Genomic DNA, 72,089 nt, shown 5'->3' on the forward strand with positions numbered 1-72,089 from the left:
AATTTATAATATTACATTTTTAAAATGTGTTTTTAATTAAAATTAAAAAAATCATAAGTTTAGTAAATAAAAAGGGATCATTTTATGGTCGTATAACATGTTAAAAAAGAGTATTTCTTAATGCCTTGTGAACACACATTATAGAGATGATTTCTCATAGGTGCCCCCCCACTGAGGTATGACTATGACTCCTATATTGCATTTATACTCTATGAGTGCCATCTATTTGACACATAATCTAATGTTTTATGCAAAGACCAAGCACGTTGAGGTTTATTATATCACTTTATAGAGAGGTGATTGAGAACAAGAAGGTAGAGCTTGTCAAGATAGATGAGAATCTTGCAGATCTGCTCACTAAAAATCTCCCTATGAAATATTATATCTTCCTTAAGAATTTGATGGGCATAGAATGAGATGGCATATATTCCTCATCATGTTAAACTTACATTTGTACACATTGTACTTTGTCACTTTTTTCATATCATTTCCTTGCGCATCACATTCACCTTTAAGTGGGAGGTTACTGGGGTTTAAACGCCACTTGTACCTAGTCACCTACATTTACTTTGTACACAATGCCTATATACATGTACACTATAGGTGGAAGCCACCCACCACTATGCCTAGCCACCAACTTTTTACACAATGCCTACACACTTGTTTACTATATGTGGTGGGCTACCCATCATTGTTATTTTATTCTTTATTCTTTCTATGACAATAGAATAAGAAAAGGCAAGTCACCCATTGTGACTATTGGAGTTTCCACATACCATCTTTCTCTCACTCTCTTGCTTGAAGCTTCATTCTTGTTACTTTCTCTTTCTTCCTCTTTTGCTCCCACTCTTGCTCTATCTTTGAGAAATGGCTATCTAGCTTCCAATTTATTCCTATGCTCCTTATTATCCAATTGCAATGCCACTAATTGAGATATTTGGTTCATAATCTCTTCCAAAGACTCATTAGTTGATTGTGCCATATGATTAATAGCTGCCTTCATTTGAATCTAGAATGGGTCACCTAATCAACCATTTGATCAATTTTAGACACTAATTCAATATATTTGGGTTTCATGATTACATAAGGCTACATTTATAGTGATATATGGTACATGCTCTTGAGAATATTTATGATGGTCTTGTTGAGGATGCTCAACTATAAAGTCCCTAATTTGCTCCTATACATCCTCATTTCCCTTGCTTTTACCCCTATTGCCTACCATTTTCTGGTGTTGTCCACTCTAGACCTATTGTCACAAAAGTGGCAATAACTTTTGATCCCAATATCCAAACATTGAATTTTATAATTTAAATCAAAAGATGACAATGTAATCTTCCAGTGAGCTATCAGTCTTGTCATTAGAATAAGGACAAAATATTCTAGAACCAATTTTTTGTAATTATCCAAAACAATCATGTACCCTGTAAATGCCATGTTTTAGAGAAAAGGTGACATATACACATTGTTTGAGGCATGTAAACCCTATGTAAACCACTATCAAACATGTAAACATTGAGTACTATCCTATTGGACTTATATTTCATCTTCAAGAGCTCAATAGTACCCTACAATACATGAAGGGTCTTTAGCACTCTTAAATGCTTAGAGATGAATCGAAACCTTGTATCAAAAATCCCCAAATCTAACTCCATAGTAGATTCTAGTTAACAAATAGGCTTCAATGCTTGAAATCTTAGCAGGGTCTTGAATTAATAATGTTGTAGATGAATCTTAGGACCAAAGTGTGGATAAATCTTCTCGAAAGTGAAAGCTTGGAGCAAACTTTAATGGTGGATATTCGACAATGTAAGGAATGTGTTCTTTTTGTGAGCTTTCGATTTCATGCTTTTGTAATTGAAATTGTTTTTTCAAGCTTGCAACAAGACATGTACTATCTAGAATTGAGGAAGCTAAGGTACATATTCTAGAAATTTTCCAAGTTTGCTACATCCAAAACTTCTGCAACACCTAAAAAGAGTACAATATCTAGAAAGAGTATGGGCAGCCTTCCTCCAATGAGCAATAAAGAACTTCTGTATCTCCCAAAAAGAGTACAATATCTAGAAATTTTCCAAGTTTGCTACACCCTAATCTTCCTGCAATAAAAAAGGACATGCCACACCCTACTGATGTGAGTGTGATGACGAGTGGGCCAAAACAATGAACGAGTTGTGCTTATTTTTGGGCTTTCCACATGACAGGGCATATCTTACATGATTGTCTTGACGCAAAGGTAAAGTCAATGGGAGTTAGTGCATGTTGATTGTATAACCATGTGCTCCTTAGGTCAAAGGCCAAGTATGTGCACGTACACATAATACATATGTTTGCAAGCAAGGAATGCCTTTTGGGTAGATTCTCTTCTTTGAAAATCAGGACAAGTGCACCTAGGCTCTTCTTTGATATGCACATCATAACAACTCTCTGTCAAGACTTGAAATACTGAATGTTGCCTCTCAAGTTTCACTATCTCCTCCAAGAAGGTCGCAACCATGTAAGCAGTTGCCTCTATTCCCTTTTGTGCGTCTTTGGAAATTATATGCCTCCACTTGTGTCTCCTCCCACTTGAACCACCATCTACAAAAGTAGGAGGTATTCTCTTCTCATTCTTTTGGTGTTGCAAAGTAGGAAAACATGAAACTAGCATGTTTTAGACTGTTACACTCTTCCTTTGATATATTTGTCCCTATATTAACTCGCCACAAAGAAGGAACAATTTGTGATACTATCACTTGTTTTTGCACAACGTTTGTATTTGTGACATCATGATTGCAAAACCATATCCATTGTGCAATGGTCTTGTCCTTATAGGCTCTCTCAAACCAAAAGCATGGTGCGACTAGCCCCACTTGTCGACTTTGTAACTTGTTGCTACAGCTCTTTCTACCCTCCATACCAAAACATTTTCTCACACAATTAGGTGGCATCCTTTGTAAAGCCCACTCATCCCATGCCACTTCTACCTCTTTATATATAGGTTGATGTTCCTACATTTGGCACATTTACTCCACTTTCCAAGGTCTTGACTAGTATCTCTTCATTCTCCTCACCATCCTGAATATATATGTCTTCCAACTCACCATCATCAAACTATATACTTCGTGGCCTGCCCCTATTTTTTCGTTGCCTTGACTTGATCACATATCCTGGTTTATGGGAACTTGTAGTTGCTCCACTTCCCTTCTTTTTTCTATGCACAATCTCCCTATTACCTTGCATTGTGGGTCATACAAAGGACTGCCAACTACAACACCTTGCAATGCACACGCAATAGAGATAGGATGTGGGGATTCCCTTTTGCTAGCATTAGCCATCAAAGAGCCCATTGAAGGCCTAGATCCAATATACCTACCCATGGTATAGCCAACCTCTTTGCACATTTGGATATATGCATTCAAAACATCACTAGCACATGCATCATAGAGTGATATCTTTCGTTTTCCACCTCACCTGCTAATTAGCTAGCACGGGTGCTTTCCGACAAGCTTATGCTTGGAATTTGAGCATGTTCCCAGGGACTTTTGTTATCCTATAGAGTCAAATCCAAGAACAAAGTTAGTAGCTCTCTCCATTAGTACATTGTCTAGCAATTCTTTTAATGAGCTTAGAAAAATAGCAGACCTATACGAGATTCAATTCCTCCCCAATGGGCATTTCCTTTTGTTGCCACCATTTTAACCACCTATCCAAAGCCTTAATGTTATCCTTGTTTACATTTTGTGACCACTAATCTCGGATAGCAGAGACATGAAGCAATGCCTATTGACTTGTCGTTGCTAGCCTCCATGCTTCACACATGTCAATGTGATGCATTTTTTTGTCTATAGTGATTGATTTCTTGTTATGCCTTTGTAAACTTTGCTCCCAATGAAAAGGACAAGAGTGCTCCCCCCTTCCATTATGTTATGCAATCCTCTATTGTATACAACCCTTACTACCAATCAATTCGCACTTGCCTCATCGAACATGAATCCAGCAAAGTCAAGAGGATCATAGCCACATCGAGCCATGAAGAAATTCAAATTTTTCCAAAATAAGATTTGAGACTCTTCATCCTCCTCTTTAAATTCACATATTGCAATCACCTACAATACTTTCATGCTAGTTGATGATTGATACACTAGCATAGTATTTGCTAATAACAATTCAATTTTAATGTAAGCTCTAATAATGTTACCACACATACCCAGGATCATAAATAGAACAAGACATTGTTGCCCATCCATCAACCCTATGGGTGTGATCAAAGTGCACCCATGCACTTCATAGATCTCCCGTTCCTATTCTCCTCATATGATTCACTAAGTCACACCCCTGATGTTGGTCATGACCCCATTCGTACAAAGGGAGATGCGATGCAAGTAGATTAGGGTGAAAAGTCTAACCATAGGCAAGTGTTACCTCCCTAGGTATGTCCTGCCCTTGATGGGCCCTAAGCATGAAGTGGGGGATCAAAAGGGCTAGGGGGTTAGGAGCAGAGCCGGCCGACCAAAGCCACCGAGCATGCCTAACTTGAGGACCCCTAGGTGCAGTGATCGTGTTTTATTGGTGCTAAGTGCTTCTTCAAGTGAGTCATTTTTTCCATGTCCTTGTGTGATGTTCCTCTTTCTTTTCCTTTCATGCTTTTCTTTTTCTTTTTTTGCTTCTTCTTCTTCTTCTTCTTAAAATAAGTATTACACTAGTAGGATGACAGCCAGTGCCTAATTCTCATTGTCTGAATTAGGTGGAGAAGGGGGTCGGATGGATTTACTCAAAAATTGCTAGCTCTACATTTATCCTTTAAGATTCATGCGAATGTGGAGTGATGTGGTGGAGAGGAAGGGATTATTACATCTGGTGAACTGGCTATCGTTCATGTCTTCCAAGAGAGCTAGGCAAAAAGAAGGGAGGAGGCTAGCCCTCATCATCAAGTCCAGGCAAGCATGCTGATGTCGCACACCCGCCTCCTCCATAGGGGTTGGCAGTTATAACCTGGACGATGAGGGATTCTTGGTCAGTATGTGCTTGGCAGAGCATATAGGTGAGTTCATTGCAGATGCTGCAAGAGTGGGGCTTGTGCTTCACCACACTTGGATGCTCATGTGTAATTCCAAGGCTTATCGACATCCTATTACTAGAGAGGCGATAAGATAACAAAGTCGGATGCTTTAAACATATTGTTATATGTTGCAAAAAAAAAAATTGTTTCATACTTTAAATGTAAACTTGGATCACTTATTCTATTTCCACTCATCATGAATAGGTACTTGATCTTACTGTGTGTCTTTGGCATCATGCTGGTCATGTTGTACCTTGCTGCTAGAATAGAGAGGTTGGGGAGAAGATTTCAAAGAGGTTGTTTCCAGCATATTGTAGCTACATGCTAGATGATTGTGTCTTTCCCATAGATATTGATGGTGTCATTCTTAGAGGTGGGGCAAAAGGCCTCATCTTTTTTATCGGTAAGTAGTTTTGTATGTTTTTACTCTCAGGTTTCCTTGTATAGTTATTTCATTGTTTCTACTTCCATGGTCGCAAACATTTTGTATCTTAATTGGTGATATGGTTAGGTGGTTATTGGCTACATTTACGAAGCTCTATAACTATGTTTTGGATGTGTTTGTAGGGTGTGGTGGTTTGGCATGGGCCAATGAGAGGAGATGAGACATTGCATGTGTCTAGAGCTAGATGACGTGCTCAATGGGCAATGTTTGTCTGCCCTTGTGTGTGGAGTGGTACTATGCTGAGGGAGAGGGGGTTTTTTGAGAGACTCTAGACATCTCATTTTGTTGCTATATTTAGATATTTATTATGTACTCTGTCAAGTGACTATAGTTTATTCTTTGAGTATGCCATGTGACTATATGGTTGGTGGGAGTGTGCCATGAGAACTTATTACATTGTTTGGTCAGACATTATGCTTTGTGGTTGATTGTGTTGGTACAATATCATTCAGCTATATTGTTGGCATGTGACTATATTGGTTTTTCTTTCCCTATCATTACTTTGCCTTAAATTTCACGAGGAAGCCCAATTGAGGGTGGTCGATATATCATGTTGAAAAATGATTGCTACCACAAAGGAGACAATGCCCAAAGGATTGCATGCATTAGGATATTTGATTTGGTTGGTTATGTTGAGAATATGCCACACTGGTCTTGTTTTCTTGATGTGTGTTCATGTAAATATAAATTGTCATGCTATTTTAGTAATAATTAATAATAACTATTTTATTTTTATATCATGTCATGTCTATAGTTTATATGACTATGAATTAGTAATCGTGCTATGAATGTATGTATGCAAACTAAGTATGATCGGTATGTTGCATGAAAAAACTCAAAAAAACGAGATTAATTGCAAAAGAACGAAAATGAAAGCTCGCAAAAATAAAATCCCCAAGTGTATGAAGGTTTCAAGGAAGAAAGATGAAGAAGAGAAGCCAAATGACAATCAATCTTGCTAGAGAATTATGTAAACTTGATGCTCAATGCCTATGTAAGTTCCAAATGGAGGATCAACTACTAAAATTGAAGTAAAACCTATAAGTGAGATTAAGAGCACAAAATGCACCACATTTTTCAAGGTCTATCTTAGGGTTTTGAAATGATCCACAACACTGCTTGATGGTTATGATCATGCTTGAAATGAATTCTATAATTCTCCTAACCAAGACTTGAAGGTTGATGAGAGAAGATCTAGGAGAAAGAAGCTCCAATAATCCATGGAAGCTTGAACAAAATGAAGAAGAAGAAACTCTCTCCAAAAAGTAACTATGACTCTTGTGAGTCCCTTTTAGACAAAATATCTCTAAAATTTCTTAAGAGTTGGTGGCAACCAGCCATTTTGGACCTTTTATCTCCAAATTTTTCCATTGCTCCTATATAAACCTTCAATAAAGTTGGTCTACTATCTTTGGAGTTTCTATTAGTCAATACCAAAGCCTGTCAAAGAGCGCACCACTATACCTAAGGTAAAATAGATTTTGCAAAAGATAATAGATGGAAAATGGCTGTGAAAATGGATCAATGATTGAAGTTTTGAGCTATTTGTTAAAGAATGAACTGAGAGAGGAGAAAGTGAATAAAGAAAAAAGAGAGAAAGAGAGTGCAAACTGTCACAAATCACATGGTGGGGGGATTTACTTGAGCTACTACATCGAACACAATACACACAAAAGGAAGCTCACTTAAGAACATAAGAAGAGACTTGCTTGAGTTATTGCATTATATACACACAAGGGGAAGCTTACTAAAAAACACAAGAAGAGAGATGGAGACCAAAACATTTTTTTGCTAGTTTTTCTTTCTTCTTCTACACACAATGCAGTGTACACAAAGTATAGATAAGATATAACATAAAGAAGAGTGGCCTACTACTTCAAATAGTGCATAACTAAATGTAGATGAGCGAACCCATATAACAAGGTGGTCCATCATCAATATGTGCACATGTTGAGTTTTCCATCTCAAGACTCCCCCTCAAGCTCAATTGCATCTATGCAACTCCAAGTAAGATTAGAAATTTTCAAAACTTCTTTGCACCCAATGCCTTTGTGAAAATGGCAACTATCTAATCCTATGTGTTGACATATACAAAGTCAATCTCTCCTGCAAGTACATTCTCTCTCACAAAATAGTAATGCACCTCAATGCATTTTATCCTAGCTTTGTGAATACTAAGTTTCTAGCTAATTCTATATTGCTTATGTTATCATAATGAATGACAACTAGACCATCTCCATGAAAATGTCAACTATCTGATCCTATGTGCTGACATGTATCAAGTTGATCTCTTCTGCAAGTACCTTCTCTCTCATAAAATGTTAATACACCTCAACATGTTTTTTCCTAGCTTGGAACACTAGGTTCCTAGCCTTATTGTATATTGCTCATGTTGTTAGCTGATTGTATACTGCTCATGTTGTCATAGTGAATGACAACTCGACCATCTCGCTGCACATCCAGATCACCCAATAAATTTTACAATCATACCACTCGCATATTTCCATAAAAGCAACTCTATACTCAGCTTCTGTACTCAATAAAGTAACTATTGGTTGCTTTTTGCTACTCTAAGTAATTGCTTCACTACCAAGGAAAAACGTAAATCCACTGATAGATCTTCTATCAGACTTTCCGCTCACCCAATCTACATCTGTGTACCCAAACACTTGTACGTCCTTACATAGTGCAAGATGGACTTTACATACCTCAATATACACCTGACCGTATCCAAATGAGCTTCCTAGGTACCTACATAAACTCACTCACAAGTCCAATAGCATAGCTCAAGTCAACCCTTATGGTTATCATATAGATCAAACTCCATGCTATCTTCCCAAATATAATAGGGTTTTCTATCTCATCCCCAACATCAACACTCAACTTTACATTTTGCTCCAATGGCACTAAAAGAGGCTTACATGCCATCATATCATACTTGAATAACATATCCAATCCATACTACATTTAGGACAACCAAATACCATTTGCATATATGATCACCTCGATACCAAGAAAGTATCTCAACTCACCCAAATCCTTCATCTCAAACTTTTGTTTCAAAAGGCCCTTGACATTAGCAATTTCACTATCACTTTTACCTATAATAATTAAGTCATCCATATAGATGACTATGATGACCAGACTTGCATCACCCTTCCTCACATAAAATGAGTGGTTTGCATCGAAGACATAAAAGCCAATGTTGACAAGATACTCTCCAATCTTGACATGCCATGCTCTAGGTGCTTACTTTAGCCCACAGAACACCTTCTTCAACTTACAAACATATTTGGAATGCTCTAAATCCTCATAATCTACTACTTGCTCCATATATACCTCTTCTTGCAAATCACCATCTTCACATCCATTTTCTTTAAATTCCAACCTTTGGTTATTACCAAAGCAATCACATATCTAAAAATTGACATCCTAGCAATCAAACTAAATGTCTCTTCATAATCTACATGATATGTCTATGCATAGTCTTTTGTTCATCTGCATTATGATTTACTTTATAGATCAACTTATAACCTATAGCTTTATTGCCCTTAGGTAATGATACTAGATCCCATGTCATGTTGGCCTCTATAATGCAACCGTCTCCTCATCCATTGTTGTATCCCAATGAGCATGACCAACAACCTCTTCAAAACAAGTGAGCTCAACATCCTCAACTACCTTTACCAAATAAGCATGATGGTGAGTTGGATAACCCTCAAAATCAAGTCTTCTAGTAGAATATCTCACCGTGCTAGACTTGCATACCATTGGATCACTCTCAACATCCTCAACTACCCTTACCATATAAACATGATGGTGAGTTACATGACCCTCAAAACCAAATCTTCTAGCAAAATATCTCACCATGATGGACTTGCATACCACTGGATCACTCAATGGAGTCTTTACATTACCATGTGCTCTTTATGCACACTTAGTGTCAAGTGAAGAAATACCAAGCCCATCATCCAAACTCTCTAAGTCATTAGAGTCTCTATCAAGAACTATATGACTAGTAGATGCATTACTACCATTCGACACTTTCTTATTTTCTTTGTCATTACCTACAACACTAGTAGATACACTTGAAGATGTGGAACTACTCAATCTCCCAAACCAAGGGCTGATTATAGATCTACTATCAAATATTGTCTTGGGCCTCCTAAGAGAGTCTATGATTCTTACTTTTTTATCTACGTAGGACTATCATAATCATCAATATCGTCCAATGTATCTCCACTATATGCATATCAACTACCTATCACATAAAAATAACATCCTTGTTCACTCAAAGCTCATGATTAGCAAGGTTATAACAATGATATCATTTTTGTTCAATTAAGTATCCAATGAAAACATATTTTTCAACTTTTAGGTCCAATTTCTTCCTTAACTCATCAGGCACATTAAAATATGTGATATAACCAAACAGTTTTAAGTGTGATACATTAAGTTTCTTGCCTGAAAAATATTCTTCAAGAGTCATACCATGAACTATAGCTAGGAGAAATGTTCATAATGTAGATAGTAGCATGAACACTCTCAAATTAAAAATGCTTGGGCATATTCTTTTCAACCATCAAGGCACATGCAACTTCTGCATATGCATGTTTTTTCTTTCTATAATCTCATTTTATTGTGGATATACCTACATGTAAAGTGTCGCTTTATTCCATGAGACCTTAAAAAATCACTGAAATCATTAGAGAGGCATTTGTCCTCTCTATCTGACCTTAAGTGCTTAACTTTCAAGGCATGTTTCTATTTCAATAACAACCTTGAAAGTTTTGAAGTGCTCAAACACTTCACTATTTTTCTTCATGAAATATACCCGGAGTTTCCTAAAAATCATCAATGAATATAATAGAATACTTACTACCACTCATGTATATATTTTGGGTAGGCCCTATGCATAACATCAAGTATATTCTTGATTACATCTTTGGCATACAAAAATGATTACCTTGATTACTTTCCAAATTAACATGCTTCATAGACTTTAGGCTATTCTGCAACTTTGAATGTAGGCAAACATGTAACCAACCCTTTCGATTGCATTAATTTCAGCTTTTGCATATCTAATGTGTTTGTGTCATATCTCAATGTTTGCAACCACAATTTTACCTTTAGCACACATAGTAGCATTTATAGCAAGATTTCCAGCATCCAAAGTAAATATACAGTCAACTCTAGCTTCCTTTTGCAACCAACGTGCAGCTATTGTTGAAGTCTTCAAAGAAACAACCCTTCACATTAAGTCCAACCTACAACCCTTCCTCTTCCATTTGACCACCAACAAATACCAAATTCTCTGTGATGGCACATGTAAACATTTGGCAAACACTTTGTCTTCCTTGTGGAATTATAGGAATTTGGTAGTGTTCAATCGTATACCCCATTGTACTCCCTCTAATGTGGAGGCTTGTAAATGCAAATTACTGGTGGCGCTTGAAGGTCATTGCAAGAAGGATTCCTTGTCTAAGGTTATAGCTAAGCATCTAAAGGGTAAATAGGTGGTTTAGCTATGCCGCGTTCCCCTCTTTGAGTGTTGATGTGAATATCCTTTGTTAATATAATCTTATCGCATTATAAAAAAAGAGGATTGGCATGTCCATGGACATTAGTGGTAGGTTTTACTAATTTGATTGTGCTAACTATATCTAAACTTGATCCACAATGCAAAATTCCTATCATGCTACATCATCCAAAATCTCTTTGACAAAGAAACTAGATCTAATTTGTGTCATATGCTTCGTACTTAAACCTATTATTGTTACAATGCTTTCGCCTAGTGGAAGCAAAACTTGGTTTCATTGCTTGACACTCCACCTTACTTTGGAGAAACAATGGACACTTCACCTTCTGATAGCATGGGGTTTCACAATAGAAACAAAGACGAGTTTGAGTTGTTAGTGATATCTTGCAACTAACGATCCATTTCATGACTTTGGCTCAATTATCCAAGCTTATTCTTGTTAAGTTCTAGCCTTCACTGTCACATTACTTGTCAAAGTTCTCGCATATCAAGCCCCATCATTTTTTCCAAGGCCTCCCATATTGTCTAAGTTCACATTTCATCAATGGCATAAATGTTTTTTTCATCATCATATCCCAATATGGACTTTACTTAAGTGTTTTCCAATAATAAAATCCATGCAGAATTTGATTCCCAACTAAAGACACAAATCTTCAAGTTCTACTCTTGGAATTTCGATTAGTGCAACAAATATACCTTGGTAATCACATGGACATTTTTGAGGATATTTGTCTCTCATCCTCAAAAATATTAGACATGAAGCACTTTACAAGATTTGAAGGCAAAGGGGATCCTCATTCTAATCTCCCATTAGTTTTTTTATTTTTGTTAAATAATGCAAAAATTGTTTTTATAAGAAATACATACATCAACCAAAATGGCGATGTTGCTTAGTCTAGGACTAAAGCTTTGTAGGGAATTTTCTTGTAAGCGCCTTCCATGATATTGGATTCAGCCTACTTGAGGGAGTAGCTTTCTAAACAACTCTCAGCCTCTTCTTCCAAGTCCACATCTTGGTTTTCAATAACTTATGCTTCGAAAACTCCTCCACACCTCAGCCCCTTTCCCTTTGATCCATGATGATTCGCTGAAGGGAAATGCTAGCCACAAAGACAATGGCCACCAGCATAGAGCTAAGAATAATAAGAAGCCTACCTTCCCCCCCAAGGCGACAACGTCTCCACTTCAGCCAATCGAAGTGATGGGGGTTGACAAACCTTGCTTCAGCCCTTGTAAGAAGAGTCATTATCATTCTTGACAACTTTTTTCCAAAGCCCATGGCTTCAAGGGAAATGTGGTCATATGTTGTTTCGAAATCCATGCTGACAAAGAGACAATCCATTAGCCACCGCCCAATCAATGGCAACTCCAAGGTCCTATTTCTTCTAGTTGAAGATATTGTTGGGGGTGAATAACCTAAGAGAGTAGTATCTTCATCCCAAGTGCCAAGGCCTTGGTAGTGAGCTTAGGACATTTTCACCATGGTCAACCTTAATGCACATCACTTTTGGGGATCTCTCATTGGGGGGGATAGGATACCTTCAATAAGATAGTGTAAAAGGTCATCACATCGTTCTTTATTGCAAATGTATTACTTCACTTCAAGTTTGATACATGATGTTTTTGACTTTAGAGGTTATATCAAGCTTTATTGCAAATATACTTCACTTCGAAGGCCAAATCATTTGACCATCACTGCAAATAGATAGCAGAGTAGCTTGAAACATTAATATGAGGATGTTGCAGCTCAAACGCTTAACTTTCAAACAATAGCCCAAAAGGAAAATAATGTTTAACAATAGATAAAAAGTATGTTTTCATCGACAAATTAGATCCTCGAGGCTAAAATTATTATATCATTAGATGCTATAGGAGAAGAAGAAGAAGAAATGTGTATGCATAAGTACAAAGCATTAACACAACATTCCGATTCATGCACACATTGACAAATAGAAAAGCATGAGAACAATTAAGAAAACATTATATATTTATGCAAAGTCAACAATATTTTGAATCAAAAACTAGGATCTCAATGACCCTCTCTTGCTCTCTCCCTTTCTCCCTTTGAAGTACGAAAGACTGAGTTTTCTTCGATAGAACATCATAAAACTTTATTATCACTAATCCTTTTATTGAGATATTTTACAAACATCGAAATTCTCTAGCAATACAATGTGAAAGAGTGCTTTACACTCATAATGCACCAGTCTACAAGCAAATATCTTGAGCAATGACCTCTTTGATGCAAACACCAAATTAGGTGCTTCTTAAGATAATTTATGTAGAGCCAAATTTCTAAAACTCCGTGTGTTTTTTAGATGAATGTTTGTTTATCCCCATTAAGTCATTTTGGGAGTTGCTCTTAGTTAATGCATTGAAAGAAGGAACCTTTATATCTTCCGCAACAAAAAAATGATGTAGTCATGAAATTGCCACTGCTTTTGATATGAAGCCTCAAATCAATAATGTTCCCACCCCTTGTTTGAAGTTTTGGTTCTAGTCAATGCCTCATTTGCAAGAGTAACTTTGAGAAAATATTACAACTTTGGATCCTCCAACAATCAACTCTACAACAAGTGACCTTGCCAAGAACCATGAGAGTTTGTCTTAGAAAGAATGATTATGCAAGTCAAATAAGGTCAAGTCTCATGGACCTACACAAGTCAAGCTTCCACATCAATGCAACAACCCCAATCATCTAAATCAAAGGCACCACCTTTGTCAAGCACTCTAGTTTGCTCCAAAGAAGAAAGCTCCCAAGGGAGTATTTCGTAAATTCTTGCCCTATGTGAAGAATGTGTAATGCAAACTGAAAAGTGAAGTTGCTTCTTGTTAGCAACCAAATGTGCCATTAACTCACCAAAAGGAAGAAATGAAAGAGCCTCGCATGCACCTTTTTAGGGCTGGTTTATACAATACAAATGGAAACTACATCTATTGACATAGCTTGTAATTACATGAATGAATAAATGAAAAACTAGAATGCATGTTATGTGTATGCATGCTCAAATTTGAGGCCTGATATCCCAAATACAAGTCGAATTTTCAGAGATTTTAAAATCTGCAATACAACCCTCTTGAAATATTAATTGAGCAAGGTCCATTATTACCCATTGCCTTCCAGAGCAAGAATTTAGCTCACAAAAGGAGTAGAAGCATCCGAAATTCCAAAATCAAGTTCATATGTTATGTGTCTGATTTGAATGAGTTTTGGTCAACAATGGAGCACTCAAATCTTGTAAATGCCAGCCTCTTAACCCAAAATAAGTACAAATTATGTGCTCTTTGCAAGATTTTGCCAAGATTCTGCAACATACAATTCTTGTTGGACCCAAGGAGTCCTATATGTTGCAAGTCATCCCTTAAAGATTGTTTGGCACTTCAATCTAAATCCAAGTCACCCCTGTAAAGATTGTTTGGTACTCTTGGATCTAAGTCTAATTGTTTGGCAACCCTCAAAACAAAAATGTGCAAAGTTTTGCTTCAAAAGTAAATACTAGGCATGTAGGTTCTTTGAGATAGTTGAGAAATTGTAACCTTAGGTAAGTTCTCACTTTACATATCTATTGAGTGCTTGGGCTCTTGATGTTCTTAGTTGGCAAGAACTGACCACACTAAAATGCAATCATTGAAGCTTGAGTCTTAGTTGGTCTCCTTTAAGACCGCCCCTTTCACACAATGTTCCTATGCTGCCTTTGCAGAAAGTTTGAGGTTAGAAACATTTTAGGTAGTGCATCAGAGGATGAGTCATCATGGACAATAGCTAACAAATGTTAATTGGGCACAAGGAGTTGAACAATTAAACTGTACAATTACCAATACCTAAACAAGCCTCTTCTTTCAATCTGATTTGGTGAATGATGAGAGATGCAATGTCCTCAATATAGGATTACATCGCAATGGGGCACATGTCCCCCCTCCTTCAATGACCCATTCAATCGCTTCATTAATATACCAAGTGTTTCATGCTTGTAATATGTTATATCATCTTTGATGAATTCAAAAACCACGTTATCAACTGCAATCCAGGCTTGGCCAGGCTTTTTCCAGGCCCCAGCAGAAACTCTCAGCTCTTGAACTTCTTCAGCATCCAACTTTAAAGAGGCATCAGCATATACATTTGACATGAGCACATATCCAGAGGCTTCTTTGCAGTCCAACTCAAAGATTTTATCAAAATAATGCCTTGCACGGCCCACATTCGTGTATGTCTTGCAACCAACAAGTAGAGACGTCCATCCAACCATGTCTGGTCTTACTGGAATGCTTTGAAGCACATCATCAGCCTCAATAAACCTACCAGCACGACCAAGGAGGTCAATGAGACAATTGTAGTGCTCAATGCTTGGTGAAATATTGTATTCTGCACACATTTGCTTGAAATAAAGACAACCTTCCTGAATTGAACCTGCATTGCCACATGCTGCAAGAAGACTAGTAAATGTTATGTCATCAGGCTTGAGACCTTTATGCTGCAGGTCTTCAAGTAAACAATGAACAGCTGAGCTTTCACCATACTGGGCATGCCCTGCAATGATTGCACCCCAGGAAAAAACATCTGGAGAAGGCAACTCAGAGAATAGTTTACAAGCCTCCTGTAGCCTTCCACATCTGGCATACATGTCAATGAGGGCATTTCCCACTGCTATCCCTGATTCCATTTTATTTTTTATAAGCGCTTGATGTATTAACTTGCCCTGTTCTATTGCTCCAATCAGACCACAAGCTTTGAGGCTGCTCAAATAGATGACTCTATCCGGCTTTACATGCTTATGTTGCATTTTATCAAACAGTTCAAGAGCCAAAAAACCATGCCCATTTTGAGCATAGCCTGAAATCATGGTGCCCCATAAAACCGTATCACGCACTGGCAAGCTATCAAAAGTGGCTCGTGCTTCCTCCATTTCACCACAGCATACATACATGTCAACCAGAGCACTTCCAATGACCACATCAGAAAGCAGTCCAAGTCTCCTAATCTGAGAATGTATTTGTCTTCCTTGATGTATTGCTTTGATGCTGCCAACTGCTTTTAGAACATACGAGAATGTCACATCTCCTGGCTCTAAGCCTTCCTGCAGCATTTTTTCAAAATGGCAAAGGGCAAGATATCCCTCTCCATTCTGAGCATACCCTCCAATTATTGCATTCCAAGAAACCATATCCCGCTGCTGCAACTCATAAAAAACTACGGATGCTTCCTTTATGCTTCCACATTTAAAATACATATGGACAAGCATGTTTCCAATAGCTGTATCTGATTCAAGCCCACTTGACACAATGTCACCATGTATCTGTCTCCCCTTATCCAGGAACCCTAGGGCACTACAAGCCTTCATGGCCCATAAAAAGGTGACCCTATCAGGCTTTGATCCTTCTTGCATTTTGTTGTAGAGGTCAAGTGCTTTGTCAGCTTGATCAAAGTTGAGATATGCTGAGATAATCCCATTCCATGTATAAACAGATGGCTTCAAGACCTTCCAAAAAGCATCAACTGCATCCTGCAAGCTTCCACACGATGTGAACAGGCGGATTAGATGATCACCTAAAACAGGCACAGAGTCATGTCCACTGCTAGCCAAAAGTGATTGCATTCGCTTGCTTGAAGTAAGATCCTTCCTTCTTGTGCATGCCTGCAGCAGCCTGTAGGCATCATCCCTGCATAGAGGGACACCTCGCTGGCACAAAAGGTCTGCCTCATACAGTGCTTCATCCAGCTGGTCTTTGTCACATAACCTAGACACACACATTGATTAAAAGTAAGAACCTGTGGCAGACAAAACTGAGAAAAGCTAAAGCTATCATCCTCAGGGGGGTCACCACAAAATATGTAAGTCTATCATGTGGGTTCGAAAGAATGGATTTATTAATCATTATCTCATTTATACATTTTCTTTAACATACAGAAAGGTGTCATTTAAAGGGGTTATTCACAATATTGAATAGACAAAGGGTGTATTTTGTTCATGGAAAATTCACAGCTAAGGGATTTTTTTAATAGGCCTTGAATGTACGTGATTGGGAGGGTGTACATATAGTGAACCCCTCGAGCTATCATTGTAATCATCATGACTAACATATATTAGTAAGCATAGCCTCCCCACAAAAGAGGCCTCAATGTTAAGTCTTCTACTTTTGACCCTGTAAACTATTCTTTTCTCACACACATAAACCCTGGCTGCATTATCCTTTTCCAAACCAATGGTATATATAAGTTTCAAAGCCTCACAAGCTGTATACCAAGAATAGCTCATGTATCTGAAATCAAGACTAGAATTCCCAAAACTACCCCTCAAATTCCAAATGTACCCCTCCATTTTGGCAAAAATTACCACAATGCCCCTAATTTTGCCAATATTTCCAACATATCCCTCACGATTTTCGCAGAAATGTCTCATTAAATCATATTTTGGAACTTTTCAGGAGGATAAATTGTCTTTCCATAAATGTTGGATGATAGAATGAAGATCTTGTTAAGCAATGAAAATTAGGGCAAAGTAAATCCTCAATTGGCAAAGTCAATTCAGCACTCATACATTCCCAAAAGCTATTTCTTTTAGTTGAAATTTGGTAGGACAGATGTCCAAACAAATCTATAGAAGGAGGCCAGGTAGGACAGCCACTTTTCATCCCCTTCAGCCATCATTCAGCTCTCATACATCCCCAAAAGGGAATTTGATCTGTTTCTTTTAATTGAAATTTGGTAGGACAGATGTCCAAACAAAACCCTATAGAAGGAAGCCAGGCTGGACAGCCGCTTTTCATCCCCTTCAGCCATCATTGTGCCACCAGCACCATCATTCCTACCTAGCACCAGCCTTCCACCCCCAGCCCTATCAGCATTCAACTTGCTCTGCTACCTAGTGCCATTCTTGCTACTGTCATGTTCTATCCTACCCTCCAACCCACTGCCTGCTACAGGTGGTTGTCCAACTGCTCCAGCCATCTCCCATTGCTGCCACGTCATTAAGTGCTGTCGTCTTGAGCTGTGCAGACCCAAATGCATCCCACTGCTGCCTCCAAGCTTGTTCCAGGCATCATATCTGCTGTCCAAGAGGTGCATGCTGCTGTCAATGGCTGGAATCACAGGTTTTCCAACTTGCCACACCATCAGTCAGTCCTCCAAACTGCTACATTTTCAGCTTCCTGTTTACTTCACTGTTGTCCAGCACCCAAATGCCAGCATCCAACACTCCTACTCAAAGACACAAAAAATTGTTATTGGTTTACCATTTGAATTTTGGCCTTTGCTAAAAAAAATTGTGAGAACAAGCAAGAGATGAGTCATGATGATGCGACAATGTAGCCCAATTGTACAGGATGATTGCACAATTGTGGCTATATATTTTTGTCATGAGCAGTGTCTTTGCTCGAGGATCCTTTGCCACATTTTTGAGTGAACTAGAGAATGTTGACATCTCCTGTGTGGTTGGCAACCATGTGAAAGCACATTTATATATGGAAGTATCACAAATTAGAGCAATTGCAATATGTCATGGACTATTTGAAACGTCCCCCAAGAATCCAACTTGCACACAAGACACAACACAAGCCATATCCACAAATAAAAGGGACCCGACATCAAACTCACCTCTGAGCCATTGAGCCACCCCCAAGTCTTGGAGCTAGTAGCACTCTGCATCACGATCATATCCCAAGGATTGGCATTTCATACCACCATCCCACACCATCTTGATGTATGGATGCATCAACCAATAAGTCAAGAGTCCAAGAATGGTGATCACACAATGATAATGCATAATAGGGCCTTGAGTCCTATAATAAGACTCAACTGCCCTAACCCCGTAGTGTCCTTAGTGCGTTTGCACTAATTCATTTCATGATAACTATGCAACCAATGCTACTAGCACCCATCCGAAATGTCCAAGGATATAGCACTTTCCCCCTTATGAATAATGTTGTGCTCAACAATATCCTCAAGGATGAAGTGGGGAAAACTACTCTTCAACACACGTAAAGACTCCCAACGGCCTCCAAGCAATTTTTCCACTTGACCAAAAACTCAGGATAAATGGTCCAACAAGATTGTTTAGTTCTAAGGTAAAGAACCAATTCGGGTTCAAGTGGAACATATCGAATAGTATACTGAAGTCGAGGGACTCGTCAATCGAAACAATCAGTTCACCTTGTCCCAATCCTTCTTTTAAATGACTAATGTGGAATATAGGGTGAACTCAAATTTTTGAAGATAAATCCAACTCCTAGGATACACTACTTATCTTCTTGGTAATTTGGAAAGGACCACAATGTTGAGCTAAAGATGCATTAGCTTTACTTAAACAGCCCCAAAACTTGATTAATTAATGAAGAAACCTAGTTTATTTAAAAGAAACGCGATCCTAGAGAGTTTCTGTGTCCCATAAGCACAAACCCACTTGGGATGGCCCAAACTTTCTATACATGCATATGCTGCCCTCCATTCAAAAACAATCTCGTTTTTGCAGATTTCAAGTGTTTCAGCTTGCTGGCACACCCTGTTCATGGAGGACATCTCAACCAAAGCTATCCATTGCTATCTACATCAGTTGGCGCCTGATTTCCAGCCCCCTTCACACAGTTTGGAGCTGATCCCAGCTAGGCAACTGCTGTTCCTGCACAGACCTACTGCTGTACAGCCTACCATGTCATCATAGCCCTACATTTGCTTCTTACAAGCTGTCGCCCAACTATCCTACCTGTCGTTTGGCAGTTTTCTCTCTCCTGTAGGCTATCCCGCCTGCATTTTTAGTCTTTCTCTCTCTTGCAACTTGCGTTTTTAGTCTTTCTTTCTCATGCAAGCTATCCTACCTGCGTTTTTAGTTTTTCTCTCCCCTCACTGCCGTCTGCATCAGATCCAACTTCTCACAGTTGTGTTTGCTAGTATTTGACATCCGAAGGCTGCCTTGTTGCGATTCGGGATCCGTTCAGAGTACGACACTCTCCAGCTCATTACCCTTGCCTTGATCCTTGAGATACAATTCGAGATTCAGTATTCATTCACTGCATAGTGTGTTTGCTGCATGAGCATTGTATATTCAAAAGTTATATCACTTCAGTTATTTTCTGTGTTCATTGTCTCTGAGTTACCCTAACCCTAACTGTGTTCTTTTATCAGTCTGTGCTTTGTCGTACAATTGTTACGTGTGTTTCTGTATCAGAGTATTTCTTTACATGGTATCAGAGCCTAGTACTCTCTGAGAAACCTAGGCCTTTGATCTGAAAGCTCTTCGCAAGAAGCAAAAACAACAATAGGTTCAAATGACTTCGAACACATCAACACCAATTCAATCTCCAGAACAACCTATGCCGAGAACCGAGCAAGAGTGGGCAAAATAGCTTGCTCCACAAAGATCCAACATGGTGGAAGACACTTCTGACAATACAAAAGAAAGGCTATACAAGCTTTCCACTGAAGAATATCATGTGATCATGGCCTTTAGACGAAAGAAGATGGAGAAGGTCGATCGAAGGATTGCCCTTCAGGAGAAGCTACTCAATGAAGGTATGCATGAATTTCTCTCTTCAGATGTTGCGCATAAATCTGATGATATTGCAAGGCCGTCGAGACCTCCCTCAGGGATGGGCCCTCCTGTTGAAGAAAGAGATCCGGAGTATGTTCCATTCTTTTATCCTCTTTCGACCACTCTGATTTAAGGTACTTTAGATTCGTCCTTTGTTCCTTCGTCTTTTACCCCTTCTACTTTGCAATATACTGGTAGAAATCATGAGAAAGATAAAATACAATCAATTGACTACGAAAAAGGTTCTCTTGAGGACCAATTCTTGTATCTTAACACACATCGTGGGGATTATAAGAAAAAGTTAAGTCCCTCTTCTTCTAACCTTCCTTCTTTTCAGTTTACTTCTCAAAATCAGAATGAATTTGGTGTTTCTATTTCTACATTGCATGGTGCATCATCATCATCATCATTTCATTTTCAATCATTAAATGATAAAAACGAACAAAATGCATATGCACCTTTCACACCACAAATTCAAAACCCATCCATCTCACCACATTCTTATGCTGCTTCCCCACTTCTCTTTACACCATTTGCAATCCCCTATCAAACACCTCATGTTGCACATCACACTGCACCAAGGGGTTATGAAAACATAAGCACCGCCTTTAGGACCTCATCCTTTCCTCCATCGGGTGGTATTCCATCTACTTCTCACACACTTTTGGGATCCTTGTAGCCTAGGTATCCCCCTCCCCCCCCCCCCCTCCCAAATCTCTCCCAAGTGTAGATCAGTTGGTACCACAGCTTGCTTCTATAGCATTACCTAGTGGACTTACTAGTCATTCTACTATGCCCCAGTCAAGCTTTGGACAGGGCTTTCGTGTCCCAGTGCCTCCACCTCCATTGGCACCTTATGGAAACATTCATGTTCCAATGCCTCCGCATCAATCGACACTCACTGGACACTCCCAGCCTATTTCAGTCTACCCACCTTTTCCCCCTCATTCTATTGGAGTTGGAGGGTGGCACAGTAGAGAGTGATGGAGGTCGAGCAAGAGTGAACCAATGAGTGTGTCGGCTTGAGAGTTTTTAGCAGAGTGAAAAGTCCAAGATGATAAGAGTGTACCAACAATGTGTTGGTACACAAAGAATAAAATGTATTTATACTTGGGGCACATAAAGGGTGTGTTCACATGTACAATGTGCGTGTACTATATACACGGAGGTTACCAAGCCTTTATATCCCAACAACCTTTCACTTAAAGGTCCGATATGAACCTCTAGCTAACCAACTCCCACTAGTTGAATACAATGCTCGTGTTGAGCTCTGCTTAGACTTTTAGTGAGAACATCTGCAGGGTTATCTTGTGTTTTAATCTTGGTCAATGTGATTTGACCATCTTCCAGAATCTGTCTGATGAAGTGATATCGCGCATCTATATGCTTTGTGTGTGAATGATACATGGCATTCTTAGCCAAATACACTACACTCTGGCTATCACATCCCAAAACTGCAGTACCCATAGACATGCCGAGATCATCTACAAGTCTACTCAACCATATAGCTTCCTTAGAAGCTTCAGTAGCTGATATATATTCAGCTTCAATGGTACTCAGTGCAACAATGTTTTGCAACCTGGAACACCAAAAACAGCCCCGCCAGCAACTTTAAAGACATACCCGTTGGTGGACCTACAAGTGTCCAAGTCACCTGCCATGTCTGCATCACAATAACCCTGCAAACTAAGTACACCCTGCCCATAGCAAATACTTTTTCTTTGTGTACCCTTAAGGTATCGAAGAATACACTTGACAGCCTCCCAATGTGCTTTGCCAGGATTTGACATAAACCTACTAAGAACTCCCACTGCATGAGCAATGTCTGGACGAGTAACAACCATAGCATACATAAGAGAGCCACAAGCTGATGCATAAGGAACTCCCTTCATAGCATTTGCTTTCACGTCATCTTTCGGGCTGTTGGCTTTGCTAAGCTTGAGATAAGGAGGTAAGGGTACCCCAAAAGGCTTAGCTTCAGCCATGTTAAATCTGTCCAGTACCTTTCCAATGTACTTTTCTTGAGATAAAAACAGCAATTTCTGCATTCTATCTCTACGAATCCTCATGCCCAAAATATGCTCTGCATTCCCCAAATTTTTCATGGAGAAAGCTGATTTTTGAGAGCATCCAAGCTAGTCTTTCTTTTCCCAGCTAGTAACATATCATCCACATACAAAACAAGTATTATGGGGCTGCCATCTGTATCATTTTTCATGTACAAGCAATGATCTGCATGGCTACGTGTAAACTCATGAGATAGCATAAAAGTATCAAACTTTTTGTACCACTGCCGTAGTGCTTGCTTCAGCCGCCCATACAGGCTGCATTTTAACTTACACACCATCCGTTCTTTTCCAGGAACTACAAAGCCCTCGGGCTGTTTCATGTAGATTTCCTCATCAATGTCACCATGCAAGAAAGCTATTTTTACATCCATTTAATATAGCTCTAAATTCAAAACAGCAGTAAGAGCAAAAAGCACACGTAAAGTGGTCATCTTCACAATAGGTGAGAAGACCTCTTGGAAATCAATCCCTTCCTTTTGTGCATAACCTTTGGCAACTAGCCTTGCTTTGTACTTGGGTTTCCCATCAATTGTCTTGACTTTGTACACCCATTTATTTGGAAGCGGCTTTCTTCCCTTTGGTAATGATACAAGATCCCAAGTATCATTTGCATATAGAGATTTAATCTCTTTCTGCATAGCTAGCTCCCACTTACTGCTGAACTCACATGACTTGGCCTCTTTGTATGTAAGAGGCTCACCCTCATCTATAAGCATCACATAATGCAAGGGGGGGTAAAACCTATGAGGTTGCTTTCTTATGCGTGTAGACTTGCGTACCCAACGATCAACATTGTCAGGAATTGGGTCTATATCAGGAGGTATATTATTTTCAGCATTCATTTGCTGCTGTAAACCATTTTCAGCATGCTGTTCATGCTGTACAGCACCTTCAATTTCATTTCCAGCACCTGCATTTTCATAATCAGCAAGCCTATCTTGCTGGCCATGACCTCCTTTTGCTTCTATTTGCTGTCCATCATCATCTGGCTCAAAAGTAACCGGCTAATCATCAGTTTCAGCCTATGGTACAGCACCTTGAGGCTCATTTTCTGAAGTAATGGGTGGCTGCAAACTCTGAAATTTTACCTTTTTTAGATCTTCATTAGAGGCTAGAGTGCCTTTCAGCAATTTTGCCTCATTAAACACAACATTATGGCTGCGAATAATTTTCTTGGACTGAGGTAACCACACTCTGTAGCCAAATTCACCCTCATCACCATAGCCCATGAAGATGCCTTTGGTAGATTTTGGGTCAAGTTTATTTCTCAATTCATTCCTAACATGCACAAAGGCATCACAGCCAAAAATGCGTAAATGGTCATATGAGGCCGATATACCAGACCAAACCTCCTCAGGGATGTCATTATTTAAGGACCTGTTTGGAGAGCGGTTGCAAATGTGAACCGCAGTTTTGAGTGCCTCTCCCCAAAATGCATGAGGGAGATTAGCAGTGGACAGCATGCACCGCACTCTTTCACATAAAGTCCTGTTATATCTTTCAGCCACCCCATTTGAAGAAGGGCTGTAAGGGGCTATAAGCTCCCTCTTAATACCATGCAAGTCACAAAAGGACTTGAATTCAGTCGATGTGAACTCACCCCCATTGTCAGTTCGCAAGCATTTCAGCTTTCTACCTGTTTGAGTGGTCACAAATGCATGAAAAGTTTTAAAAACAGCAAACACATCACTTTTCTTTTTCAGCAAGTACACCCAAATCTTCTTGGAACAGTCATCAATAAAGGAGACAAAATATGCAACACCACCCAACGATTTCACGGGCATACTACGTACATCAGAATGCACTAAGTCCAAGATATTGGACTTATGAGAGACACCAAAGTAAAAAGGATTTTTTATTTGCTTTCCAAGCTAACACTCATTACAAAAATTAAGTTTAGAGCCTTTTCCATCAACCCTCTTCAGAGAGGTAAGGACATCAAGTCCTTTTTGGCTCATATGGCCTAATCTCTTATGCCATAACTCCAAGTGGCTGCAAATTTCAGCAACTGCAAGAAACTTGCCATTCAAGGCTTTACAGTGCAAACAATACAATGTGCCCTTCTTGGTTCCTTTTGCAATCAGCATGGAACCCTTTTTCACTTTCCACAAACCACCACCAAACAGTGTGGTGTAGCCATGCAAGTCAAGCTGACCAACAGACAGTAAACTCTTTTTAATGCCAGGCACATATCTGACATCTTTCAACACAAGCTCTTGACCATTGTCTAAAGACAAGTGTACGGTACCAATCCCATCAATGCTGCAAGCATGGTTATTTCCAAGGTACACCTTTCCATAACTGCCTGCATTGAACATAGCAAAACACTCCAAGCAAGGAGTTACATGGAAAGAGGCACCAAAGTCTACAATCCAAGTCTGAGTGACACCATCATCAACAGACAAGAGTGCATCAATCACATCAACCTTGGTAATCTGCATATCCTGCATGTGGCATGCAAGGGCATCATAATCAACTGCACATAATACATTAGCCTCTGTATCTGAAAGCTCCTCTATGACCACACTAGAGGCCACATTTGCCTTTTCTTTGCCTTAGGATGTCTCCAATGCATCTGTCTTTTCTTCTTTCTTCTTTTTATCTCCTGCATTCTTCTTTCTCTCTTGTTCCTTCTTGTAGTACCTGCAATCAGGTTTCTTGTGGCCCTTCCAACCACAATGATAGCAAGTAATGTCACTCTTATCCTTTCCTTTGCTCTTGCTCCTGTTTCTCTGCCTTGCATATGCATTTTTCTTTTCAGCCCGCCTCTTACATTATAAGTTGAGTTGCTACCTTCTCCACTAGACATACGTCTGATTTCTTCATTCAAGATAGAACCCCTCACCCCATCATATGAGAGATTGGGGTTATTGCCGAGTGAAACCACCAAGGTTTCCCACGAGTCCGGCAGTGTCATGATCAAAAAGATTGCCCTCAACTTATCATAAAAGTCCAAGTTTGCATATTTGAGCTGATTTAGAATCCTTGTAAATGTACTCGAGTGCTCAGCTGTAGGCTTTGACTCATCCAGTCGCATATTCACCAACTTGCGCATTAAATGCACCTGATTAACAGGTGTGGTGATCTCATAAGTAGTCTTCAGCTTCTCCCATATTGCATAACCTATGTCTAAACCCTTAATGTCTGTCAAAATGTCATCAGTGACACCCATCTTTATGTAAGCCACACCCTTTTTATTCACTCTGGCCCAATCTACATCAGACATTAGTATGAGTTTATGTTCCTGCAAAGCATCCTCACAATCCTTGATAAAGTGATAATGAACTCAATGTGCTTAGTTTTCCATCAAAAAATGGATTACATGCCAACTAAATGGCACTCATAGAGTCAGAATGCAATGTAAAAGTCATACTCATATCAAGGTTGGCAACCAGATGGCCTAATCATCAGGCCTCCTTGCAAGCCTCAATGGATGCAGTATACTCAATCTCAGTAGCATGCAAGGCTATGTATTTTTGCACCTTGGACATCCAAGAAATAACATCTCCGTCAAAAACAAAGATATAGCCAGAGGTGGACTTCCTACTAACTACATGTCCTACATAATTTGGGTATTTATAGCCCATGACCTCAATATTTTGGCCATCATAAATGTACATATTTGTAGTGCCTTTACGGTATTTCATGATACCCTTCATGGCATCTCAATGTTGCCTACTAGGTATTACTATATAACAAGCCACAACTCTCGTTTCAAATGCTATGTCAAGTCTAGTGGCTATTAGGGCATACATCAAGCTACCCACCATGGATACATATGGGATCTTGGCTAGCCTAGTATTCTCATAATCTAATTGGGGATAATATGTTTGGTTGAACTTCGCATGAGAAGGTAATGGTAATCAATAGGCTTACAACCCTACATATGTAACCACTCAAGGACTTTATAAATGTACTCGTTTTGTGACAAGTAGTGGAGTCCCTTAGAGCGATTGCACATAATGCACACATACAAAGTATATGAGAAGCATGCCCCATGTCATCCATCTCAAAGCTATTCTTGAGCTAGGTCTTCAAAGCATCCAACACTCCTAGCAATCATCATGTTATCAATATATAGTACCAAAACGATAAGGCTACTATCTCGAGACTTGTTTATATAAAGATACAGATCTATATCACTAAAAAAATAATCAAGCACGCAACCACATGCATTGTGGACTACGAAGCACACCGTATACACCTAAGGTTACGAGACGTGGAAATTATGAATTTTCAATACATGAAAAGCCCCAAATTTCTGGGATCCAATGTCAAGAAATTTTACCCAAAATTTAGACAAAATTTGCAAAATCCCCAATTTAATTGAGGTCACCGCTCACGATGCCTGCAATTTCTGACTCAAAAGTCATTGGCAGGCATGAATGATGCCAAATCTGGGAAAAGCCCCAAATTTTGTGGCCCGATTTGCACAGATTTTGAAACTGTGCCTCTCATGTGTGAACACCCGCCAAGGCAAGTGGTAATGAGGGGATTAGAGAAAATTTTGATTTGTTTTTTAAAAAAACGAAGGAACTAACCGAGGGGGGTCTGTTGATCCCCGTCGTGTCACATCGCTCGCCTGTCCACGTCACGAACCGTCACGTGACCCTGTCACGTCTGACTGACGCTTGCCCGCCGGAGCCGCCTGCCTGTCGCCCATCACGTGAACCGCCAACAAATGTCGTCTGCACGTTGCGTCGTTCCACACGCAGTAACAGGCGCCTAATCCACACACCCGCTATCCAGTGCCGCCTGGTCTTGTCTGCACGTCGACTCTACCTGTTGCTTGCCTACAGAAGGTCGCGTTCAAGTTGGGAAGCGTACACAGAACCTTAAGCTCTGATACCAGCTGTTGGAGCTGGAGGGGGGCATAGCAGAGAGTGATGGAGATCGAGCAGGAGTGAACCAGTGAGTGTGTCGACTTGAGAGAGTTTTTGGCAGAGTGAAAAGTCCAAGACGATAAGAGTGTACCAACAATGTGTTGGTACACAAAGAATAAAATGTGTTTATACTTAAGGCATGCACAATGTGCATGTACTATATACACGGAGGTTACCAAGCCTTTATATCCCAACACATTCTTCCTATCAAACACACCCACCACCACCATCTTACCCTCCACCTCCATCTTATCCCACTTTCTCAACACCTCATGGTTCCACCTCATCTTCTGCCAAGCATGATTTCAATGATAAGACTCGTTTTAACTTGATCAAACTTGATGAAATATATTCCTAACTCCCAGAACCTATGGGATCTTGTGTAGGGATTGGAACCCTAACCCGATCTCGCACTTGTTCCATGCGAGGTTGTCCGCTCATGGAAGACTAGGAATGCCTCCGCTATTGTCGAGCTGATGTAGGGCTTATTGCCTAATTTTCATTCTCAGCTTCAGCATTTTGACTTAACGTCAAAATGATGGGCACACTTGACTAACCGCTATGCGGCTCGGGATAGGACCCGTCATATAAATCTTGCCCATGAGCTCTAACTCTTTAAAATCACTGACCGAGATGACTTAAAGTCAAGTTGGCTGAGTATCGATAACTTATTGCCGAATTCTCCACTACGGGAACTCCCAAGTTCTTTGACGATCAAGTCACATTGTTTCTAAACAAACTTCCAAGGAAATACTTCAACTTTGTGAAAGATATAGTTTCAAAGCCTACCATGCCTACTTTCTATGAATTTGAGTGTCGGTTGTTGCGTTACGCACGGTTGTTCAATCAATTTCATATGAACTTTTCATTAGAGGAGGCTCTTGTTGCTCATTCTCAGAAGGGGTAACAAGGGAAGGGCAAACTAAATCAAACCTCCACTCAAAGGCCCGAAGTGGTACGTTACACCCAGCAACCTCCCACCTAAAGGCCCGAAGTGGTACCTTTAAGTTAGCCAACTCCCACTAAACAAATGCAATGCTCATGCTCAGCCTTTGCAAGACACTTAGTGAGAACATCTGCAAGGTTATCTTGGGTTTTGACCTTAGTCAGTGTGACAAGACCATCATCCAAGACCTGTCAAATAAAGTGATACCGAACATCTATGTGTTTGATACGTGCATGGAACATGGCATTCTTAGCCAAACATAGGGCACTTTGGCTATCACAACCAAGCACTGGAATACTGAAGAAAGACCAAAATCCTTGACCAGATGGCCAAGCCAAATAGCTTCCTTAGAAGCTTCTATGGCTGAAATATATTCAGCCTCTGTAGTACTCAGTGCCACAATTTTTTGTAATCTTGAACACCAAGAGATAGCCCCACCAGCCAAAGTAAAAACATACCCACTGGTAGATTTCCTAGTGTCAAGACCTGCCATGTCTGAATCACAAAATCCCTATAACTCTCGTGTACCCTTTCCATAGCATATACACTTTTCTTGTGTACCTTTCAAGTATCGGAAGATACATTTCACTGCTTCCCAATGTGGCTTGCTAGGGTTAGACATGAATCTACTAACAACTCCCACTGCATGGGCAATGTTAGGACAAGTTGCAACCATGGCATACATCAAAGATCCAGAAGCTGATGCATAAGGTATACCCTTCATGGCACTAGTAACTGCATCATCCTTAGGGCAATTAGCTTTGCAAAGCTTTGTATGTGGCGGTAAAGGCACACCAAGAGGCTTAGCATCAGCCATATTAAACCTGTCAAGTACTTTGCTTATATACTTGTCCTATGAGATAAACAACAAATGCTCCCCTCTGTTTAATGCGCATGCTCAAAATGTGTTCAGCTGCCCCCAAATCTTTCATGGAGAAGGCTGAGCTTAGCTGCCTTTTAAGAGCATTCAAAGTACTCTTATGCTATCCTACGATCAGCATGTCATCCACATATAAAACCAGCACAATAAGGCTGCCACCATCAACCTTTTTAGTGTATAAGCAGTGATCTGCATGACTGCATTTAAATCTATGGCTGAGCATAAAGGTATCAAATTTTTTGTACCATTGTCTAGGGGCTTGTTTTAGCCCATATAAGCTGTGTTTCAGCTTACAAACCAAATGCTCTTTTCTTGGAATAAAAAATCCTTCTGGTTGCTTCATGTACAGCTCTTCATCCAAGTCACCGTGAAAAAAAACACAATTCACATCCATTTGATCCAACTCTAAATCCAAGGATACAGTGAGAGCAAAAAAAACACAGAGCGTAGTCATCTTTACCACTAGTGAAAAGACTCTTGGAAGTCTATGCCTTCCTTCTGTGTATAGCCCTTAGCAACCAGCCGTGCCTTGTACTTGGGCTTCCCATCAATACATTTCACTTTGTAAACCCATTTATTAGAAATAGCTTTCCTATCCTTGGGCAAAGGTACAAGCTCCCATGTGTTATTTGCATATAGAGACTTCATCTCTTCCTGCATAGCAAGCTCCCACTTTGTCTTGTTTTCACATGACTGTGCCTCTTTAAATGTTAGAGGCATGAATCACCCTCATCAGTCAACAAAATGCAATCCAAAGATGGCTGAAATCTCTATGTCTGCCTTCTGACATGTGTAGACCGTCTTACCCAATCATCTGTACTATCATGCAATGGGCCTACATCCTGAGGAATGTGCACACCATCACCAAGAGGCTAATTTTCAGCATTTTCTTGCTGCTGTAATCTGTTTTCAGCATGTTCTTGTTGTTGTTCTATTTCATCCTATGCATCTATTTGTTGTCCATGATCTTCTGGCTGTAGCACAATAGATTGCTGCTCATTTTCAGCATCAAAAGGGACAGAATTTGCAGCTAATGGTTGCTGAATGGCTGGCCATTCATGCTGAAATTTGACCTTCTTTTTGTCAAGATCACCATGTGTAGCATTTTTCAGCAACTTTGTCTCATTAAATACTACATCTCAGCTGCATACTATCTTCCTACCCTGAGGAAGCCAAACTCTATAACCCATATCTTCCTCATCTCCATATCCCATGAAGATGTCATTGATGGATTTCATGTCTAGTTTGGTCCTCTGTTCTACAGGTACATGCACAAAGGCATCACAACCAAAGACATGCAAATGGTCATATGAAGCAAGTTTGCCAAACCAAGCCTCTTCAGGAATGCCATTTTCCAATGCATGATTGGGAGAGGGATTGCATACATGAACTGCAATTTTAAGAGCCTCTCCCCAAAATTGCTACAGGAAATTAGCTGTGGACAGCATGCATCTGACTCTCTCACAAAGTGTGCGATTAAATCTTTCAACCATGCCATTTGATGCAGGATTATAAGGGATTGTCAACTCCCTCTTAATGCCATGCATCTCACAAAACTTGTTAAATTCATTTGAGACATACTCACCCCCATTATCTGTTCTTATGGCTTTCAACTTAAGCCCTTTCTGTGTGGTAACAAAAGCATGAAACTTTTTAAAAGCATCCAACACTTCCTTTTTGCTTTTAAATACATACACCCATGACTTTCTACTGAAATCATCAATAAAAGTAACAAAGTAGCGTACACCCCCATACGAATTAACAGGCATAGTGCACACATCAGAGTGTACTAAGTCAAGAGCATTAGACTTTTTAACGGCACCAGAGTAATAAGAAGACTTCACTTGGTTTCCATACAAGCAACCATTACAAAATTCGAGACCAGAGCCTTTTACATCAAATCTCCCTAAAGAGGAGAGAACCTGAAGGCCTTTCTAGCTCATATGACGAAGTCTTGTGTGCCAAAGCTCCATCTATGAATGGAGTTTAGCCACAACCAAGAACTTGCCAGGTAATGCTTTACAATGCAAGTAATATAAAGTCCCCCTTTTGCTGCCTTTAACAAACAGCATAGTGCCCTTATGGACCTTCCAAGATCCACCACCAAAGATAGTAAAATACCCTTTAGCATCAAGCTGCCCAGCTGATAGTAGACTTTTCTTTATGCTAGGTACAAATCTGACATCCTGCAAAATCAGCTCTTGGCCATTTTCAAGAGCCATGTGAATGGTGTCAATACCCTCTATCTCACATGCATAGTTATTACCCAAGTAAACCTTGCCTAGACAACCTACAGTGTATTCACAAAATAACTCCAAAGAGGGAGTAATATGAAAAGAGGCACCGTTGTCCACTATCCATGATTGTGACAGCCCATCATGAGCTAAAAGTAAGGCATCAATTAGCTCCTTTTTGGTGATGTGCATATCACCTGTTGCTGCCATAATATCTGCATCATTACATGAAGCTACAACAAGTATCTCTTCAGTGTCATGAAGTTCTTCAATGACCACACTAGATGCAACATTTGCCTTTGCAACTTCTTTTGAGGAAGAGCTGTCATCATCTTTCTTATCATCCTTCTTTTTCTTACCCTGTTGTTTCTTTCTTTCTTGCTCTTTCTTGAAGTACCTACAATCGGGCTTTTTATGCCCTTCATGCCCACACTGATAGCATGTGAGATCCTGTTGTTTGCCCTTGCTTTTGCTTCTGCTTTTACCTTTACTCGCTGAATTATCTCTCTTTTCAGACCTGTCTCTCACATGGTAAGCTGAGCCACTGCTTTCACCACTAGACTTTCTTCTGATTTCTTCATTAAGGATTGAACCTCTTATACCATCAAAAGTCAAAGTAGGATTGTTACTAAGTGACACAACCAAAGATTCCTAACTATCAGGCAAAGTCATCAATAAGAAAATAGCTTTCAATTTATCATCGAAAGCTGCCAAACCACAGTCCTACAACTGACTCAAAACCCCTGTGAAAGCACTCAAATACTTAGATGCTGGCTTAGACTCATCCAACTCCATGTTCACAAGTTTATGCATAAGATGCACTTGATTCACAAGAGTTGTATTTTTATAAGTATCCTTAAGCTTTTTCCATATAGCATAACAACTTGTATCAAGATGCTTGATGTCTTTAAGTACATCATCAGACACTGCCATCTTAATGTATGCAATGGCCTTCTTATTAAGTCTAGTCCAATCCACATCTATCATCACTATAGGCTTAGTCTCCAAGAGAGCATCTTCACAATCCTTGAGAAACAAAATGCCTTGCATCCTATCCTTCCACAAGTCAAAGCGAGTGCCATCAAACCTCTTGATTTCAAAGAAGGATTTAGTGTCACTGCTGCTAGAAGCATTTGCAGCCATTTTTCAGTAATAAACCAGAAATTCAATGCTGCAATTTATGATAGCAAAAATGAGCTGAATTTTCAGCTGATTTCAGCCCAATTTTTCAGCAAAAAATAGCAAGATTCAGTCCAAGTACAAGTACAGCAGTAGAACAAATGACTTTCAACAGTATGACTACAATTTCAGCATACATTAAATGCATACATCACTGCTAGGTAGCTCCACTTCAGCAATATCAACAAAAATACATCTGCAACAATCCCAAATCTGCAAATGATCACTAAGACTGCTGCAACATGAATAATCAGCAATACATCAACTCAATGGGAACTATCCAACATGTGTTCTGCATATGTATGTGATCGTATCATCTTTTGATACCCAAAACACCAAGAAATCTCTGCAATTTCTCCAAAATCGCACAAGCGGGAGGTAAAAATGCTCAAATCACTCTGCTTATAACCACAAGATTTCTTCAGCAATATTCCCAAAGTGCATTTCACCCATTAACTTTGCCAAAATCCATAGATTTCAGCAAAAGCCCCAAAATTTCACTGACCAATCTGCCCTGATTGCATTAATACATGTTCCCGAAAGCATAAAACTAGAAAATTTGTAAAATTTCACAATATTTTGCAAAAGCCCCAAATTCCTCGGGTCCAATTGTGCACCAATGTCAGCCAATCTGACTCAACTGAACAAAATTTCACCCATACAACAAAAGCCCCAAATTTTATGGGTCCAATGTTGAGAAATTTCACTCAAAAGAGCAAAATTTCAATAAATTTTGTGAAATCCCCAATTCAAACGCACACAATGTCTGCAATTTCTGACGCAAATGCCTTAATTTTGCATGAACAGCACTCAATCTGAAAAAGCCCCAAATTTATGGACACAAATCTGAACTCTGTGCTTGCACGTGTAAACCCCCATCAAGCCAAGGGGAAATCCCAAGAGAATTTTGAAGGGAAAAAACGAATGTGGCCCAAAAAAGGATGACGTGACGAGGTCCATTGACCTGCCAGTCACGTCGCGTGACCTGGAACCCTGTCGACTGCCCGTCTGACACGCGTCGCCTGTTCGTCATGCGCTAGTCCCTCACTAGTAGGCAATGGTCGCAGCTTCGTCACGCCTATCACGCCTATCTGCCGGCTCGTCATACAGGTCACACCTCAACTCCCTGAAAATGTCGCTTGCCCGCTGGTTGTCGCCACTAGCTAGTCATTGGTAGTCACTGGTTGGTGATCGTTGGCAATCACCCGTCGTTGGATCATCAGTCACTCAACCGGTCACATCTCCTATCTAACGCCTTATTGCGAGGCTATCGCCAATCACCTGCGACTGTTTCCCCTCGCCTGCGACTGCTTCCTCTCTCCTATAGCTGTTAGTTATCGCCTACACTAGTCGACTGTGAATGCTGGCTATTGCTTGCACCTATCTCGTCTGCGAGCTTGGACCGTCACACTCTAATACCAGTTTGAAGGGGAGAGTGTGCAATGGAGTGCAATGTCAAGGCATGCTGAGGAGCAGAGCTGAGAGTTAGGGAGAGTGAACACATATAGGTGTACCAGTTGTGATACTACACAAAGAATAAAAGAATGTATTTATATGTTAGGGTACATTAAGGGTGTGTTCACACCCGTAAGACTATTTACACGGAGACGAAGGGACTTTACACCCAACAAAACTCATACTACCACCACTCAGCCATCTCAGTTGACAACATTCTCAACTCTAGAGGGATTGTCTAACAGGTCTGCAAAGGCCCACATCATCTCCATGGAGACATCAAATGTGAGTCTCGTCCACATCTGTGAGTTGCCTCCCGACGAGGTTACCGCAAAGGCCCACTCATCACAGTTGAGCACTTCAGCTCTCGTTTGGATTGTGGACAGTGGAGCTACACATCATACGACTCCTACAAAGGACATTTTCTGTACCCAAGCCCCTACACCCGGGCAGGTCCACGTAGGAAACAACTCCTCGGTCAAGATTCAAGCTCAAGGTAGTATAAGTTTTGCCACTGACAAGGGTCCGAATCTGGCTTCACTGGACAATGTATACCATGTCCCCCAGCTTGGGGTGAACTTGTTTTCTGTTCAACAGCTTTGCCAGTAGGGGCGAGTACTTTTCTTTACAGCAACCACAGTCGAGATCCTTGACTCTCAGACTAGTTTAGTTATTGTTCACGGTAAGGCACAGCCTAATGGCCTTTACCACATGACACTTTCTGACCGAGCCAACAGCCGAGGGCTCCATGTTCCACAACTTCTAGGCATTAGCCACATCTCGCGAGCCTAGGAACAATGAGCCTCTTTGGCACTTTCGCTTAGGTCATCTTGGTTTTGACTTTCTCTATGAGTAGTCATGCCGTTAGCTGGTTAAGGACCTTCCCCGCCTAAAACTAGCTCGCGATGTCTGTAAAGCTTGTCAGCTTGAAAAGCAACATCGTACCCCATTCCCTGAGCAATCCACACATCGTGTTGAGGAGCCTCTTAGATTGATTCACGTTGATCTTTATGGGCCAACATCCACTGCCGCCTTCAATGGTGCGTTGTACTTCTTTTTTATAGTGGATAATCATTCTAGATACATGTGGGTGTACTTTCTCAAGCATAAGTCCGATGCTTTTACCTACTTTTCTGCTTGGGTACTCCTAGTTTATAACCATTCTGGTCGTCGTGTTGGTTGCATGAGGAGTGATAGTGGTAGTGAGTTTATCTCCCACGAGTTTTCCGAGTTTCTATTGAAGCATGGCATCTCTCGCCAACTCACCTCCACTAACTCCCCCTCTCAGAATGGAGTCGTAAAGTATAGAAACCGGATAGTCATAGAAATGGCACGCTCTATGCTGTTCGTAGCAGAGCTTCTTGAGCCCCTTTGGGTCGAGGCTGTTAACACTTCAATGTACATCCTCAATTGGTGCCCGACCGCGGCTCCTCTTTAGAAGACCCCGTATGAGGCATTTTTTGGCTCTTAGCCTGTCATTTCCTACTTTAGAGTCTTCGGATGTTGTGCCTACACACGCACGCCTGATGATAAGATAGGAAAGCTCACTCCCCAAGCTGATCTCCATATTTTTGTCGAATATTCTTCTGAAGCAAAAGCCTATCGTTTGTTCGATCCTTGAACAAACAAGGTGATCATTAGGAGGGACGTCGTTTTTAACGAGAGGGATATCGTGCAATCCTTTGTACAGGATGTCGATCCTATTGCTCCTTCCACATCATCGGAGATCGTGCAAGGTCATCGGGACAAAGTGGATTTTCAGGACCAAGCTAAAAGCTGATGGGACTTTAGATAAGTACAAGGCTCGCCTTGTTGTGCAAGAGTTTCGACAAAAGCATGGCATTGATTATGAAGAGACCTTTGCTCCTACTGCGCGGTTGACATCTTTCTGGTTGCTTCTCGCACTAGCCGCTCACCACGGTTGGTCGATATATCAAATGGATATCAAGAGTGCCTTCTTGAATGGTTATTTGGAGGAGGAAGTCTATGCGGAGCAACCACCAGGCTTTCCTTCAGGGAACCCAAGGGATAAGGTATTCCGCTTGCAGAAAGCTCTTTATGGGTTGAAGCAAGCACCCCGATCTTGGTTCCATAGGATGGATGAGTTCTTATAGACTCATGGATACCATTCTACCTCTTAAACCTGAACGTACATGTTTGATCTATTGCAGAGGGGATCAGCTATATCCTGCTATACGTTGACGACTTACTCATCACAAGCTCAGATTCTGCTATCCTAGCAGACATCAAGGCAAAGCTTAGTGCTACTTTTGAGATGACAGACCTTGGTTTGTTGTCTTATTTTTGGGGAATGGAGATATTTCATTCTGGGGGATGCATTTTTGTGTCACAGCAAAAATACACACTTCAACTAGTGGAACAACACACTTCAGATCACACACAGCCTATGGCCATGTCTTGATCCTATTGTCCACTTGTCGAAGGATACCCTAGGACAGCCCTTCGATGCACATACCTATCGTTCTGTTGTAGGAAAACTTCTTTGGTTAATTCACACTAGGCTAGATTTAGCTTACTCAATTAGCATACTCAATCAATATTTCACAGCACCTAGGGTGTCACATTGGATTGCATATCTTTGTGTCTTGCGTTATTTACAATATACTTATTCTTATGGCCTGACATATGGTTCTGGTTTATGTTTGCAAGGGTACACTGATTCTGATTGGATAGGAGATCCTGACACCTGACGTTTCCATGGCGGCTACCTCTTTACCTTGGGCACAGCTCCCATTTCTTGGTCAAGCCGTAAGTAGGAGACAGTGGCAGCTTCCACAGCCAAGGCTAAGTACCGAGCTCTCTTCGATGGCACCACCAAGGCCATCTACCTGAGGAGTTTACTAGCAGCACTTCATTTCCGATGCGACTCTCCCACTGTTATCTACTACGACAACCAGAGTATCATTGCCCTTGCGGGCAATCTAATCATTACACCACAGATGCGGCATGTGGGAGTCCATTTCCATTTTTCCAGAGAGCACGTTGAGCTAGGCACTATCCACCTAGAGTTTGTGCCCAGCTCCAACAATTCTGCAGAATGTATTTATCTTTATTAAAAGCCATAAAACTCACTCTAACAAAGAGATGGGACTGAATTGAGCCTAAACCTCATGCTTCAGCTCTATCATACGTTCACAAATATAAATCTTATTTTTCATTATTCCTATTATGTGAAAATCCTAAAAAATATATATATATAAAAATTTACTAATAATTACTTATTTTCTAATTTAGACTGATTGTTCTTATGAAAATTTATTTTTTTAACATGTTTCAATCCATAGGAACGGCAAATACACACCAAAAACCCAAAAACTGCCTAGTCTTGAGTTTTGTGCGTTTAGCATAGAATTATTATACGACTAATTTTTTTGTAATTCCTTCAACATAATTGATCAATCAGAGAATGAGAAATCAAATACAATCATTGCTAATCATTTCAAACAACAATTGATCAATTAGCAATCGCATTTTGGTGAACTCAAGATGTGTAGGACTAGAGAGAGCAAGTAAAGGAGCTCACTACTCTCAAACAAAACTTTATTTGAATGGTGCACATCCTCAAAAACATGTATTCTAAAATACTTCCTAAAGTTTATGCGTCAATATCTAATCTCACAACACATGTCTTAGGGTGGTCATCCACATGGACAATGAGCAAGGTATGACCCCCATCTTGATAAATTTCAAAAAGTCTCGTATCATTGCTCTACCATACATACTATGTGGCACTCGTATAGTTCAAGGCACCACACATAACCTTATGCTATGCCTTTTCATCCTTTTTTCAACAATCATTTTTCTTCTTGCTCCAATAGGTACATCATCAAATATAAAAGCCTAAAGTAAGTAGGACAAAGTTGCAAACCAAATATAGGAGCCAAGGCATGCCCAAGTAACTCAGCTTGGGCATGCTATCTTGACACATTAAATACTTGCAAACACAAGTAAGTAAAGTCTCCATGTGGAGCCCAAAGGTCAATGAGAAGAGAGAAGCAAAATTAGGGAGAGAGAAAAGCTAGATTTCGCTTTGAGAAAGGTGAGAGAAAACATACTTTCATCATGTTTTCAATAAACGACTACATGTTACCCAAGATTGGTTTGGATATATCCTCCCCTACTTCTTCCGCTTGACGGGGAGAGGGTGCTTCCCTCTTGCTTTCCCTTCCAGTTTGAGAGGGGGCGGCTTCTCCTCTTGATAGTGATAGTGATGATGCTTACAGGTTTTTAGACATTCATTCATTTATTATAAAATGGACATCTGTAACTTCATCCTCACTGTTAGGATGATATGATTGTAAAAGGGCACTTGGGCAAGTGAACAATTCCCCTATGAAGGCACTGTCCAAGTGGCACCGTTGAATTGCATCTTGCATGAGCATGACATCTTGCATCACCCTTTGCATTACCCCATGCATTGGCGTTCTATTCACGTAAACATTCATCTGTGCGCATTTATCCATTTTCGGTCTTTTGGAGTGGTCGACTCTGGATCCACCATATTCGTGGCATTACCCATGGCAATCTCCAAACCACTTTTTCCTTAGCTTGCTTGCTTGCTTTACTTGTCTTGGTTGCTTCACATATTTGCTATATCCACAACTTAGCTATATTCTTCTTTACCGACACCCAGTAATGGTAGGGATAGTATGCTTATTTTGTGAAGGTCTTGGGTCTGACCATCCTTTATCATTCTCTAGTTTGGGACACAGATACTCAATAGGTTGAAAACTAACTTGAACCCACACTTAATGCGCTAAACCTATCAAATTCCCAAATTCCAAAAAAAAAAAAAAAAAAAATCAATCCGTAGTTGATTCCATTCGTCTTTGTAGGGCTTGGTAGGCCACTGGGCAGCCGACATGCACCCTTTGTCTGATGCCCTATCCTCTCTGGGGTGATCACTTAGGCTCCTTGGGTAAGATAACCATTGCCTCTGTAATCTTAGTAGGCCACTCGGCAGCCGACACACACCCTTTGTCTGATGCTCTAGCTGCTTTGGGGTGGATGGAGCCAGTCTTCCTTCTTGGAATGGGTGGTGATAACCTGATCTAAGAGTTGATTACAGCAATAAATAAATGCACATAAAATGAAATACCCACTTTACCATAACATTCTTGGACAGTAGACTCCCTATTGGCCCCAAACTAGCGCCCCTTACGGTATTTCTTTAGCTTTCATTCAATTGGAAGGAGTACAACTTGAGATTCTTCAATCTCCTCCTGCTAACCAATTGCTCTTGCTATCATAAATGACCAGCAAGCCTTTTGGGTCATTTGCCCCTTGATTCTTCTTCTCCAATTTGACCCTAGGCTAGCCAAATGCTGCCCCAAATCAATTCGGGATGGGCTGGCTCCTGAAATTCCTTGATAATCTTCAATTATCAACTGCTGATTTCAGTCCCTTGAGCCTTCAATCTCTGGTACGGATCCCAAGGTGGCTGCTAAACCCTAATTTCTGCTGTAAATTAGGATTTACTGCAGAGATTACAGATCAGCCCACTAAAAATGGCTGAGATTTCCTCCGAATGGCCAAGAATGGCTGAGCATAGGCTAAAGGAGATGAGAGAATGCTGTAGAGAGAGAAAATTCTGAGATTTGTCGCAAAGAATTGATCAAAATCTGCTGCTGCCCTGCTATACCAGCCCCAGACGGATGCACCAACAACAATAGGAGCATCAGAGACTGTGATCTTCAAGAGAAAGTGCATCAGCAGCAATTGCCAGCTTCCCAAGGTCAAGAATATGCAATCTCCATCACCAAAATGGTCTCCAATGGCTGGAAAATGGCCCCAAAAGCTAGCAACAATAATCCAACACCTCTTCCCAATCGCTCCAAAATGAAAAAACGAGATTTCCCTCTCCCTTCAGCCCTATTTAACCTTTCCCCCACTTGCATGGGAAAGTTTTGCCAAGTGGCATCTTTCTTAATTCATTTTCAGCAATTTCCAGCCATTTAATTAATTTTCAGAATTAATTAATTCTGAAAATTAATTCAGCCATTAATCCATTCCCAGAAAATTGACCTTGCCCATCCAAAAATTAATTGGCTAGGCCATTTGCAACCCAAAGTGATCCCATGCATTAATTGACCCTTGGACAAGCATTAATCCATTAATTAATGTATAGTCCCTACTGTCACCACTGACACTTAATGGCCAATTAATGGTCCTAGGGGCAAATTGACACCAAAATTCTCCTAGAATCTAACAAGTGTAACTTGTTACAACTTTTGCCTTTGACACCCATCTTTTTCACAGGGTCCTTGAGCCTTCAACTGTAAAAAAGTAGCTTGCACCTCACATGTGCAACACATGTGCATCTTTTAATTGCACATGATTAATCCTTTAATCAAATGTCAATGAAACATAAGCAAAGCATCAAATTTTCACATCCTTGTGACAAGTGGGACGCCTTGGGATAAAAGATCTTTCTCGTGGCACCATTGTTGGGCCTGAGACGGGATGTTGAGCTAAAAATGCATTAGCTTTACTTAAACAACCCCAAAACTTGATTAATTAATGAAAAAACCTAGTTTATATAAAAGAAACGCAATCCTAGAGAGTTTCTATGTCCCATAAGCACAAACCTACATGGGAAGGCCCAAACTTTCTATAAATACATATGCTGCCCTCCATTCAGAAAACAATCTCATTTTTGCAGATTTCAGGTGTTACAACTTGCTGCCCACACCCCTTCACGGAGGACATCTCAACCGAAGCTGTCCATTGCTGTCTACATCAGTTGGCGCCTGATTTCCAGCCCTCTTCACGCAGTTTGGAGCTGATCCCAGTCAAGCGGCTATTGTTCCTGCACAAACCTGCTACCGTACAGTCTGCCACATCATCACAGCCCTGCATTTGCTTCCTGCAGGTTGTCGCCCAGCTGTCTGGCATGTCATTTGGCAGTTTTCTCTCTCCTGCAGGCTATCCTACCTGCGTTTTTAGTCTTACTATCTCCTACAGCCTGCGTTTTTAGTCTTTTTCTCTCTTGCAAGCTGTCCTACCTGTGTTTTTAGTTTTTCTCTCTTCACTGCCGTCTGCATCAGATCCAGCTTCTCACTACTGCATTTGTTGGTGTTTGACATCCAGAGGCTACCTTGCTGCAATTCGGGATCCGTTCAGAGTACGACACACTCTCCGGCTCATTACCCCTGCCTTGATCCTTGAGATACAGGAGTTCGAGGTTCAGTATTCATTCATTGTCTAACCAACCTTCCTCCTTGGATAGGGTGGTAAATCCCTGATTACAACTTAAATACAACAGCAAACAATGAATGCAAATCTGAAAATACAAATTTACCTATTGATCTTGGACAATGCACACCCGATTGGCCCCAAAATTGGCATCCCTTCCGGTATTTCTTTAGCTTCATTGAAGAAAAAGTTGATTTACAATGGGATTCTCCCAATCCCTTTCAGTATTTCAATTCCCCTTGCTGTCCAAAGTGACCAGCAAGTCTTCAATCTATTTTGCCCCTTGATTCAAGCACTCAATTGGCCTTCACCCACTCCATAGACGATGGAAATGCCCCAAATTTAATGGTTGGCTAGTCCTCCACTTGAATTCAGCTGAAATTCACCTTCAGCCTTATTAAATCCAAGTCTTGGAGCTTCCAATTTCTGACACACTTCCCAAGGCTGCTGCTAAACCCTAATTTCTGCTGTAAATTAGGATTTTACAACAATGAAATTTGCAATTTCTCAATCTCCAAGGGTCCAAATGCTGAGATCTTCAAAGCAAGGTTGTAAAATGATTGGGAGATGAGAGGGAAAGCTGTAGAGAGAGAAAATTCAGAGTTTTGTTGCGAAGAATAACTGAAAATCACTTAAATGCAACTATTGCCTTGCCACGACAGCTTGTAGATGCAAAGAACTGAAGAAAATCAATCATTTACAGTTGCTGCCCTATCTCAACAGCTTGTAGATGCTGCCTCCTGCTGTTGATTGGTCTTCTTTTTCCCCTGGCTACCTCAGAAGGTCCTCCAATGGCTGCAAATCAGACCAACAGCCTCCCCTCCCTCTCTCTTGCAAGCTGAATTTATAGAAATGCCTCTCTCTAACCTCTAAAGACGTTTTTCAATCTTGCATGGGCATTTTTCACAAGTGACAGCCTTTCCAAATAGTTTTTTCGAACATTTTCTATAATTAAGTATTAATTTTCAGCCTTAAAATACTAAAAATTAATCTAATAATTCCCAAGTGTCTCTGCGCCATCTTTGACCATCAGATTGACATTAAGTACCATTAAACGTCACTTCTCTTGTGTCACAAACTGACACTTATGGCCAAATGGATAACCTAGGCCAACAACTGACACCAGATACCACCAAGTACATGTGCGGCATAACTTATAGCAACTTTTACCCTTGACATCCCGTGATTTCTTCAAGTCTCGGACTCATGAATTTACTTTAACCCTAGCTGCACATCACATGTGCATCATTTACTTAATTATGTGATTAAAAATTAATCCACATGTTAAGTGAGGCTTCAAAAATACATATCCTCATGATAGCCCTCCCTCTTGAAATCCTTACAATCGTTATTGATTGCGTTGTCAAATGCATCAAAAGCAACGTAATACATTGGAATTTCCATAGGGCATCATAGTCAACACAACAGTACGCACTACTGTTCAACCATTCCATATGCCCAACATATGCTGAAAATTACCAGCCAACATAATATAACATAAGACTCACAAAGAATCTCAAAAACATTGCCAGATTATCATGTGACATGTCTATTTCTCATGAGCTCAACTCATCTGACAAAACCAAACCATAGCATAGCATAACCAAACATAAACCATAGCTAAAACATCAATGGCATCATAAAATATGCTATTGTCCATGGAACTAAATGTAAACCATTGAAAACTGAGCATAATCTGATCATAAACTAATCACTAGCTGATCTGAGAGCTGATCACAAACTGCTGCAAATGTGACCCCAAACTAGTCACAAACTTGTTGAAAAACTAACCGGCAATCACTGCAAAAACTGATGCACAACTGATCCAAAAAGTGACCATAAACGGCTCTCAAGCTGATCAAAAACTGAGTTGAATACCATTGAATATTAATTATCATACGCTGAAAACCAACATTTGATAATCAGTCCCCCTGATGATCATTAACTGATGCTACACCAAATATACCAATGCCATACCAAGCATAACTGATTACACCCCCAACATAACGGATGCAAATGTACAGTTTCAGAGCTACAATGAAAACCATACCAATCTGCATACCATACATAGTGACTAGCACACTGAATAGTGATCTCCTTGCAAACATATTATTCAACTATAGTACCCTGAATGTATGCTTAATACATCCAAGATCCACTACATACGAGAGTTGTCCATAACTGAAGGAGTGGAAGTAATACCTCCCCCTTGAGCATCAGGCAATACTCCAGACCCTTGCTCTACTGAACCTGACGGAGCCCGAATTAAAGTCAGCTCTAACTGAAAGGCATCTAGGTAAAGTTGCAACAATTGAGGATGGTCTGCCAAGTCATCCTCTTCCATCCATTTTGCATCCATTGGTGAATAATTTTAAATCTTCACCAAGTACCTCGTGGAAACTTTACCTTTGACCTTTCTTTCCTTGTGTGCCAAAATCTGCTCAGGTACCAAAATCTCATCTAGCTCTTCAGCATATATATCCTTTGGCACATCACCACAAAAAGGCCTCAACAAACTAACATGAAAGGCATTATGTATCCGCCAATGTGGAGGTAATTGCAGCCGATATGCCACATCATTGATCTTCTCCAACACCTTGAAGGGCCCATAGTATCTCATACTCAACATTGGATACAATTTTTCTCTTCCTTTCATCTTTTTCAACCTTGCCTTTTCAAAATGCAGCCATACATAATCACCCTTTGCAAATTGCAAAGCATGCCTATGGCGATCAGCTGCCCTCTTTTGCTTATCCTATGATCTTTGAAGTACATACTTAACCTTCTAATAAGCTACATCCATGCTTTCCACATAGCGATCAAACTCAAAGATCGTATCTTTTATGGGCAAAATAGGGGGTACTTTCTTACCACCCTCTACTACCTCAAATGGAGCTTTGCCCGTAGAACTATGCACTATGTTGTTGTAAGCAAACTCAACCAAGGGCAAATACTACTCCCACTGTGTCTTGTGGTTTAAAACATAGCATCTCAAAAGATCTAACACTATGGAATTTGCTTCCTCAGACTGACCATCTATCTGCGGATGGAAGGATGATGAGAATTTTAGTGTGGTACCCATATTCTCAAACAAGTCCTTCCAAAATAAACTGGTCATCCAAGGGTCTTGATCACTAATGATTGACTCTGTCATACCATGATACTTAAAGATGTGCTGCAAAAACAATCGTGCCATATGATCAGTCTTTATTTTCTTCCTCATCGGAATGAAATGGTCTTGTTTGCTAAATCTGCAAATGATAGTCCATATCCCATCATTCCGTGTAGATGTCTTAGAAAGCTCAAAGATAAAGTCCATTGCAATGCTCCGCCAAGGCCTATCTGAAATAGGCAAGGGCTATAATAAACCCGGCATCTTTTGCCTATCATGCTTTACCTTCTGACATACGATGTATGTCTTAACAAACTATTATACATCATGCCTCAAAGCTGGCCAATAAAAGAAATGCTCCACTGCCTTGACCGTGGCATCAATGCCTCTGTGTCCTGCATACGAAGGAACATGACTTTCAATGATAACTCTAGGCCTTAACTGCTTTGTGACACATAGTCATCCATGCATCATCAGAAATCTATCTCTTACCACAAAGTATTCATGCCTTTGGCCATTGCAAAGCTGATCATAAACATTAGCAAAGTCCAAATCAGCAACATATTGCTCTTTCATGGCATCCAACTCAGTGTGATAAACCATACTGACAGCTGAAATTTCTGGCTTACGTGACAGTGCATTAGCCACAATATTCTTTTTACCATCAATATGTACAATCTAAAAATGAAACATAGAGAGAAAATTTGCCCATCTCATGTGCTTCTCTGACAACTTTGTCTGCATCAGAAAGTACCTCAAAGTTTGATGGTCTGTCCTAGTGTAAAATCCACCCCCAACAAATAATGTTTCCACGTAGACAGTGCATGAATTACAGCCAAGAGCTCTTTCTCATAGACCTGCAAATTCTTTTCCGCACCGTGGAGAATTCGACTCTCATAAGTCACAACTCAGCCGTCCTGCATAAGAACAGTCCCAATGCTATTACCACATGCATCGCATTGAACTATGAATGACTTCCTTAGATTGGGCAACACAAGCATAGGATCTAAAGTCATCTTTTCCTTCAACTTTTCAAATGCTGAAATTTCCACTGCAGTTCATCTAAATGGCACATCCTTCTTCTGCAAGGCATGCAATGGAGATGCAATTTCAGCAAACCCGCATATATACTTTCTATAGTGTAAACGCCCCGAACAATGTAGTATGCTTAACAATTATGATATTTGCTCGTTTTCGAGATTTAATATAAAAGAGAATGAACACTTAAAGCTGAAAATGAAAATTACTCACAAAATTACAGCCATGAAAATGTAAAAGTAATGGAGACAAGATTGAGGGTTGAAGATGGGCAATCCCCCCCCCGAAGGAATGTATTTCTGCTCAACCCAAGTCCCTTAGGGAAGAGCTCAGTTACAATCAACCTGAGAGTGAGAAAAAGTAATTCTCACTCTCACAAGATCATGCAAAGATGTACAAACACACATGCATTATCTATTATGCAATGATAAGAACTGATTTCTTTACAGTATGAGAGAAGAAAAAGGGAAATTCAGCCTTTCTCCATCGTTGATCAGCAGTACATGGATAGGGTTTTCTTCTTGTAGCTAAAATGAAAGAAAGAGCTCAAGAAGGAGGTGCTGTAATGAATTTACAGGCTTGCTGTCTTGTAAAACAGCAGTGATAGAAGAGGGAATATGGAGGAATTTGATAATGGAGAAGTGGGGGATGATGATGGGGATGGATGGGGCCAGTTTCTGGCTATCTGTGGATGCTGTACATGAGTTTACAGCAAAGAAAAATGATGTTGAATGAAGAAAAACGAGCTCTTATTTATAGGAGAGGGGAGAGCTAGTACAAAAGGGGAAAGTGGAGTAGCACAAGACAAGTGTCCAGCCACATGTCATGAGATGTGACAAGTGGTGGGACACTTGGAAACTTGTGTGACAAGTGTCTTGACACTTGTCTCTTCTCTATGGCCTTCCTTTTTGGGTTGAATACTGTCAAGAATAGAAACAACCAAATTTAGTAAGTACAGTCAGAGTACAGAACTTACTATTTTTAGAATGATATCCCTATTTTTTAGGACTAGCATTTTTAGGCTAATTCGAGGCTCCTAAATTTTAGGGACCTCCTAAAATTTAGGGACCCCCCCAATATGGGTGTCATATGAAAGCTTTTTCCGTGTACATCGCAAAAATGGTATCCGAATCTTCATGTGACTTTCCTATGCAAAGAAATGTGCATTTCAAGCTTTCAGCCCACACATACACATTACACAAGCAATTCATGATCATGCCATCTTGTTGATTGTAACTGTTTGTTCTAGTGGATCTAGCCCACACTTCACGGCATCAATCCTTTCTGTGTGCGAGTCTAACCCTGATTTGCGTGAGTTCTAGTCACAGGCGCCCAATCGAGTCATATAGGTGGAAGTGTGAACTATCTTTTCTCTAACCCACCGCATGGGTCCACCATAACCTGTGACCACTCATCAGTGGCCAGCTCCAATGCACTTTTCTTTATATCTAATTAGTGCAAAGGAAATAAATTTAATAAATCATTATATAGACAAATTAGTGAAAAAGGATACAAATTCTGTTTCTATAGAGTTGTGACATATAGTAAGAACATAAATCCAAGAAGTTGCGGATCTCATGCACATTCCTCAAAGGTGGCCATGATCGTATTGCTTCAACCTTTGCAAGGTCCATGCAAATACCATCAGCCGATACAATATGCCCCAAAAAGTGGATTTCATACAAGAAGAATTCACTTTTCTTATTATCGATAACCAACATATGGTCACACAGTTCATTGAACACCATATCCAAGTGTTTTCTATGCTCTGTCCCGTTCTTTGAATAGACAATCATGTCATCAAAGAAAGTGCCCACAAATCCTCTATGTGTCCCGAAGATACAATCCATCATCCGATTAAAAGTGACAGGAGCATTCGTAAGTCCAAAAGGCATAACAAGAAACTCATACAATCCAAAAGATGTCCTAAAAGCTGTCTTAGACACATCTTCTGGTCTAATGCGTATTTGATAATACCCCCTTTTCAAACCTATACGGCTAAATATAGTTGCCCCTTGCAATCTACTCATAACGTCGTCAATCCGAGAAATCGGAAAGTGGTTCTTTATTGTGATCTTATTCAAAGCACGATAATCAATGCACATACGCCATGAAGCATCCTTTTTCTGCACCAAAAGCACTGAAGAACAAAAAAGGAGATGAGCTGGACTGAATCAACCCTTTTTCTAACAGCTCATTTATCAGAGTCATAATCTCATCCTATTGGGGTGCACTGACTCTATAGGGTGCCTTATTAGATGGGCTACTTCCAAGGATACGATCTATGCCATGATCTTCTGGCCTTACAAGTAGTAGCTGCCCTAGAAGTGACTGAGAAAAGCAATCAGCATACATTTTTAGAAATGACATGTGATCCTTCTCTAACTTAGACATGCTCCCAACATTCTCACTATCATCTTTATCCTTAGTAAAACCAAGTACGTTGAAAGATGACTCTTCATTACTTTAGAAATGGCAGTTGTAGATACAACAGGGCCAGATTCACCTTTCAACTTTACATCAAGTGTGAGTACCTTTCCCTTATGCTGAATAGTAATCTTTTTTGCACGAGAATCAATCACTGCATGCATACGGTGATACCACAACATACCAAGCAATACATCACAACCCTCAAGTGAAGCAATGAAGAACTCTTCATTGTTCACATATCCTTGTATGTGCAACCGAAGCTTTCCAATGAGCAGTGTGACAAGCTCTGCATGGCCTTTACATGCCATTCCAACTTCCCCCATGGGTCCCATCTCATCCTCTCTCATGCCTAGACGAGCGGCCATATCAACAGAGATGAAGTTGGCTCGTGCACCATTATCAAAGAAAATCAATACATGTTGATCTCTAATTTTGCCCCATGCTCTGCACAACTCAGTAGCATCATCATTGGGCTGATCACTAACAACATCGCACATCAATCCCACTGATGTTTTAGGCTTTTTTCCTTTAGAATCTCCCTGATTTCCTGATTTTCCAACTTGTTGCCTATTGGGACAATCCCTTGCAATGTGACCCTCCTGTTCACAAATAAAACATTTATTTGCAGCCATCAATTCCCTACGCTATGCCAATGTTTTCGAGGCCTTACTTTGTTGTTTTGGCCTCTTTTCAGGCTGATATTCAGATCTGCCTCTTTTCTCAGCCTTAAACAACTTTTTATTTGGCTTCTCCCCACTCTCTAGGAAGCCCGAATCCTTCCCACGTAGCAAAGCATTGGCTGTAGCAGCAGTCTCTATAAGCTGAGACATACTAGACACGGTGGATTTAATACAAAAATATCTGATTTCTTTGGGCAGCCCACAAACATATTTTTCCACTTGCTCATGAAGGGGTACGGGGCGATAAGAAGTAATAGGAAGCAATGCATCCCAAAACTTCTTATTATATTGATCCAAGTTCTTGCAGTCTTTGGAATTCAACTAATTCCATAATGTCTACTTCAAAGGTACTTTGAAGCAAACATTTGCTTGAACTGGACCCAAGTGGTAGGTGACTTCCCTTGAATAAGGAGTGTAGACCACCACTGCAATGCATTTCCTATCAAAAATGTGGCTGCCTTGCGTATCTTAAATGCCTCTGTGAAGATACCTCCAGAATAGGCTGCATCAAACTACTAAATAAAAACAAGTGCTTTCAGCCTATCTTGTGCACCACCGAAAGGCTCAAACTTCACACTTTTGCCACCTTCATCATAGTCCTTCGACAGACCTATGGGAGTCAAGTTATCATAAATGGGCTGCTGCAAAAAGGGTGCATTGGCTGTATTTGCATGAAAACCAGCACTATCTAAAGCACCTACATGACCAGCAAAAATGTGGCTTCCTTGCGTATCTTAAATGCCCCTGTGAAGATACCTCCAGAATAGGCTGCATCAAACTACTGAATAAAAACAAGTGCTTTCAACCTATCTTGTGCACCACCGAAAGGCTCAAACTTCACACTTTTGCCACCTTCATCATAGTCCTTCGACAGACCTATGGGAATCAAGTTATCATAAATGGGCTGCTGCAAAAAGGGTGCATTGGCTGTATTTGCATGAAAACCAGCACTATCTAAAGCACCTACATGACCAGCACCAAATCCTTGTGCTCCAACAGTCCCTGGGGGTGCCGATACATATCCATATAGCCCGCTTTGTGCCCCAAGCACCATAATTATGCTGCCATACATGGGATTAGGCATTCCACTTGCATTACCCGGATACATTGGATGTTGTGAGCCATGCATTGGCTGCTGCATACCATAGGGATTTATCCAACCATAGCATGAAAAATGATACCACCACCAAAGTATCCTTGATGTCCCATGCTTGCATGTGCATAATTGCCTTGTTGCCCATATTCCCATGTATTGGCACTACCAAGTTGGCCATGCATTTGAACTTGCTGCCCCACAGATACCAACTGTTTGAGCTCGTTAGGCATTTTGGGCTCTTCTAAAGAAGGCTTAGGCATTTCCTTCAGTTCTTGTCGCTGTCCCGAAGCTGTAGAAGGTATCTTCTTCTCTTTGCCTTTGATGTCCTTCTTTGGGGCATTCAAGAATCGAGTAAACTGGGGATCCTTTGCCAATTCAGCAAAAAGATTTACTGTTGTACGCATTCGATCCTTGAAGCTATCATCAAATTCTTCAGTCCCTTGCTAGTCATCAGCCTCTTAATGCATTGAAGTACCAACATTTGGGGCATTTCCATCGTCTATGAAGTGGGTGAAGGCCGATTGAGTGTCCAAATCAAGGGGAAAAATAGATTGAAGACTTGCTAGTCACTTTGGACAACAAGGGGAGTTGAAATACCGAAAGGGATTGGGAAAATCCCATTGTAAATCAACTTTTTCTTCAATAAAGCTAAAGAAATACCGGAAGGGGCGCCAATTTCGGGGCCAATCAGGTGTGCATTGTCCAAGATCAATAGGTAAATTTGTATTTTTAGATTTGCATTTATTGTTTGTTGCTGTAATTAAGTTGTAATCAGGGATTTACCACCCTATCTATGGAAGGAAGGCTGGTTTTATGGTTCCATTGCCAAAATACCATCAAATCCTATGAATTGGTGGGCCTGCGGTACTTGATTGCAACTTGGGAATATTGCATTATTGCTGAAATTGTTATCAGCAGTGAATTACAGCAAGCATGTCTTCACATGGTGATATGGGATGAAGTGGAGAGGATGCATCACTCCTTCGTCAATCACATGGTGAAGGGGGAAATGCAATTACCGATGTTGGCCTTCACCCACTTCATAGACGATGGAAATGCCCCAAATTCAATGGCTGGCTAGTCCTCCACCTAAATTCTGAAATTCACCTTCAGCTTTGTTGAATCCAAGTCTTGGAGCTTCCAATTTTTGGCACGCTTCCCAAGGCTGCTGCTAAACCCTAATTTCTACTGTAAATTAGGATTTACAGCAAAGAAATTTGCAATTTCTCAGCCTCCAAGGGTCCAAATGCTAAGATCTTCAGAGCAAGGTTGTGAAATGACTAGGAGATGAGAGAAAAAGCTGTAGAGAGAGAAAATTCAAAGTTTTGTCGCGAAGAATGACTGAAAATCACTCAAATGCAACTGTTGCCCTGCCACAACAGCTTGTAGATGCAAAAAACTGAAGAAAATCAATCATTTACAACTGTTGCCCTATCTCAACAGCCTCTAGATGCTACCTCCTGCTGTTGATTAGTCTTCTTTTGCCCCTGGCTGCCTCAAAAGGTCCTCCAATGGCTGCAAATCAAACCAACAACCTCCCCTCCCTCTCTCTTGCAGCCTGAATATATAGAAATGTCTCTCTCCAACCTCTAAAGACGTTTTTCAATCTTGCATGGGCATTTTTCACAAGTGGCAGCCTTCCCAAATGGTTTTTCCAACATTTTTCATAATTAAGTATTAATTTTCAACCTTAAAATACTGAAAATTAATCTAATAATAATTATTTCAGTGCCCTGAAAAATAATATGACTGTCCAATAATTAAATTGGCTAGGCAACTTCCATTCTCGAGTGTCTCTGCGCCATCTTTGACCATCAGATTGACATTAGGTACCATTAAACGTCACTTCTCTTGTGTCACCAACTGACACTTATGGCCAAATGGATGACCTAGGCCAAAAACTGGCACCAGATACCACCAAGTACATGTGCGGCATAACTTATAGCAACTTTTGCCCTTGATATCCCGTGATTTCTTCGAGTCTCGGGCTCATGAATTTACTTTAACCCCAGCTGAGCATAACTTTACAAAGGCTACTTTTTTCCAATTTCCTATCACACTTATTGTTCAACACCAAAGTACTAACATCTAACAATGTCCAACATTGAGCACTAGTTGCGTGCTCATATCCTAGATCCTTTCGAGTGACAGCACATTCAATTCCTACCTTTTGCAAAGTCTACGACCCTAGGCTTAGCTCCTGCACAGCTTGAACCACCTTTCTAAGTGCATGTGACCTTGTGCTCTACCATATGCTTGGAATCTGATTAGAATCCTCGCGCAATTGACACCAATCCTATTGCTCCAGGAAATCCCAAAGCACCACATCACCAAAGCTCAAATGTCTGAGAATGCCATGCAGTCAGAGATGAAGAAAACACAACTGTAGTAGTTCCAGAGAGTGATCAGCAGCAAATGCAACCTCTTGAGGAGAAAACACACTTGTAGGAAGTTCAACGAAGCGGGGCAGCAACAAATGTGCATGAAATGCAGCCGGCAACCTCTCTCAGTTGATGACATCAGCCAGGGCGCAGCCAGATCAGCAACAGCAGGTGCTGGAAATGTCGGACAGAGAGCTAAAATCAGGTTGCCAGCACTTGGTTGATGACATGGCACCTGGGCTACAGCAGGCCAGCCTACTCTGTAGAAAACACCTGGGCTACCAACACATCCTAGAAGATGTGGCAGCAGGTCAACAGCAGGTGGAGCAGTCACCAACAATAGGACATGACAACTGGGCTACAGCAGGGCAGCCTGTTCTGTAGGTCAGCAGCAGGTGGAGCAGTCACCAACAATAGGACATGACAACTGGGCTACAGCAGGGCAGCCTGTTCTGTAGAAAATGCCTAGGCTACCAGCACATCCGAGATGATGTGGCAGCAGGTCGGCAGCAGATGGAGCAGTCGCCAACAATAGGATTTTGGGGGTGTTTAATGAGCTGAAAAAAGGTGATTAATGCTTGACATCAAGTAACATAAATGCCCCCTAACGTTAGTGATTTTGGGTTGAGGCATTTAAAGGCGATTTCGGAATGGACTCTGCAAATTTGACCTGAAAAACACATCTGCATTTCGGTAATTTGCAAATGTTAGGGGTGGCATTGTGGTGATTTTCTCTGAATTTGTCACGAAAAAAGCACATTGATATTTGGGCCATTTTTGAAATATTTGTATGTTGGCGAAATTCAGGGGCATTCTGGTGGATTTCACTTAAGACTTAAAGACTTAAACGTTCCAAATCCCTCGCCATAAGTTCTAGGGGATCAATGCTATCACTGTCATTTCTCCAAAACAGAAAACAGGCGGACAATCCTGTGGAAACTATCACAAACACAATGACGAACTTGACATCTGTCATGTGGAGACGTGACAAAACAAGATAAGCAGAGTTAAAAATGAACATTTTGCAGACCATTGTTGCAAGCAACCTACTTCCCAATCTTCCCAAGCGAGGTGTGAGCCACGAATCGAGCAGCTTTGCTTTGCGCGAGCATACGTTCGTGATTTGAGAGGAACTGCACTTCATGTGGTTATGTACAGAGACGCCATGAAAGCTCGCCTGACACATCATCCGGCTCACATCCATGAGCACTCGCAATGAACTTTGTTCATAACAACTTCATTTTCACTCTTTAAACACCTAGAAACCTCTGCAAGCGATGTTTTCGTCTTCCATGAAATAGAAACAGAAATGCCATATAGACACACTCTCTCTCGTCAAAGAAACTGCGGATAATTATATTCATAATCACATTCAGTTTTGCGTAATTAAAAAAGCAGATCGCAATGAAAGAAGTCGACAGCGCAACATTGATAGAATACAGATAGAATTAACATTCTTTCGTCATAATTCACCCGCCCAGCACTTTATGCTAGGACTGGGCAGGCGGGCATAAAGGGGGCAATGGGCAACCACGAAAACGATGGGCACGCCAACGATGAGTAGGTGTGGACAATGTGTGGTGACGGCAGGTGGGCCACGTGGAGCCACCAAAAGGTTTTGTTGGGTGGGCAGGCTCCGCGTGTGCCACGTGGCCCCCCTACAAAACCTTTTGTTATTATATAGAATAGAAATAGGCATAGTCTGCCTAATGAAAAATAGGCTGGTGATCTTTTGGTGCTTCACTCCAAGTTCAAAGGACAGATGTCAAGAACAATTAGGGGACTTCACGTCCTAATGCAAGATTCATGGGTGGTTAAGTCACAAAGAAGCTGACCATGTTTGTATGTGTATGAGTGATTATAAACATGTGTCAATATGTCTAGTCTCATAAGCTCGTCATTTTTCTTTCCCCTCTTTTGTCTCTCCATTTTTTTTCACTCTCATGTCCTTTCTCTCTTCTTCCTCTTCTTTTTCTTTTACATGTGGGTGTGTGTGTGTGTGTGTCCATTTGTGTGGTCTCATAAGTGTGTAAGTCTTCTCTCTCCCTCTCATCTACTTTTTTTTCCCTGAGTCCCCTATCTCTCATCTTCTTCCACCTCATATGTGTGCATGTTATGTATGCAAGTATCTACATGTGCATGCATATGTGTATGTGTGTAGGTATATGCATGTGTGTTTAATATATGTGTTTCCATTTGTATGGTCTCATAAGTGTGTCTGTCCTCTCTCTCCCTCTCATCATTTTTCTCTCATCTCCCTTTTTTTTCCCAACTCCCCTATCTCTCATCTGTTTCCGCCTATATATGTACATGTTGTGTATGCATGTAGGTATGTGTTTGTGCATGGATGTGTGTGTTTGCATGCATGTGTATTTCCTCCCTTCTCTCTCTCGTAGTTCTCTCTCTTTCTCATTAATTTTTCTAGTCTCCCTCCCTCTCCCCCCCCCCCCCCTTCCTAAGTGCTCTAACTAAGGTGTTTATGTGCCAAAGGACTCTATCCTTGACGAATCAATCTTATCACAGGTAAGCACACCTAGAGACCTAACACTATGTATCTATCAAAGATGTTCAAAGTGGAAGTGCCTAGGGTGTATGCATGGTCAACTCACAAAGAGAGACTCCTAGCCTAGGTGCTTGTGGGAAACTAGGTGCTATGTGCATGCTCTAAGGGCTAGAGCAATTGTGAGCTACTAGGTAAGACTATGCCCATAAAAACCTAATGATACATGTGCCTTTGTGAGCTACACTAAGGTATCCCTACAATTATGAACATGAGTTTGATATGTGGTAGGTATTTTGATTAGGTGTGTCAAATACCCTATGGTGTAATAGTGCCCTAATACCCAAGTGGAAATGGAGTGCCTAGGATGTGATGTGCTCAAGTGCCCAACCTATATCTAATCAAGTGGACTTTGCCTTATGTTGTTGAGTAGACATGTGTGGTCTAGCTCATTAGGTGTGATTGAGTGCTCATAAAGGGATGTGGTGAAAATGTGTGACTATGTGCTTTTTAAGTTGAGTGGTCTTTGTTGAGATGCCGAACTTTAAATGAGCTTGCATCCACTATGCACCTTGTTGATGTGACAAGTTATTACTCACTGTCATTTTAGGTGATCAACATGAGGATACACCAGTTATTCTACAGTTGGACTACACCCATGAGTGGCACATTCATTGTGCTATCTCTTCTTTTCTTAGTAGGTTCACACTTAGTGACTATGTGTACACTCGCTGAGGTACTTTCATATTAGTATTTTATCATCTTAAAGACTAAGTTCTTTTGTGTGGAAGAAGAATAATAATAATAATAATAATAAGATTTCAACCCTATGTCTCTATGTGCTCAAGTCTTCATTGTTTTGTGTGTATGCTCTTGATTTCTTTACCTCCCTTCTCTCTTGTCTATTTTCATGGTATCAGAGCTATCCCATGGTTGAAAGAAGAAGAAGAAGAAGAAGAAGAAGAAGAAGATAACATAATAGGCTATTTGTAGAAATCTGATACCCTTGCGCTATTCAAAGTAAACACAAAGGCCAAAAGTTGAGCTCAAAGTGAAAAGAGGAAATTTGTCCATTAATGATTATGCGCGAAGATCAAGAGTATTGTGAAAGCTCTTGGATCTATCAGTATGGTAGTTAATGATGATGATGTTGTGGGTGCATGCTTAGATGGACTTGGAGATGAATATAAGAGCTTCAAGTCATCTATGAATACACGGGATAATATTTTTGATTTTGCAAACTTGATTTCTATGCTAATACTTGAGGAGAAGAAACTTAGCTTGGATTCCTCTTCTTCTCAAATCAAGAACAAGTTTGAATAGGTGTTTTACTCTAGAAGCAAAGATGGAGGTCATGGGTAGATGCCAAGGTGGGGGTGGTGGTCAAAGTTATGATGCACAACAAAATAAAGGAAAATTATCCCAAGGAAAGGGGAGTCAAAGAGATTAATTTGCATATTCTAATTGGTAATGAAATTTTGGTGATAGTAGGAAGTGTTGGCATCGTGGTTAGAAAGGCCGCATTTTTAAAAATTGCTTCAACAAGGTAATTATGTACCCAATAATAGAAAAAATGATGATAGAAGCGAACAATTGTTTGTTGTGCAGCACTTTATGAATACTATGACTACTAATGGTTCATCAAAGAATGATGTATGGCACGCAGACTTAGGCGCCCCTAACCACATAACTTCTCACAGAGAGTGGTTTAGAGAGATGCATAGTTTAAAGTCTCTAGGCTATGTGGAGACATGTGATGATACTCTCATCCCATTACTCATGTTAGAGATGTTCCTTTGAGTATACAAGATGGTAGAACTAAATACTTGGCTAATGTGCTACATGTACTAAATATTACAAAAAAATTGGTTTCTGTTGATCATATGGTAGAACAGGGATTGCATGTTCGGTTCACATGTGATGGTTGTTGTGTAAGAATATCATAAAAGTGATTGAAGGTTGATTGCAAAAGGGAAACATGCTAGCAAATTGTTTACTCTTGATACAAGTCCGTCTAAAATGAATCTTGCCATGTTTGCATAAGGTTCATGTGTTGTGTGACTAATATTGAAATTTGGCATAAGAAAATTGGTCTTGTGAATGTGCAACAACTAAAAGACATGCAATCAAAATAGATTGTGGATGGTTTGCCTAAGTTTGGAGTTGATGGGATGCATAAAGTATGTAAAGTATGTCAATTTGGGAAGCAAGCAAGGCATGTGTTTGCACATAAAAACCATGTATACAAAAAGCCACTTGAATTGATACATTCTAATATATGGGTTCCCACAAAGATTGGAACTCTGAGTGGCTGCAAGTATTATATTTCCTTCATTGATGATCATACTCACAAAGTATGGGTTTACTTTATGTGTGAGAAAAGTAAGGTGTTCACTCACTTTAAAAGCTTTAAGGCTTTTGTTGAGAACGAGATAAGGTTGCATATTAAATGCCCAAGGTTGGATGGAGGGGGAGAATATCTCTCCAATGAGTTTTATAATTTCTTACAGAAAAATGGTATATAGAGGTAGTATACATGTAGATATGCTCCACAGAAAAATGGAGTTGTTGAGCAAAAAAATAGACACATTGCAGTGGTGACTCGTGCATTGCTGTCAAAAAGAAACTTGCCACATTACTATTCTTAATATGTTGGTTTTCATATGGTCTACTAGACTTAGTCATGGCTCTTGAGCTACTAGCTCTATCCTCGTGTGAATGGTTAATTGGATGGTAATGTTCTCCCTTTGTTGACTAATAAGATTTTAGGACTTGTAGACTTCTTGGTCTAGTTTACTATGTAGGCAAGTCACAAAGTATGAAGCTTTCAATATCGAAATGAAAAACTCTTCAAATCTTTTTGCAATGTCAAGTTTTTGTGTGGTCTCTCTAGTCTTCTGACTTGCTTTTTCTCCCCCGAATCTCTAGGCTTATTAATTCTTCTCTGTCTCTCAACTTTGCCTCTTCAAGTTCTTGCCTTTCAAATTTGTCCACTTGAGTCATTGATAAGGTAGTCCTTCTCTTTAATCTTGCACATCCTTGGCTTTTCCTTGATGTGCCTTTGCCCTCAGAGAATTGATCCTCTTTTTGAACCTCTCTTAATAATTGTAGATCCCTTGGACTTGTGATCCAATCAACCTTGCAAGCTTGGATGTGTCTATTCTCAGTTCTTGCAGCACTCAAGTTTTTTTTGTGATAGGCTCCAATAAGTGCTCTATTGATCGAAATGGTCAATGAGCAAACCAACTATGTTGATTGATAGACAATTGGATCTAATGCTTTCTTAAGTGGCAGTCTTAAGGCAAGTCATTCAAGTGGCAATCTTAAGGTAAGTCATTCATCAAAAGGTCTTTTGGTCAACAAAGTGAGTAAAACTCACTCATGTTTAGCTCAGAAACAATATAAGATTTAGTCTAGGCAAGTGAGGTTTGATGGAGTGTACTTAGACAGTTAAAGCCCAAACTTTCTTGTTCTTAGTTGCCTTTGTGTTGGGGTTTAAAGGTTGCATGTGCCTAGCTACCTACATTTATTATATATAGACCCACACACCTGTACATTGCAGGTGCTAGGCACTCATCATTGTCACTTTATTCTTTATTCTTTTAGTGGCAAATAAAATAAGGGAAGGTATGTCACATATTATGACTATTGGATTTTCCACATACAATGTCTCTCTCTCTTCCTCTCTTGCTCCATCTGCCACCATAGGTCTTGCTTTGCTCTTGCATTTTCTTGTGTGCTTCCACTTGAATTCTACATTTCAACTAGCATCAAAGCTTGGAATTAAGGAGTTTCACTGAGCATTGCTTCAATCCATGACAAAGTTTCATTTGTTATTTCTATAGTGGCCATTGCTTCAACCCTTCGAGGTATGCTTTGAGCTTTCTTCCAGCTTGATTTCTTCTTGTTAAGGCCCACTTCAGGGGCTCTCCAAGTGCCTTATTAAAGGCAAAGACATTAGCATTGAGGATAGTAGCAAATATGTTGTTTGACCTATAGTTGCCCTTTCCTGATGGGCTTCATCACTTCTCCAACTCTTGGACATATTAGGCACTTTCTTGAACACCTGTGACTCATTCTAGCATTGGTTAGTTGCATTTGGTTCCTCCTTCAAAGTGAAATACTTTAGACATTGATTCTGGAACAATGCAAACCTATTGTAAACACTCCAAGACATCATGTATTGAGCTCCTCATTGCTTATGTGATGCTCCTAGAGCATGGATTTGATGCTTGAATGTCCTTGAGGTGCTTATTGGATGGATTTGAGCTCAAACAACTTAATTTGTGCAGGGTTTTATGGCTACACATTGTTTGGATAGCAAGTAGTTAAATTGAAATGCTCTATGTATTCAAGTTTACATGCTTCTTAGGTATGTCACATGCTTATGAGAGTGCTTGGCACTAATATACGTGTTGATACATGACTATGGTGACATTTGAGGCTTAGATTTGACCTACATTGAATGTATTTGGGCACTTGCCACTTGCTTTCATGCTTATTCACTTATGAGTATTGAAGCTTCGTTGGATACTTATGCTCTAGATGTATCAGTGATGTGCTTGGACTTCCCAAATGCTTTGATGTATATGTCTTCAGCTTTTTTTGCTCACTTTAAATTTTTTATTTACTTTTAGTGGGAGATGCTCATACTTACTTGGTAGAGCTTGGTTCTTTGAGATCTTGGGACTCTTGATTCATATATATGCTCTCTTGTATGTTATTGGATGTTGTTACCTCTCCTTATGGGCTGATTTGATTTTGTGTGCTTTGGACACAAGTAGGGACCTTTGTCAGTAGTTTGTCAATGATATATACATGCATATTGGTTACAACCAACTAAGCATCATTGCTCTTTGCTCAGTTGGTTGTGCATTTGGTTGATCTCTATAGTTGGTCTTGGGACCTTCTATATGCATGATGTATATGCTTATGGGATAACACTTTGAGTTCGTGACAATCTTTGGTACCGGTGGTCTATGCTTGAGCGCTCTTAGTTATATTCTTTGTATCCCGATTACTACCCAAATATCCCTAGCAGTGGAAGCTTGCTTTCTTAGCTATTTGCCCATAGTTGGATTGACACATACATCTTTCTTTATTTCAACACTGTTGTAATTATAGTTTTTAGCATTCTTTTGAAGAGTAGACTGTTTGTTTTGGTACTAGTCTAATTGTAGTTGGTGGATAGCTATAGTCTCATTTGTTATCACCCTTTTGCTTGCCCTTTTGGATCTATTTTGGGACTATTATGTTGAATTTACAACAACCCATATCCTTGTCATTTGTAGACATGTGTAGTTATTACGGTAGGTTCATTAGCAGATAGTGCTATTTTCAATCTTGAAAAGCTTTATGGCAATAACTTCCAATCTTGAAAGACGTAGATAAGGCAAGTCTTGGTGCAAAAGAGATAAGTCGAACCATTGAAGTTAGAGGGCATCAACCCTAAGCTTTATAATGCAAAGGATTGGACAGTGCTAGATGAGCCATGCAAGTCCACTATTATTTTGTCATTATCAAAGCAGGTGTATTTCAATGTCATTAACACAGAGAGTTGTGCTTATGCATTATGGAAAAAGATTTGTGATCTTCGTGACAAGCAAAGTCATGCATCTCAGTTATACTGGTTGAAGAAGCTTGTGAACCTTCGCATGAAGGAGGGTATACACATCTCTACTCATTTGAATGAATTTCATTCCATTTTCCACTAGCTTATCTCACAGGGCATTCAATTTGAATATAGTATCAAGCCTTTGTTCTTGCTTGTTACAGCACTAGAGTTGTGGGGTACTTTTCGTATTGCTATGAGTCCTCATCCCCTAAGAGTAGTTTTAAATGTAATGATGTAGGGAGTACTCTACTGATAGAAGAGGTAAACATGAAGAATATTGATGCAACATGCACTTCTCATGCATAGACAATTAGAGGTAAAAATGGTGGAAATAGCAATAACAACTGTGGTAGAGACTCGAAGCAGCCCAATAGGGGCAAGTCTTAGTCTTGTGGACAATCTCATAGTAAGTCCCATCAATATTATTCGGACTCTTTAGTGTTGAAACACTCGATGATGATGCCACCTTGATTCCATTGAATGATTCATAAAAATGACCGCACTCTCTCCCCCTATTTATAGTTCTACATAGAGCTAGTAGAGGTTGACCTTTCTAACATAGAGCTAGGCTCCATTGTCACTTGGATGTGTCCCTATGGTTAATGCTAGATATTATGGAAGATGGTTTTGTCTTTGCCATGGATCTCACTATGATGTATCTGGCCAAGCTCGAAATGGTCCTGCACCTTATAATCTTGTGGTTCCACATTCTTGAAATTGATTTTGATTATGGAGTTGCCTACTTAGACTTGATTGCATGCCAAATTCTAAACTCATCTTCCCTCTTAGCTGAGCTTGCAAATTGCTATTTGTGAATTTCACAACCCCAAAAGTAAAAATTCAGCATCAAGTCATTTGCTGAACTAAACCTGACAGTGAGTGTTGATTTCCCAAAGGTTCCTATTGACTTCTTAGTGCTCACGTGGTCAAGATAATACTCAATTTTATTACTAAGCAAGGATTGAGGAAATACTATCATAAACATATTGGACACATTATGAGAAGCTTAATAACCTTGCTTAGAGCTTCATTAAGCTCTCTAGATCAAGTTTATTTACACAATGTGTTGTATAAATGGATTTGTACAGTTAGTGCCATTGCCAAATCTAAATTTGAAGCCTAGAGTGTTCACTAGTTGATTAGTAGCTAACAATGCTTTGTAGAAGTTACTCAAGGTTGAGTAATACAAAACAAATGAGTAGTAAACTTGTTGCTCCTTGAAATCATGAAGATCTGGCCAAAAACTTTGGGAGGAGCTAAAACAAAATCTCCAAGGAGATCAACAAGTAATCCTAGCAACAATCATAGAAAGGAAAGATCGACACATACAACAACTTATAACTTTAGTGCTTATGGTTTCATCTCTTACTTCTGACAAATTCGATCCTCAAAGCAAGAAGAATAAGTGCCAATCTTCATTAAGCTTTACTCAAGAGTACTAGAGCTCTGTCTTCAAGATCATAGTAATGAGCTAACATGTAGCATATTGATTAGGCCTTTCCCTTATTCTTGCGGCACAGATAGTGCAAGTTATACCTGTAGGATTGCATGAATTTCAGCTAGCAATCTTAGTCAAAATGGTGCTCCCTTTTCTTGTTGAGATGCAAGGAATTATGGTTTAGAGGTTGTAGAGAGAGACCATGTCAAGAAGAGAAGATCATGCCAAAGAAACTCCATGAAAGCTTCAGCAATGAGAAGAAAGCAAGTGAAAAACCTTGGATCTCAAAACAAAGTACTCTCGTTGTCTCTAACTCCAATCCCTTTCTCTTTTGCTAAGAAAGGCTCCAAAAATTGCTTCAGTTTGATGATGACCTACTAAAATAGTGAGAAGATTGCCATTATTTTACCAAGAACCTCTATAATGTCTTCAATTGTAGCCATGAGTAGCTATAGAAGTCTATTCCCAATCAAACTTGACATAGCAACTAAGTTTTCTAACCATAGTTACCTATCCTAACTGCAAACACCATATCTAAGCTTGAAAACAACCTATTGGTTGGATTAACTACAGATCTGATATCAATAAAATGAAAGGAACTAACCTAGCCTAAATCTAAGTAGACAATTGGACATGGAGTAATCTGACTATTGGAAAATGGAAAGAAGCCATAGCCTAACTATGTTAAACTAACTAAATGAACAAGAAACCTAAAAATTGAAACTAACTTCATAAAGTTTGATACATAAAAAATGACAAAAAGAGTCACTATGATAGTACTCTCTCCCCTATTTATAGTTCTTCTCCAAAGCCTCACTAGTGCTAGTTATTTTCAAGTTATTTACAAGGCTTTTTTCCTATATTACAAGTTCCTTATCCTATTGTACTCTATGTACATGTACTTTTTCTCTTTTTTTCTTTTACTCCTTACTAAGACACATTCACCTTTAAGTGGAAGGTTTTTGGGGGTTAAAGGTTGCTTGTGCCTAGCCACCTATATTTATTGTGTACATACCCACATACTTATAAAATACAGGTGGCAAGCATCCATTATTTTCACTTTATTCTTTATTCTTTTAGTGACAAATAGAATAAGGGAAGGCAGGTCACACATTGTGACTATCGGAGTCTCCCCCCCCCCCCCCCCGCCCCCTCCCCCTCCCCCCACACCCACACACACTCTCTCTCCCCATCCGCCATAGCTCTTGCTTTCCCTTATATTCTTCAACTTGGGCTCTACCTTTCACTTTGATTATGTCGAAAGTGTTAGCTCAAATGTTGGCTTCTCCTCCTAGTTCCTTAGTCTCGATGCACTCTTGAATGTGGCTCAAAAATGATTTGAAATCAACACAACATTCCAAACAATCTGGTTAGTTGCTACTCTCTTATAGGGTCCTTGGAATGATTTGAATTTAGCACTCAAACAATTCAATTGGACGATGCCCCCCCCCCTTTGGAAATGTAGTGCATTATATACCTAAAGTCATGAGTGACAATGCCATGTTGTGTAATGTAATCTTAGTGCTCTTAGGTTATTTTGACCTGATGAGGTTCACTTAGTTGCTAAGGGGGTGGCAAGCTAATGATGAAAACCTAAGAATATTGTGCCTAGGTATGAGGAGAGTACGCTAGGGTTGAGGACCTTGTGATCCTAAGCATGGGACACCTAGTAGGACTTATTGTAGGTGTAATCAAGCATGTCTAGTGTCACAAATATGGGTATTTAGAAAGAGGCCTTGAACACATGTGGTATAGAGCATATAGATCTAGGGAACCCCCCAAGTCTTCTTAGTTTTGGAGTCACCCAAGCAAGCCTTTAAATAGTAAATAGTAAGAATAGGTATCCTTTACACCACGTGCATTGATGATCATATATGAAATAGTAATATTAGACTATTAGACTTGGCATTCTTGATAAATTTAGATGCAAATAGATATATATGGAATTAATTAGTAATCCAGCAAAGGGTTGGGAAAATGATTAAGCAAAACAATAAGTATCTGAGACACAAAAAAAAGGACTGTATTATTAAAAAAAACATTTATATGTAAAGCATTGAAGAGGGTTGACCTAAAAAGACGTCAAGTCTAGCCAACTCAAAAGTGGAGCAAGTTCCTAACATCCCAAATGCCTTGTAAGACTAGGACTAGTAGTGATCCATAGGCTCCAAGTTTTACTTTGCTAATCCAGCTTCTCCAAAAAAATAGGCTCTCATTATGCACTCTTTAGACTCCACTAATCCAAGCTTGGGAAGAATGCTTTGGCATGATGGCATAGTAATGCATCCATCCCAAAATAGGTGTCTAATTCCTTCAATGTTGCCACAAAGACATTGGCTACTTGATAGCCCTCTTCTTTCTTTGCTAATGTAAAAGCTCCCATTATGACCCTCCAATTGAAGAGCCTATTTGTTAGAGGAAACTTTGGTGCCCATAGGTTATGTAGTATCTTGCCAAGCCTATTGTTAGTCAATTGCCTTCCCCAAATCACATTGACTTTGCTAGCCTTTATTTTATTCCCTTTAAGTAACTTCCTAGATTATTTAATATTAATAATATGTTTGATATTGTTTTTTTTTTCTAGGCCCCAACAACTTCTTCTAGAACTTAAGCCCTTTCAATCCATTGTTGCACGAATGTGATTGGCTATTAGATCCCATGTTTGCCTACAAGATTTAGACAACCCAAGATTTGGGATATCCTTGCTAGTCTTGATGTTTCCCTCATGGCTAATCCAATGAATGAAATAAGATAGGCCTTTTTTGATGTAGCGAGCCGTCCTATTTTCCAATACCTACACAAGGGGGGGGATCAAATTCCCAAGGCCAATAAACATTATCCTTAGCTCCTGTTTGATGGTTCTCCCAGTTTAGTTCCATCATTGTCAAGATTTCACTCTAAGACTAGATTAGATAGCAAATGATGACATGGGCATCAACCTTGAAGATTACTCTAGTTAGAAGAACATCATTATGACTTAGTCCCCACCTACTACATAATTTATGGTCTCTTTGAGTTAAAATCTCTTCCATCATTGTGGCCCAAGGAGGATTGCATTATTAGGCCACAAATAAGAGTTTGGCTTTGAAAGTAGTGCATCTGTTAACTACAATCCTCCATCCAACATGTTCTTTTTGAGCTATTACAAACTAATTAGAGCTAAGTATCTTATTCTACCTAGCTTCCCCCATAGGAAGTTGCCAACTAGTGAGTCTCATGCTTTGGACAAAACAATTAAGTATCTTAGTCATACCCTAATCTTTCACTTTATCAAGTTTATATAAGAAAGACATCAAAACCACTTATCATTGTAGAGTACTTATTTACTCCAACGTCCATCCTAACTCTTTCAAAAGTTGCCTTTAGCCTAGACATTGAAATCAATTGAAGGGTTAGAATTCTAATAATGTAATGCCCCAGCTCTTCCCTACAGCCTTGGACATTGATCTCCCCTAACACACAAAATATGGGCTTCTCTTTATTGTTATCCTCTATGACACAATCAATAAATATGGAACTATTACTACACTTTGTACTCTAGCCACATATGACAACTAATAAACATCCATATAAGATTCAAACTACGAAGAAGGCATATCATATTACATGTTACACACATCATAAAATGCATCTAGTTAAAAATTAATCCAACCTAAAAACAAACATCTAGCAAACCAAAATTATGATGAAGTTTTATGGTTGCAAGGAACAATGTGTAGGAGCTTATAAAGAAGTATACTCATGTAAGATTTGCAAAATAGCACAATAAAATGGGCATTTTTCCTAAAATGCAAGCAATTTGAAAGATCAATCAAAGAACAAAAGAAATCACAATGAATACCAATGACTAGTAGATGTAAATATGGCCGCCATATTTGATATATATGCTGGGAGTATGTACCTTGAATGCTTTTATGTTACACAGATGGAACATGAATCCAAACTATATGAACCATTGGTTTATACCTATACACCTCTTCTTTCTACCTTGAAGATTATTTCCCCTACAATGCGACTTTCTGAGACCCTATGTCTTCTAGGCATATGCTCTTTGTCCTACAACAACATGGTCATATTTGGTGTTGGTTGCGAAGGAGAAACGATGTTGGACCATAGTGCTTGGATCATGGAACCATCTTCAAGCCTTCAAGCTTTTAGACTACAATGTAGGAATGTAAGAAAGCCTTAAAGCTAGTCTTATGTTCTTGCCTTCTGGGGTTTTAGAGAAAGATGCATGGTTAATTAGAATGCAATGTTGAGATATTTTCTACCAAAGTGAGTTTTAGGTTTTGAAAGAATTTAAGTCTATTTAATGTCTCAACCGTTGTGCATTTAGACCAACATTTTGGTTTCGTTTTTGGGATGAAGGATGATGCAATGATCAAGGTTCTCACACTCCTACCGTGTACAAGAGTAGGAGGCTTGTCTGCTTGAGTGTGGACTGAATCAATGGGGCATCAATTGTTTGCACTCGTGACTTGCATACTCCAAAATATGCTTGACTAACTTAGGAAGGCTAAATCAGAAGGAACTAGTTCCTTGGATTGCCATTGCAAAGATTGGATTTGCTAGAATAGGTAAAAACACAAAACACAACTCAAAACTACAAAAATGCAAAATGCAAAATATGAAATTCAAAATGCAAACTATTCTTGCTTGGACATGTTGTGTGGTATTATCTTGCATGATGATCCATGACTTGACTTGGGTGGCCCTTCAGTTTCCATGAGAGGTTGTCTCGAGCAGCAACCTTTCATCTCCCTTAGGTGGTGGCATACTACAGCATTGTAGTGGTCTCAAATTGTGTGTAACATTGGGCCATGGTGGACTCCAAGCACCTCCCTATTGTGTAACAAGTGTTGCAACACCATCGCAAGTCTCGATCATAGAAGTACTCAACTAATCACAACCATCTCCCACCTTTTGTACTAGTCAACTTACATAGTTGTCCACACCTTCTCCACTCATACACTGACACAATCATCCACCACCTTATCTACTCATCCATTGCTTACTTCTCTGGACCATGCACTCGACCATGAGGCAAAGGGCTTGGCCACATGACAACAATAGTTCATACACATGAAGGGTTATTTGCTTGACTACATGTTATTGACTTGACTCGTGCACATTGTATAAAAACCCCAAAACATCCCATGTGCACACATGGATCACCGGGCAGTCCTGCATGTATCATCCCACTCATGTGTGTCAAAATTAAAGGGCCTACACACATGAAGTCTCTTACTTGTGCAATTGAAGTTTAGTCCTTGTTTACATGTGCCTTACCCTTGTGAACATGCATATGTATTTTTTGTTATTGCGTTCATACACACTCACTCTTTCACACACATTCACTCTTGCAATTCATCCTTAGCACCCTTACACATACTTAGGGTATTGCACTTATTGACACACTTAGAGAAATACATCACACATATTAAGAGTGAAAACAAACAAGAGAGAAACAAAGAGTATATACACACAAAACAATGGAGGCTTGAGTACATAGAGAGATAAGACTAAAATGTTCTTTTTCTTTTTCCACACAAAAGAACTAATTCTACAACATGATAAAAGACTAATATGAAAGTACCACAATGTATGTACACACGGTCATTAAGTGTGAACCTGTTAAGGAAAAGAGGTGGCCCAATGAATGTGCCATAACTAAGGGTGGACTATGTGGGTGCAATCCAATTATAGAAGCATTAGTGTATCCTCATGTTGGGTAGCAACGAAGTAATTCTCCATAGATTTGATCCAAATTTCTACTTTAGATTTGATATCCTTTCTTTTGCCATCAAATTTGAGTGGTTTGATTTGCTTGAGAAGAAAATTCGTCTCTTGCACTTCAACTGGGGTAAGCATAGACATGGAAAGTGCAATACTTTGGTTTTGATAACACTTGCAAAATTAGTTGCATGTCTTGAATGCTTACAATGTTTGCCTCTCTTTAAGATCTTTTTTGATACTTGAATCCATAAATTTTTAAAAAATTTACAGAATGAGGTTAATACGACGTACACAATCTTGTGAAAGTTTGAGACTCCTTTATTATTCACGGTTTGCCTCTCTTTAAGATATTTTTTGATACTTGAAGCCATAATTAGTTGCATGTCTTGAATGCTTACAATATTTTCCTCTCTTTAAGATCTTTTTGATACTTGAATCCACAAATTTTTTTAAAAAAATACAGCATAAGGTTAGTATGACATACACAATCTTCCAAAAGTTTGAGACTCCTTTATTATTCACGGTTTGCAATAGGGCTAACCAGATTTCATTATTACATCAAGTAAATAGTTGGTGGAATCAAGCAATGAGATTTTTGGGTTACAACAGTCCTAATTGTGAAATTTAGATACATCAATAGTTTTGTAGGTTGGATGTTCATCATATATGTTTAGAACTTGTGTTTTTGTGGAAGATTTGGGAAACCATCTTTACAATAATTATGGTAGTGCGAGTGGCCTAAACTGACAATATGCTCAGTTGGGAGAATATGGAGCACTTGATCATAAAGATAATGATTCTGGCAAATCCATTCTCCAGTGATGTTGAGGATGGGATTCAGGCATGATTCTTTGAAGATAAATAGCTTGACCACCAGTTTAAGGTCGTCCACTTGACCCTTTTAAGGTTGTTTTGAAGGTAGGCAAGTCTATCTATATTGATGAAGCAATAGACTTTGCTTCACATCCATTGATGCTCTTGATACCATGCAAAGGATTATACATACACTCCAATATCCTCATGAAGCGATTCCACCAATCAAAATCAAGGGAGTGCATTGATGAGGTAAATATTGTTCAAAATACCAAGAATTTTTGCCAATCTTCATTATCTGAAAGAGATTCCACCGATTCTTAAAGAGTGAATTGTTCTTGTATAGAACATTTTCTCAAATAATTTCATTTTGCTCTGATACCACATGTGAGCCTACTCGAGACATCCCTTGTGGCACAATTTAGTGGTCCATTGAGATGACTTTCTAAGTAGTAGTGCCACTTGGTACTCTTTCAAATAACACAAGGTTTACGACTTACTAGACTCTCTCGAGCCTACTTTGCAACTGAAGGTATTGGTCGTCCATTGAGATGATTTTCTAAGTAGTAGTGCCACTCGGTACTCTTTCAAATAACACAAGGTTTACGGCTTACTAGACTCTCTCGAGCCTACTTTGCAACTGAAGGTATTGGCCGTCCCCATAAGCATTAACTTGAATTCAAACTTCTAAGTATTAGGGTCTCCTATTTGGGTTAACTAGTGTTGGTCTCAAGCAATTGCTTGTGCTAGATTGCTCAAAGAACTACAACTGACTCATATCACACTTGGTTCAAGGAGAGTGAGAAACAAGGGGGAGTATGAGTATGTCGACCCCTTTGCCCATAAGGAAAAGTCTCACTCCATTCCCCTAAAATGATACAAAATCAAGGTTCTAATTGATTCTAAGCACCAATTTTTCCTATACTCTAACACGTTGAATTAATGAGAAGCTCTTGACTTACCAAGACTACCTTGCCTTAGGGCGGATTCGTCAAGAATCACACCTCCCGGCTTCCCTCGATTGGATGGTTTTATTTGTCCACTTACATAACACATTTAAGTTATATACATAAAATCAACTTCCTTTATTAATCCTTTTAGTCACAATGTTCATTCACATATTTTAAATCACAACACACAAATGATGAAAACAACCCTTTTGAAAAACAGCTTCTTTATTTAATAGAACTTCTTATACAAGTGCTCATCTTCTGTCCATACAAAAAGAATGGCATAAAGGCATTTAGTTTTTCTAAGATTTTCTTCCCCTAACTAGTAACAGGATCTTAGGAAGCCTATCCTGAGTCATGTAGGGTTTTGGACAATTCATAAGAGTCTGCGAGTTTACCGGCCAAAGCCCCCCTAGCACTCTCAAATCCTCCTACCCAAGGACTCCCCGAGAGAGGCAATCTTAAACTCTCCGAGAGAGGCAGTAGCTAATCCCCCATGGAAAAGGGACCCAAACCAGCCTTATGGGGAGGTTTAGTGCACTTTTCTTTTTATCCTATTGCAGACTTAGTATATTAGGATTTTTTATTCAATTCAAGCAACTTCCTAAGTGCATCAAGTTAAACGTGTATACACCATTACAAGCACAAGCAATCATTCTTCAAGTAATATTCCTAACAAATAGAGAGGCAATTTGAGCAAGATCTTAACTTAGAGACAAAAATTTCCAACTCTTCCTTCTTCTAACTTCTTGGATTTTTTCTTAGTTTTCCTTCATATTTTTATTTTCTAAGTCTCATTTTTTGGAGATTTGGACAACTTCCATTAACCTTTCTTCATTGAGTATTTTCTTGGTTATCATTAGTCTTTATTTGCAATTTTTACTCGTAACCCTTGTCAAAGGTTGGTCAGTTGACCTCGTTACGAATCTAGAATTTGTCCCAATTTTTGGGAATTAATTGGATCTTGGAATCATGATTTTTCCTCGGAGACTATGTGAGACAACAAGGCAAGTATTTTTCCTAGGATGTCTTAAACTTTAATTCTTTTTAATGAGAATTATATCACCCTTTTTAGTTATCTCCTAACCTAGGACTCGTAATTCACTTTGTCATGTTGGCAAAGTAAATTGGTTAAAATATCCTAGATTTTTGGAAAAATAGTTACATATCCAATTCTAATAATTTCTAATGAGCTATACATACCATAATTTCAACTTAATTAATAATAGTGGAATTTCTTTCTTTAAAAAATACTCATAATCAACAATTTTTAACCACCTACTTTAATTTTCCTAAATCTTTATAAAGGATTAATAAAAATTAAGGGATTTATTCTTGATATGTATGTAATTTTTAAATGCAAAAAAAATTAATGCAACTTTTAACTTTTTCTACATTTACATTATTTTTAAATACTTAAAAAAATTCTAAATGTAAAAATTTCACTTTTCTTTAATATTTACAAAATTTATAAATATGCAAGAAATATTCTAAGTGTAAATTTTTACATTTTCCTACATTTAAATCATTTATAAATACCAAGGAAGCTATTCTTGATGTAATTTTTTTGTTTATAAGCATTTAAAGATAATTTATTCTATCATATCTTTCAATTAAAACTCTAATTTAATAGCTCTTACTTATTCTACATTCTTTTATGTTAGACTCCCATTTTTGTTAAACTATACTTCTTTATTGAATATTGAACCTCAGTTATTTATGTTTCTAATAGTGTATTAAATGAACATTAATCTATGAAGGATCTAATTTTGTGTTGCGTATGTGTCAACCACGTTTGCAACCATATTCCTAGCTCCTACACTCCCCACTCCTAGATATTGCCTCTTCGGGGCCATCGTGAGAAAAAGTCCACGGTGCTAGCTTCATCAAGATTTGATGGCCTTGATTAGAAACCTTAAATGGTTTTGCAGCTCCTTGCGAGATTGAGACTTCGTGGGGAGGAGAAGGGCTTGTCCCATGGGTACGAATGACGCAAAAGATGGATGAATCCTTCGCAAGCTAGAGTGATGCTCTCCTTCATGGTTAACTATGATCTCCTCTTGCTCTCCTTCACCTCACTCCCTTTCTCCTACTTCCCTCTCTTCCTCTCTATTCTCCTCCTCTGTTTATCTAGCTCTTCTCTTCTTCTACTCGTCCCCTATTCTCTTGTTTTCTTATCTTTTTCTTATCCTCTTTTCTTCTTTTCCTTCTTCTCTTCTCTTTCTTCACCACCTCCTCTCTCTCTCTCTCTCTCTCTCTCTCTCTCTCTCTCTCTCTACACCTGCCAGGTTTGTAAAGTATAAGGCTTAAGCTATCCTTAATAGCTTTTGGCTAAGGCTTTTAGCCTTAGCTTGTCAACCTTATCTCATAGTCATGGAGTGCTCCCTCCCTCTTGTTGATGCATCCAAGGTGGTTACATGATGCTCATTTAAGTGATTGATTAGTCCGAGATGGATGACAGAAATGAGTTCGATGAGAGAGAGAGAGAGAGAGAGAGAGAGAGAGAGAGAGAGAGAGAGAGAGAGAGAGAGAGAGAGAGAGAGAGAGAGAGAGAGAGAGAGAGAGAGAGAGAGAGAGAGAGAGAGAGAGAGAGAAAGGTGATAAATTTGAAGAGGTGGTGTTCAATTTGATGGGGTTAGCGGCACTGTTATGAAGGCCTTTTTTTTTTCTTTTTCTTATCAAAAGTTTATTAAGGTTTTTTAACCTTAAAACCAAAACCCCCCCTTAATACTACTTCACACGAAAGGGAGGGAAATAACATTACATCTACTACCAATATTTCTTGCTTTATTGACCAACATGATTGCAAAAAACCAATGGGGCTATCTTCTAACTAAGTCATACCTAAGTATGCATGCACACTCACATAATATTCCTATAACAACCTATACATA

The 72,089-nt window shown here is 39.6% G+C and overlaps 1 protein-coding gene across 1 annotated transcript; it reads right to left on the reverse strand.

The window, feature by feature from the left end:
• Positions 1 to 14,155: 14,155 nt before the first annotated feature.
• On the reverse strand, positions 14,156 to 53,491 carry LOC148023311 (pentatricopeptide repeat-containing protein At2g13600-like). Its single transcript, XM_087696349.1, has 2 exons — positions 53,195 to 53,491; positions 14,156 to 16,761 (listed from the first exon to the last, which is right to left on the reverse strand). Exons 1-2 carry the CDS (start codon positions 53,254 to 53,256, stop codon positions 14,904 to 14,906), a joined length of 1,920 nt encoding a protein of 639 aa, XP_087552475.1. The 5' UTR covers positions 53,257 to 53,491; the 3' UTR covers positions 14,156 to 14,903.
• Positions 53,492 to 72,089: the final 18,598 nt, after the last annotated feature.

This window comes from Lygodium microphyllum, chromosome 16 (assembly GCF_053477565.2).
Source record: "Lygodium microphyllum isolate KBCC chromosome 16, Lygodium_microphyllum_v1.1.10, whole genome shotgun sequence".
Classification (NCBI taxonomy): Eukaryota; Viridiplantae; Streptophyta; class Polypodiopsida; order Schizaeales; family Lygodiaceae; genus Lygodium; species Lygodium microphyllum.

Excerpts from the sequence above, each read along its gene's own strand:
- LOC148023311 (XM_087696349.1), bottom strand. The coding sequence starts at position 53,256 with ATGCTCGCGCAAAGCAAAGCTGCTCGATTCGTGGCTCACACCTCGCTT. Across the intron at positions 16,762-53,194 it reads TCGCTTGGGAAGATTGGGAA|GTTATGTGACAAAGACCAGC; the intron begins GTAGGTTGCTTG and ends GTGTGTGTCTAG.